Raw genomic sequence first — 60,948 nt, forward strand, 5'->3', positions numbered from 1 at the left:
AGGACAACTCTGAACTCTGAACTGGCTTTTCAAGAACCAGTGTTCACCTAGTGATACTGTTCCCTCCTCCTCTCTCTTTTTTCCTTTCTTCCTTCTTGTTTTTCTTAATTCAAGATTTTTTAATGGGTAATATTTATGCCAGGTTAAAAAAAAAAAACCAAACTGTACCAAAGAGTACAGAATAAAAATGTTCTTACCCTCAACCTCGATTCTCTCCCACATTAGTTGCCCCTCCCAGAGGCAGCTATTGAACCAGTTTCCTGTATTCCTGAGATATTATTATTATTATTATTAATTTTAATGTTTGCTTATTTTTGAGAGACAGAGTGCAAGCAGGGGAGGGGCCGAGAGAGAGGAAAGCACAAAATCCAAAGCAGGCTCCAGGCTCTGAGCCATCAGTACAGAGCCCGATGTGGGGCTCTAACGCATGGACCTCGAGATCATGACCCAAGCTGAAATTGCTTGCTTAATCAACTGAGCCACCCAGGTGCCTCTCTTCCTGAGATATTTAATGTATCAAAGCATATATAGATGTATTACTCCCCCTTGGCTTTTAACAAGTCATGTGATACTATTACATCTTGGTTTTTACACTTAAAAATCTACGTTGGAGGCTATTACATATCACTATATGAAGACCTGGTTCATTCTTTGTAACAGCTGCAGAGAACTTCCATCAATTCATTTAATGTAATCTATTTAATGCTGCCTCTTCTGGCCATACCATCTGGTCTTGCCCGTGAGAGGCGGGTAGGGGTCCACGCAGGTGTCTACACACACACCTACCCACAGACACCTAACTGAATGCAGGGAGAAGCAGCTTTAATCCTGGACATTATGAAGGAAACCAGAGAGTCTAATGGGAATGACAGACCCACGTGCTGGAAGGAGGGTGATATACATATTATTGTATGGTTATCAAATCTAGATGTGACTGAGTCTCTGTGGAGAGTCTCTTTCCTCCTCCTGGAAAGCTGGGCTCGGCACTTCAACATATGTTGCAGATGGCCATGTCACAGCATGTTACTAAGAAATGGGTACTTGACAACACTCTGGGGGAGAGATGGGGAAGAGGCTCTCCCTCCGTCACTGCCAAACTTCATGAAGGCCCCCAAACCCCCTTTCTCATACTCCCCGCCTCATCTCCCTGCTCCCCCAGTCTCACTCACTGCCTCTTTGGCTGCGTGCTCCTCTCGGACTCTCCTTCTTCCCTCTCTGGGCTGGAGCCATTTAGCTCTCTCGCCTTCCCCCTTGGCATCCCCTCATCCATTTCTTAGAGTGTGGTCTCTCTCTGGATCTTCTGTGTCAGCTTCACTGGCAGGGTTTGTTGACAATGCCCTAGAGGACCTGAAAGAACTGGAAACTGGGGGGAGAGAGGTTTAGCATAAGCATCACTAGCAATTAGTATTTAGTAGCTAGCATACTGGTAATTAGCATCAGCATTACTAGCAAGCTCCTGGGTGATCTGTAGCTGTATTCAGGGTTGAGGCCCAGGTGTGGAGGCTGCCTTTGGGACCATCAGTTGGATCCAGGTATTTGGAGCCAACTTGATGGGATCAAGTTGTACTGAGCACGGTGGTCTGTCTGTGGGTACAAATGGCCCATTCAGAAAGGGGCCATGGTGTGGCTGGACCAATACCAACGCCAGTCTCTGGGATGAAGGAAGAAATACCCCACCGGTGTGCTTTGCACATGGCAGGTCCTATTTGGAGGCCAGTATTTTTTCCCTTTTAAAAACTGAGGTAGAAGGAACATGCAGCAAGGTGCACAAAATCTAATTGTGCAGCTGGATGGGTTTTTGCATAATCACACACCTGTGGAACACCACCTTCATCAAGAGATAGAGCAGAAGCTCCTTCGCGCCCCCCTTCCTCCTACCTCCCTGCCCGGAGGAAACCACTACTTTGACCTCCATCACCGTAGATGAATTTTGCCTGTTTTTGGACTTCACCTGAAATAGAATCATACCGGATGCACTCTGTGTTTGGCTTCTTTCGCTCGGCAGTATGTCTGTGAGATTCCTCCACGTTTTTGTGTGGTGGAACCTCAGTCTTTTTCCATTGCTGTGAGCAAAGAATCAGCAAACCATTTTTATAAAGGGCCAGATACAATATTTTCGGCTATGCAGACCATACATTTTCTGCTGTAACTACTCCGCTCTGCCATTGTAGCTCAAATGCAGCCACAGGGGACACACACACGCAAAATAGGCCACAGGCTGGCCTGTGGGACATAGCGTGCTGACCCCTGCTGTAGGAAATTCCCTTCTGTGAATACATCCCAGTGTACTTAGTTATCCGCCTTCCTGTTACCGGCACTTGGGTGATCCGCTTTTGGGTACAAAGATAATGCGCTGCCATATGCACTCATTTTACGGCTTGGAAGGAGTGGAATTGTCAGCTCCTGAGATTGGCCCACGTGCCGCTTTCGTAGATACCACCCAGTATGGTCATACCAGTTTGCGCTCACCAGTGACATTTCTTCGCGCCCTTGATGCCTCTTGGTATTGCCAGTGTTTTTACTTCCAGCCATTTGCGTAGAGGTGTTGTGGATTTTAATTTGCATTTCCCCGATGACCAGTGATGTCCAGCACCTTCTCAAATGCTTCTGGGCCACTGGGATATTCTCTTTGGTGAAGTAAAAATTGTCTACTGTTTCTGAAAATTGAATTGTGTGTCTTTTTCTCGTTGGATTGTAGAGGTTTGTTACACATTTTGGAGACAAATCCTTTGTGAGATAAAAATATGGCAGGTGTCTTCTTTTAGTCTATGGCTTGCCCTTTTACTTTCTTAATAATGTCTATTGATAAACAGAAAGTTTTAATTTCGATGAGGTCCGGTGTATCAACTTTTTCTTTTCTGGTTAGTGCTTTTTGTGTTCTGTTTAAGCAATCTCTGCCTGCCCCAAGGTCGTGAAGATATTCTCTTATGTTTTGTTTTAGCAGCTTTTTTGTTTTCTACCTTCCCAGCGGGGTCTGGAATCCGTTTTGAATTAATTTTTGTGTTTGATGTGAGGGAGGGGTCAAAGTTCATAATATTCCATAAGGAAATCTATTTTTCCAGTACCAATTAGTGAAAACACCATAATTTCCACCCATGATAGGAAGGCTGCATTTAAGGTTGGGCTCTAGTCTTTATAAGTGTTCTGGGGGTGCCTGGGTGGCTCAGTGGGTCGAGCGTCCAACTTCGGCTCAGGTCATGATCTCATGGTTCGTGAGTTTGAGCCCCATGTCGGGCTGTCTGTGGTCAGCACAGAGGCTGCTTTTGGATCCTGTCTCCCTCTCTCTCTGCCCCTCCCCTGCTCATACTCTCGCTCTCTCTCAAAAAATTTTTTTAATTAATTAACTAATTAATTAAAATAAATCAAAGGGTTCTGGACACCTGTAGGGTGTTCAAAGCTGAGGGGGGTCTCTAGACTATGCCCCAGGAGGAAGAGATGAAGGGGCAGGGGGTCCGGATGCTCTGGGCTGGCTATGGCGTCACCAGCTCTAAGATGGATAAGGAACATAGGCAAAGGGGGTTGATTCTCTTTATCTGGGAAATTCCCTGTCTCCATAACGCTTAAAAGGATGCCACACCAGGCCAAGATTTTTCAGCTGTTGCTGGAAAAATGAGATTTCCAAGAAACTACCCTTTGAAAAAAAAAAAAAAAGCACGCAGTTTTGCATTTTTAGATGTTTTCACTACTCTTCATATTGCCCAGGTCAAATTATTGCTTCCAGAAGAAAACAGCCTTCAAACTGTGAATAGCTAAGTAAGCCAGAACTGGCAGTAGCAGAACGAAGGAAAGTCCTGAATATTTTGAGACCCAACATTATTTATTTCTGTAAGTGAAAGAGAAAGAGTGTCCCAGGCTTAGGTTCTGCAGACATCAGACTGTGGACTAATATTTTCCAGACAGATGACTGCTGTCCAGAGCTTTCTTGACTACTCCTCACAGCCTTCTCTCTGGCTACGTGAACCCAGGCAGCCACTCTGTCATCTGCAAGGGACAAGAAAGCCACTTTTCTGTACACTGCTCTGATACCCTGAGGATAGGGCAGAAAGGTGCTCGTTATTTCTGACCATTTCTGGAGTGTGTGGGGTTTGGACTTGGCTGGTGGGCATGGAGCCAGGGAGTGGGCATGGGGATCAGGGTCTTGGCTCTTGAATCGATGCTGGAAGAGTGACTTGTGGTTTATTCCTGAGGACCCGGAGTCTGCAGGGGCAGCCTCGCCTGAGGATAAACACTTTTGGCTCAGTGGGTTCCACTAACCCAGGACCATCCTGGAGGTCCGCTCTCCTTGGAAATTGATAGAAATTATCCTCTGCCATATTAATCGATGCATTCACCCAACAGATTTGTATTGAGGCAGGCACTATGCGGGGCACTGGATATACATCAATGAACAAAACAAAGATTCCTGCTCTCATGGGGCCCCCTTTCCAGTGGGGAAAAACAATGAATAAACAATGAATAAATATAGGATGGGAAGTTAAGGTCTAGGGCAGGATAAGGGGGATCAGGAGGGCCAGGGGAAGGAAGGGCTGTAATTTTAAGTAAGGGTGATAAGGCTGGCCTCAATGAGGAGGTAACATATGAGCAAAGCTGTCAAGGAGGAGCAGAAGTGAGTCATGGGGCTACCTGAAGGAAAGGTTGTCCATGCAAGGCTTTGGTTTGCTCCTAAATTAGGCAGATTCCAAAGTTTCCTCCCTTCCTCTTCTCTTCCTCCATTCTTTTCTTTTCTTTTCTTTTCTTTTCTTTTCTTCTCTTCTCTTTTCTTTTCTTTTCTTTTCTTCTCTTCTTTCCTTCCTTCTTTCCTTCTTCCCTTCCTTCCTTCTTCCCTTCCCACCATACCCCAGACACTCTCACCCCCTATAATTCTCCTCTCACCGAGAAACCAAGGACAGATGCATTCAGCTGCTGAGAGCTCTCCAGGCCTCTCAAAACAGTACTTGGACATCTTCAGAAATGCCCCCAATATCACAGTACAGATGGGAATTTAGTGATGGATTGTCTCTCTAATATTAGAACCTCATAGATGCCCCCAGATGAAATTAAATTTTAAGATGTTCACTCCAACTATTTTCGCTTCATCCCAACTAACCCCTATCTTCTGAGGCCTTTGATGGACATTTTAATTAAATCATGAAGAGCCCTTTGTCCCCTAAAAAGGAGGATTGAATCCTCCCCATCCCTCCGTCTCTCTCCACTTCCCCCTTGCCCTGACTGCTGAGGAATGTGCTTTGTCCCCAGCAGGGTGTTGGGATGGCAGGACCCTGTCCTGGATGTGGTCTCCACCCCCAACCCCCCTCCTAGATTCAGAGGAGGCTTCCCGGTAAAGGGATGCACGCATGCATTCATTCATTTCCAGTTTCATGTCCCACTGGGGCATTTCAACCTTAACACGTCTGACTTTGAGCTTCTGATCTAACCCTGCCCTTAAAGCAGCTCCTCCTTCTGTCTTTACTGCCTTAGTAAGTAGCATCCATGCCTCTCGGTCCCAGCACCCAGAAGCCTGGGCATCACCCAGCACCCAGAAGCCTGGGATACTTCCCTCATTCTCCACATTCATCCATCAGCAAGTCTCATGGGTCTCGTCTCCAAAGCATAAACTGGTCAACCACTCTGCACCTTTCCCCATAGTAACATGGAGATGATAGTATCGCTACCTCAGAGGTTTGTTTAAAGGGGATAGGAGTACCCGTATGTAAAGAACCATGTCTGGCACATAGTAAGAACTAAATACGTGTTGGGCAACAGAGAGCATGGTGTTGGCTGTGTCCCTATCCTTTAGCCAGGGAGTAGCTCATGATATTATTATGCTTTTAATGCTACATGTTTTAATTTGAGTGCAGGAAATACTACATAAAAATACAATAAAGGAAAAATGTTATCTTTACCAAAGAAAAGAATAAATGATATGGAAAATAATAATGATATGGAAAAAGTGTTCATTCACATCTATGATTGTTAAGCAAAACCAAAAAGCATGCTAGAAAACAGTATGTAGGGGTGCCTGGGTGGCTCATTGGTTAAGCGTCCCATGTCGGTTCAGGTTGTGATCTCACAATTCATGGGTTTGAGTCCCGCATCGGGCTCTGTGCTGATAGCTCGGAGCCTGCAGTTTGCTTTGGATTCTGTATCTCTTTCTCTCTCCCTTTCTGCCTCTGCCCCACTCACGCTCAGTTTCTCTCTCTCTCTCTCTCTCTCTCAAAAATAAATAAGTATTAAAAAAATTTTAAAGCCAGTATTATGCCATTGACCTCATTTTTGTAAAAAAAAAAAAAATGTGTGTGTATGTGTTACCAAATATTAATAGTGTAACTATTAAGTTACACTCTAGGTGGATTACATAGGGTTTTAATTGTCCTTTTGTTGCTCTATAAATTCTATATAACTCTTTTTCTTTAAGTTTATTGATTTTTGAGTGAGAGAGAGAGCGCACACGCGTGTGAGGGGCAGAGAGCTAGGGGCCAGAGGATCTGAACTGGGCTCTGCGCTGACAGCAGACAGCCCGATGCAGGGCTCAAACTCATGAACCTCGAGATCATGACCTGAGCTAAAGTGGGACGCTCACCAACTAAACCTCCCAGGTGCCCCAATTCTATATAACTCTTATAGTAAAAGGAAAAGTCAACCAAATAAAAGTAAGCATTGCCATACCATTTGGTAGTTCTCGTACAACTACATGATGAGGGAACCACACTCCTTGGCATAGCATCTGAGAGCCCCGTGATCTGATTCCTTGTGTGGTCTAGTCCCTCCCGATCCCTGCCCTCCAGTCTCCTCTTCAGCCATACGGAACTACTTAGAATTCCCAGCCCCAGCCTGACTTTTCAGACCTCCATGGCTTTGCACATGCTATGCGCTTTGCCTTGAACTTCCTTTGTAAGCCTTGTCAGCTTGGTGAATATGTTCTTCAAACACGTAACAACATGTAAGACTTTGCTTTGCAAGAGGCACTTTTAAGAGGCTAAAAGACTGGGAGAACATACTCGCAAATCACACGTGGGACAAAGGATTCCTGCCCAGAGCATATAAAGAATTCACAAAACTCAGCAGTAAGAAAACAATTAGCAAATTTAAAAAAATGAGCCAAAGACTTGAACAGACACTTCACCAACGATATGCAGATGGTAAATAAGTGCATGGAAAGATACGCAGCATCATTAGTCAGTAGGGGAAATGCAAAACCACAATGAGATACCTCCACGCAGCTATTAGAACGGCTAAATCAACAAAAACCTGACAGTACCAAGTGCTGGCTGGTGTGTGGTTACCGGAGCGGTCATACTTTGTTGGCGGAAATGTGAGTAGTATGGCCGCCCTTGAAAACAGCCTAGAGGTTTCTCATACACGTACCACGTGACCCAGCAGTTTCACTCTCAGGTATTCAACCCAGAGAAATTAAACTTACGTTCACACAAAAGCCTGCACACAAAGGTTTATAGCAGCTCTTCTCATAATTGTCAAAAACGGGAAACCACCCAAATGCTTTCAGTGGGTGAATAGACTGTGATTCATCCACACAGTAGATTACTCTTTAGCAACGAAACAGAGCAAACTATCCATACCCGACGATGTGGATGATTCTCAAAGGCATTATGCTGGGTGGAGAAAATCAGCCTCAAAAGGGCACGATTCCATTTACATGACAGTTTAGGAAAAGCAAAACTATAGGGACAGAGAACATATCAGTGGTTACCCGGGGGTGAGGGTTGGGGTAGGGTGTGACTACCAAGGGCAGCATGATGTCCGAGTTCCCCAGGGGCCAATTTTGGGGGGTGACGGAACCGTTCTGCATCCTGAGTATAGTGGTGGTGATGGGAACCTACATAAGCATTAAAACTCATAGACCTGTACCCCCAGAGGAAAAAAATGTCAACGCTAATTTGAAAAGCAAAACAAAACCTAACCTGACGCGGACACTTGTCACTCGGGTTAGGACAGGGAGAGCATTTTCACACAGCCTGCACACCTAGCGTGCGGAAAATGGAGTGGAAGCTGAGAAGCTCTCTGGAGCTTCCAACAGGTCAGGTGGTAAACGCCGCGTAACTTCGTGCCCACGTGGGACCTTCTCAATTGTGGGGAGAGAAAGCCCCAGTCTCTGGGTTCCCCAGGGGGACAGATGGCTCCGCCAAGCAATCATGAAACTTGAGTTTGCTCGAGCCACTACGAGTCCGTGAAAGCAGATTGCCTTTTCAACAGGAATTTCAGCAAAGTGCTCTGCTTCCTCCAAGCCCCAGAAAATGTGCTATCGGGGTACTTTCCGGCATGACAGCTTATCATAGTCTCCTTCTTCCTCAATCATCCATCAAACAGCTGCTCACGTTTTTTACCACGAAATAGGAGACTCCCTCAATAAAGCAGCAGTATCTGTGTGAGGCTCCCTTAGGGAGCCGGGGAAATGCAAACCCCTCCCAGGTTCCCTCGGGGAATAAGAGCTTATTGTAGAATTCTCTGGGCAATAAGGAAGCTGGGCAGCTGGACCATGGCCAGGTGTCACGCAGCCCGAGGGGAGTTTGGCACCCTGAGTGCTGTCCTGCTCAAGGCCTGGGCTTTCTCCACACTGCCTGGCTGGGAGTCCTGCCCTCCACTCCCCACCTCAGGGTGCTGCTTACTTGTGGCTTCTTCTGCCCCTGGCTCCCCTTCTCCATCTTCTGTCTGGGTGGGGGGGGGGGTCTTTTGGACACCTGCTTGCTATCAACCGCTTCTCCCCCATCTCCAGTTCAAACCCTCGGAGGCAGAGGGCCCACCAGGGCCACTGGCTGCCCCAGGGAGACAGGCCCACCCTTGTCCAATCAACTGGGAAGGGTCACATGACCCCCACTGGGGAGACTGAGGCCCAGGAAACCTCTCAGAAGTGACTGGGCCAGGGCAGTTGTCCTGATGCTTCTAGAAGAAATCTCTCTGGATAGAAGTTAAGGTTTTTTGGTTTTTTTTTTAAGTTTATTTATTTTGAGACAGAGGAAAAGAGAGCAGGGGAGGGGCACAGAAAGAGAGAGAGAGAGAGAGAGAGAGAGAGAGAGAATCCCAAGCAGGCTTCTTGCTGTCAGCGCCAAGCCCGACATGAATCTTGATCCCACAGACCTAGAGATCATGACCTGAGCCAAAATCAAGAAGAGTTGGACGTTTAACCAAATGAGCCACCCAGGCACCCCAGGAGTTAAGTGTTAATGACAAAAACAATTCATACAGAATTACAGACACAACAAGAGCCTGGGACAAAGTTGCAATCACAAAGCTGCCCATGTTTTGTGGGACCCAAGGAATTTAACAAAAATCCCCTACCCCTGGACAAGCAGAGCAAGACTAACTCCATTTTGTGCTACACCCACCATGTCATGTATAACCCCCACATGACCTACTTATTGCTTAAGACACTCCCCCACCCTAGTCAAGCCGCTGAGCACACCCTTACTGGAAACGGGCTCATATAGGAATGCAGAACCCCTAACCGCCAAAGAATGTAAACCGCGCCTTTTGCCCGCCAAACTTGCGCGCCAATTCTGACCACAGTGATAGGCTAGTTCAAACAGTTACTATAGGGTAAATTGTAATTCAATTGGCCATCTGCGTGTGGACTGACATGACTATGCAACTTTCTGTGTGTGTTACAATCTCATTGGCCATTGGCTCCTATAAAACTGCTACGCCTCTTAACCTAGGGGTCCAAGTCCCTGCTCCACTGTGTCGGGTATACTTGGGCCCAAGCTTGAGCTTGCAAATAAACCCTCGTGCGTTTGCATCGGTATCGGCTCCTTGGTGGTCTCTCGGATTTGAAATCAGGGGCATTACAGTTTGTCTTTATTTTCTCCACCTCTCTCAATCCACTGCCTGCTTGGGCTAAAAGAGAGAACATGTATTCCCCCTCTGCCCCAACACACATTCTGTTCCCTTTTTACAAAAAAACATTTTTTTTTAATGTTTGTGTATTCTTTTTTTTTTTTTAATGTTTTATTTATTTTTGAGACAGAGAGAGACAGAGCATGAGCAGGGGAGGGTCAGGGAGACACAGAATCCGAAGCAGGCTCCGGGCTCTGAGATATCAGCATAGAGCCTGACGCAGGGCTCAAACTCACGGACCATGAGATCATGACCTGAGCTGAAGTCGGACGCTTAACCGACTGAGCCACCCAGGCACCCCTGTTTGTGTATTCTTGAGAGAGAGACAGAGTGTGAGCAGAGGAGGGGCAGACAGAAAAGGAGACACAGAATCCGAAGCAGGCTCCAGGCTCTGAGCTGTCAGCACAGAGCCCGATGCAGGGCTTGAATCACGAGACCATAACCTGAGCCGAAGTCAGATGCTTAACTGACTGAGCCACCCAGGTGCCCCTCCTTTCCTTCTTGATGAGGGCCCCTGAGGTCACCTGGCAACTTACACAGCAACCTCATGAGGTATGTGTCACCACTGTCCCCATGTTACATGCATCAGGGAACACGCTCACCTGGAGTCACTCAGATGAGCCAAGAATCTCCCCTTTAAAGGGGCTCATGGCCTCTTGGAGTGGCAGTGGCTGCCTCTCCCGGGCCCCCCATAATTCTAGGGTCTCCCGGGATGGGGGCAGAGCCAATGGCTGCCACCACCCCAGCCATTTCAGCAATTTATTTTGTCCTTGTCCTCTTTCTCTCCTGACATTTTAACTGTCCCAACCAACAGATTACTTAGGTGACACAGAAACTATCCAACGGAGAGCTCACCTCACAGGGTGAATATAGGTCATTGCTCTTACAGTCCTCATGCCTGAGCCTGGGCGCAGATGCGACTATTTTCTCTACTGAGCCTTAAAATCCTCCACGCTGTGAGGCTCTGAGTAGCCTTGGCTGTTTAGGTTGGTCCTGGAATCTGGAAAACCCTTCTGTGAGGTTTGCCCGTGGAGCTGTGGTTGAGTCCCTATGGGCTCTTCTCAGGTGCGCCCCCCCCAAATCCCTACCCCCTCCAAGGCCCTAAATGAGAGGCTCAGGAATCCGGAAAGTGGGAGTACTAAAGGATACAAATGGCTGGGAAGAAATCCCCTCCGGGGGCCAGTGCTAATCTTCCCAGGAATGTCTGCAACTCCCACCCACTCAGTGACCCTCCACTGCCCGGCAGCAGCTTCCTGCCATATAGGAATCTCTCTTGCCTGTCTTTCTCCCTCCGCCCTTCCACTGCCCCACCCCCCACGCCTTCTCCAGCCCTTTTCCAGTAGTTAATTAATGCATCAACATTTGTGCACATATTGGACAGACCTCTGAGAAAACAGACTGGAAAAAGGAAACGCCCACCACACTGCGCCCTGTGCAGGCAATGTATGCGCATTCCCGTATTCTGTCATCCCACAGTCTGGGCTTATTATTTCCACTTCCTGGAAGAGGAAACTGAGGCTTAAAGGGGTTCCAGAGCTTGCCCCATCCAGAAAGGGGTCCTGTACACAGCCTCTCCATGGCTCTCGGGGAGTCCAAGTCATCTGCACACTCTGAAGTGCCCAGGAGTGAGGCAAACTGGGTGTCTGGAACCACAGTTTAGGATGGGCTGCAGATTACTGTGTGTCCACCCAGCGCAGGCCCCCAGCAACGGGGGAGCGGTCTCTCCTACCAAAACCAGAGCTCATAGATCAGGGACTGGCATTCCTTCTACATGTCCATTCATCCATCCATCCAACCACCCATCCAACCACCCATCCAACCATCCAAAGGCCATTGACCACTGCACAACCACTTGGAAGCTATTATAAAAAAGACAGGCAGGGCGCCTGGGCAGCTCATTCAGTTAAGCATCTGACTTCAGCTCAGGTCATGATCTCGCGGTTCATGCGTTCAAGCCCAGCGGCAGGCTCTGTGCTGACAGCTCAGAGCCTGGAGCCTGCTTCGGATTCTGTGTCTCCCTCACTTTCTCTGCTCCTCCCCCACTCATTCTCTCTCTCTCTCTCTCTCTCTCAGAAATAAACATTAAAATTTTTTTTTAATTAAAACAGTTTTAAAAAGACAGGCAATAATAAATGTTGGTGAGGATATGGAGAAATCATAACCCTCACCCACTGCTGGTGGGAGTGTAAAATGGAGCCGCTACTTTGGAAAACAGTCTGGCAGGTCCTCAAAAGGTTAAAGCTTAAGAAACAAGCGAAACATAAAGTTACCCCGTGACCCGACAATTCCGCTCCTAAGAATGTACCCAAGAGAACTGAAAATATGTGTTCACACAAAACCCTGTATGCAAATTTTTATAGCAGCATTATTCATAATATCCAAACAGTAGAAATGGCCCAAATGACCATCCACTGATGAATGGATAAAAAAACCTGGTATGTCCATGCAATGGAGTATTATTGGGTTGTAAAAAGAAACAAAGTGCTGATACATCCTGCAACATGCCTAAACCTTGACAACGTTATGCTAAGTGAAAGAAGCCAGACAGGAAAAGACCTATTTCATGACTCCATTTATATAAAATGCCCAGAATAGGCAAAACCAGAGACAAAGGCAGATTAGTGGTTGCCTAGGGCTGGGGGTTGGAGAAAATGAGGAGTGACTGCTAATGGGTATAAGGTTTCTTTTTGGGGTGATGGAAATGTTCTGGAATTGGATAGAGGTGATGGTTGCACAACCTTGTGAAAATACGAAAAACCACTGACTTGTACACTTGTAAAAGGTGGATTTTATGGCATGTGAATTATATCTTAATTTAAAAATTTTTTATTGAGTATCTACTATATGCCAGGCACGGTGCTAGTACCATGGAGATGTGTGAGACACGGCCTTGGCCTTGGGGAACTTGTGTCTAGGAAAGGAGACAGATGAATGAGCCACAATGCAAAGAGTGGGATCAGTGCTGGGCTGGAGGGGGACCCCAGGGAGCTTGGGGTGGAGAGTCAGGGGACCCTTCTACAGAGGACAATACCCTGAAGTAAAACAGACTCTGGAGGGGATTAGAGTTAGCCAGGGCAAGTGTGTGGGGTTGGGGAGCTGTCTGGAAGGTCAGTCCAGGCAGAGAGAAGAGTGCCTGTAAAGGTATGGCTTGCTGGGGAGTTTCTGGAGAGGCCAGAAGAGCCCTGAGGTGCCCAGATGAGGTAGCAGAGGCACACATATCAGATGCTGAAGGCCCAGTTTCCCTTTTAGAGGAAAGCAGGTGCCTCCCTTGTAAGCTCAGCAGCCAGCCGGGCAGAAGGCCTATCACCCTTCTCTGAGGGCTCTCTGGCAGGTCCTGATCTGTATACACAGCAAGAAAACTTCCTGCTCCCCCCTGCCCCACCCCCAGGCCCACAAGGAAAGTGCAGAGATGGATAAAGAAGAAAATAACTATTGCACATATATCCACCACTCTTCATATTTTAGTATTTTTTTTTCTGTTTTTCCCCCCTGTGCCTTTATTTTATGTGGTGGGGATCATTGTGTGCTACAATCTGACGTTTTTCTAGCTGATATCATAAGCATTGTTCCTTGTCATAAAAAAATTCTTAATAGACTTCACTTCTTTGACTATATTATGGCCCGCCCTAAAGCTGGGCTCCAAAGCTGGACCAGCATGACTTTATTTTATTATTATTATTATTTTAATGTTTATTTAGTTTTGGGAGAGAAGGAGAGACAGAGCACAAGCGGGGGAGGGGCAGAGACAGAGGGAGACACAGAATCCAAAGCAGGCTCCAGGCTCTGAGCTGTCAGCACAGAGCCCCACGCAGAGCTCGAACTCATGAGCTGTGAGATTGTGACCTGAGCCGAAGTCGGACGCTTAACCGACTGAGCCACCCAGGCACTCCTGGACCAGCCTCACTTTCTTAAATGATGACCATTGAGGTTGTTTCGGACTCTCATCCGCAATGATGCCCTGAACATCTTTGTGCACCACGTGGCCAGAATCTGGAGTTGGAAGTGCCCGTTACCGTTCTGCTTTTTGGAGGGCGCTCTGGTCAGGAAGGGGGCTCTCCCCAGAGCACCAGAGACAAGACATCCATGAGGCAGGGCAACTCAGGGAAACCCAGATATCAGAGCTGGAAGGGCTCCAGAGAACCATAACTGAAAACACAGAGGCCCAGAGGGCTCATGTGGCCCAACCAAAGATGGACAGCTTTTTACGGAAGGACCCAAGGGGCTGTGTTAAGCTGGTGGGAAGGCCTTTAGAACTTCTTCTGGGATTAGCATCCAGCATCCTCAGAGGCTGAAGCTGGGGAGAAAGTGACCACACACTTGTCTTCCTCCTCCGTTTGGCCTAGCCCTCACCCACCTGTCCCATGCAGCCTGTGTTTTGCCCACATCTCTCATTCCAGGGCACCCTGTGAGTTCCAGCTACCAGCAGCTACATCTCTGGGCCTATGGGCTTTTCCAGAACCAAGGAAGGCCACAGGGCCACAATCCCCCTGGGAGCAGCCTCAACCAGTGATTCTCTGGCTGCAAACAGCCAGCAGTCTTGTCCCTCCGATGGTGCTCTCTACTGTATCCTATGTTTCCCTGTGGAATTGAACTCCAGTTGCCCGTTGTGGCAACTGGCTTAATGTTACAACCCTTGATGGCTGCCTGCCCTTCCCCATTTCCCTACTGATGTCCCCTGCATGTCCCAAATATACTACTTGTAACTGAATCCTTGTACCTTGAAGTTACCTTGCCTCGGGGGCTGCCCGGATGCCACTCTATGTATTAATCCTCAACCCAGGAAGCAGCATAGAAGGGCAGAGAAAAGAAAATGTTCTGGGGAGCGTCAAAAATAAAGCTGACCCTTAAAGAAAATTCCTGGCTGGAATGCCCCTGTGAGCTGGTCAGGTCCTTACGCACTGGGCCAGCCCGGCCAGTGAAGTCACAGGCCTGTGCCAGCCACCATGAGTCACACTCCAGGGACTCAGGGAGTAAAGCCGCCCATCTTCTGGGCCACCTTAGGTCTGTCCACCCCCAGGTGACCACCTGGGCATTTCCAACAAAAATCCCTCTGCTTCTGTCATCTCCAAGTCATTCAAGGGGTCCACAGTCAGGGAGACCTTGTCTACCCAGTGGCTGGAATTTTGTGTGACTCACACCCTCCAGTGGTCAGTCGGCAAATGACGTGGGGCTCAGGGGCTGGGGGCTTGCTTGAGACCCGATGCCTTTAGGGTATCCCAGCTGGGAGGATCCTTAGAAAGCCTCTTCCCTGGTGCCTTCCTCTGTCAGGTGAGGGGAGGGAAACCTTACTAGGACGCGTGACTTGCCCTGAGTCCCACACGAGCATGTGTGTGCACGCGTAGTTGCTGACAAGTCAGACTTGCATACACGCGAGTGTATGTTCCTTGCAGGTGTGTGTGTGTTCCACCTTCAGGAATTCTTGTCACACCTGCATGCCACATATACTATCATTTGCTTAAATATTTTTTTCCTTAAAACGACTCTTTTTTTTGAACTTAAAAAAATGTATTTCTTTTTTTTTTTTTTTATGTTTATTTTTGAGAGAGACAGAGTGTGAGTCAGGGAGGGGGCACAGAGAGGGAGACACAGAATCCGAAGCAGGCTCCAGGCTCTGAGCTGTCAGCATAGATCCCGTCACAGGGCTCGAACTCACAAGCTGTGAGATCATAACCTGAGCCGAAGTCAGCCACCCAACCGACTGAGCCACCCAGGCGCCCCCAAAAAATGTAATCTAAAATAAATGTTTATCATTTTCTGCAAGTTGAAAAACCAGTAAATGGTCACAGACAGCAATCACATCCATGAAAACTTTAACTGTAAAAATAAAAATAAGGCGATTCCAGGTATGACCCCTAAGGAGTGCCCTAAATACATTGACCACACTTTGGGAGACATGTCATTTGACCCGGGTTACCCAGATCACCTTGCCTGTCGCATCATCTGTAAGGACATCTCCTGAGCGCCTACTGTGTGCTGAGTGCTGAGGTTATAAGACACTCAGGGGAGAGACCAGATATATAAGCAACCACGTCACCATCTGAAAGGGGGTTGGTATCGGTGAACCTTGGGGAGGAGAAAGAAGCAGGAGGATGGACCAGATGAGTGCAAGGGAGGTTGGGGACCTTCTGGACTGGAAGAAGGGGAGACTTGGGAATGAGACACTCTCAGCTTCCCCATCTCCTAGGAAAGGAACTGTTAGTATCTCTTGGGTGCCTGGCACTTTGAAGACAGGATCTCATTTTATCCTGGGGAAAACCATACAAAGGAGCTCTCACTGCAGCTAAAGAGCCTGAGGCTGGGGACTTGGCCAAGTTCACCTGGCTGAGCCAGGAGTGAAACACAGTCCAGTCTGGCTTCACAGCCACATGCATACAGGGTGGGGATGGTAAACCCGAGTGTTGGAGACCCTGCAGAAATGCCACCGCCCAGCAGTCAGCCATGGCAGCGCTTGCCTGAAGGACTGCAGTCCCCATGAGCCCTGCTCACCTGGAGGCCAGGCGCCCTCAGCATCTGAGCAGCACAGCCACGCACTTTGTGCGGTACTGTCCCCTAGGGGGCAGCTCCTTTGCTTCAGCACAGGAAGACACAGGACTGCATTTCTGGCTGTCCAGTTCTGATGGATGGTCCTTGAGACAGTGGGCCACCTCCTTGAGCCTCAGTGCCCCATCTGTAAGACGGGAAATGTGGCCCCTTCATTGCAGGGTTGTGGTGAGGTTGGGTAAAGTGCTGTGCACATAGTAAGTACACAAATCCTCCATGCAATCAATGTTTGACCACCTACCGTATAGCACAGAAATGCAGAGATAAATGTGACAGAGTCCTCCTGTCCTTGTGGAGCTTAGCATACAGAGAAGGGTGGCCCTCTTTCCCTTATTATAACACATATTCTGAGAGTGAGGAAGACAAGGGCTGTGTCTTTGGGATCACCCCTTTGTCCACCATCATGCTGAGTCCTACCTAATGGGCACCCCATGAGTACATGGCATAGGAACAACCCGCCTTTAGAGTCTGAGAGTTCTGGGTTCAAATCCCAACTCAGCCCCTTCCTGGGTAACTCAGGCAAGTCACTTTCCCTCTTTAAACTGCAGCTTCCTCCTCTGTACAGTAACTCCCTCAAAGAGCCATTGAGAGGATCCCATGGGGGCTTCTGTGAAGCAGGGGCATGGGGCAGGGACCCCTCTGCCCCTTCCTGGGGGGCCCCTGCACCTGCCTTGTATTGCACAGCACTGGCAACAGACACTGGTATGGGGAGAGAACGTTCAACCCAAGGTAATCCTCCGCTCTTCCCTCCGCCTCAGTTTCCCACCCCCTTCCTGCTACTTGTCCTCTTTGCCCCCGGGGTATGCTCACTTGCAGTGAAATGGGCAGGTACACAGGGCACACGAGGTGGGGAGTCATCTGGATTCAGTGAGACCTTGGTCTCAGACCTGGGCCGAGCCTCAGCTCTGCCTTTTATCAGCTGAGTGACACTGGGCTGGTTGCTCAACCTTCCTGTGCCTCAGTTTCCCTACTTGTGAAATTGGCTAGATACTAGTGCCTTCCTCGCCAAGGGCTGCTGGAGCTATTGACTAAGACGAGCAGTAAGCTCAGGGCTTGGCTGTAGTTACGTGGTTCGTGGTGGCTGTAATTCTCATGCTGGGGAATTCTTATTACAGGACAGTGGCGGGGGGGGGGGGGAGAGTCCAAGAAAGGCAGTGGGGTGTGGTGCGGGAGGCTTGCTCCCCTGGAACCCTGTCCTGATTGTCCCCTTTGCAGGGCTTGACAGGCTGGAGGAGGTGTGGAAGGGGGACTCCAGCCTGCGAGCTGGAACTCTAGGGTTTTAGCCTTGCCGCTGCCGAACTGTGTGATCCTGGACAAATTCAACTTCGCTGGGCCTCCATTTCCCCGTCTGCAAAACTAGGCTAGTAATAACACCCACCTCACGGGCTGTTGTGCGGATCGGGTGGCTGATCCATGAAAGTGCCTTGCTTGGTCACCGTGCCCTCTGAGCATTATTTTTGTAGAAAGAGCTTCAACGTGGCTACCTGCCGAGGCCCCAGTGGAGCTGAGGCACCTCCACAGCCTGGCGCAGGAGCAGATTAATTCTATTTGATGGAAAATCAGTCCCAGGATGATGAGACTGAGGAATGCCAGTGGGGCTTGCTATAGGCGTGGTGTCCCAGATGCCCTGGTAATAAAAGGAGGAGGTGCTCTCTGTGGAGGCCTCAGAACCTCTACCTCCCCCCACCTTGCCAGGGGCCCACCTGTCCCTGCCTGCTCTTCAAGGTGCTCTCTGATTTCTCCTTGGCAGCATTCACTGGCCACATCCATCATCAGAAGAGGCCCGGGAATGTGGCCCGTTGGGTGAGCAGGGCCAAGGGCAGGCCCAGAGAGCCAGCCCTGGACCCTGCGTGCAGATGAGCTCAGGGGGGTGGAGGGGATCAGGGCCACGGCTTGTTCCAGCTCCAAGGCTTCCTGCTGTGTGACCCTGGGGGATCTCTTAACCTCTCTGTGTGTCACCATCCTCACAGTTACAGTCACTCGCTTTCTTACTGTTGGGACTAAGTATTGGGATAGTGGTGATTATGACTATACTAAAGATCATGAATATGCTAAAAACCATGGACATGTGCACTTGAGAATAATTAAAATGGTGAGTTTTTTTCCCCTGGTGAGTTTTCCCCCAATAAAAAAAAATAAATGAGTGCCATGTGACAGAAAGAAAACTGGGGATTCATGTTCGTGATGGGGTGCTAACCCTCTGGAAAAGAGAGCCTGTGTCCCCCACTTGCTCTTTGTCAAAAGGCGAATTGTTATTCTCTGACCCACAGCGGGGGCCCAAACATTCTTGCTTGGCTGCCTTTTTGCTCCGTAGCTCAAAGCATTTTCATGGTTCTCATCCACTCGCTTTGATCTTGGCCACCATGGGTTGTGTGAGAAGTCAGGCCTGGAGAGGAGGGCTGTCTATTCTGAGGTCACACAGCAGCTCACTAGTGGGGCTGCCCCTCGAACCGAAGACCTTTCAGATTAAAAAAAAATTTTTCTTTCACGCTTATTTATTTCTGAGAGACAGAAAGAGACAGAGCACGAGCAGGATAGAGGCAGAGAGAGAGGGAGACAGAATCCAAAGCGGGCTCTAGGCTCTGAGCTATCAGCACAGAGCCCGACGCAGGGCTTGATCCCATGAACCGCAGGATCATGATCTGAGCCGAAGTCGGATGCTTAACCGACTGAGTCACCCAGTCACCCCTCAAACCCAGGACCTCTCAGACCCATTGCAGCCACGTCTGCAAAGCCTGGTGCTCAGGTTGGGCAGTGACTGCTGACCTGAACCCTGCCAGGGACCAAGAACACCGCGGGTTGACACACGCCGTGTTAGAGCAGGCCCCAAGGTGACGGGGCAGCCTTGACGCTCAGGCTGGCAATGGGAACAGAACACAAAGGAACAGGGAAAGGAAACAAATGGTCCCGCTGTCACCCTGCACCAGGCACTCCAGAGGCCCGTTGCTTGGTATCTCTCACCACTCTTTTAGCTAATGCCTCCCGAGGGCCCAGTCTGTGCCGATCGGTGGGTGTTTGGGATACTGGGTGGTGAGAATGCCTACCCCCAGCAGCTCATGATTTATTGGGGAGACAGGAGACCTGGGTTCTGTCCTGACCCTGCCACGGATTTGCTGAGACTTCAGATGCATCAGCTTCCATACCTATCCAGAGGGATGGAATCAAAGAAGGCCAACTGGGCAGTCTGGACAGTCTACCAGGCAGCTGGACAGTCATAAACGCCATGCACTTCAAGGGGTCATGTAAAGGGAGGCCTCTTGCACAGGAAAGCCTACAGCAAGGTAAGGAGGACACGGAGACACTCCCAGGAGCTGCAAGCAGGAGAGTTCCTCTTCACTAGGGATGGGAGCATCTGGGATCAAGCCAGGGCACCAACCTCAAGTGAAGGGCAACACACACACATTCTGGGTGTGACCGTGCATCCAAGGCCCGACTGTCACATGTTTAATAGCTCAAATAACTGAATATCTGCATTTCCTGAGGCAAAACCAACCGGGTGCTCTGATGCTGAGTCCATGGGATTCTAGAGGATTCCACGAATGGCAAATAGTAGTACCCATCTCATGAGACTGCTAGAGGTGTTAAAGGAATTAGCACACGTATTTGTAGCAAGAATAGCCAAATATGTGGAAGCAGTTACAGGGAATAGGGATTAGAGTGAGGCAAACTCCTAATCATCCCTTAAGACCCTGTCCTGGTGCCCTCTCCCTTTTGAACCATCCCTGAGTAATGTAGATTCAGCTACTTCAGCCACGCCATCCCTCCATCACTGCCTGTATCACTCTGTACCATAATTATCCATCATTCCTTTCTCTAAGCTTTGCACTCGCTGAGCCCAGGGAAACAGTGTCTTTCCTCAAGCAGATTGGTGTCCCTAAACTGAACTTGCTAAAGCCTGAATGAAGGATGGCTTTGGCATGTTGAAACTCATTGCAGCCTACTCCTGTTTTTCATTCATCCATTCCACAAAGATCTTTGAGCTTCTCTTCGTGGTTTTTTTGGGACTCAGTTTATCTTAAACGAGTTCCATCCATCATAATGCTGCATTTAATTTGGGATGGGAAGGAAGGAGACAAATGGAGGGTGACAGTGATGTGTTAGGATGATGAAACATTTCCAGGATGGTGGAAACAATCCATACCATACAGGAATACCGGATTGGAAGTATTATAATAAATGGAAGTATAAGAAATGATAATTTTCCACAGAAGAACGTATAAGAGAATTTCTGTTACAAAAAAGGAATTTTTTTCCCTGTAGAAAATTATTCTACCAATTATTCTCTGAGGGTGAGACATAGTGACTCCAACATCTGAGAGATCTCTCTGTGCCACTGACTCCCCTTCCTTTCCCCCAAACGCAAGCTGAATATTTCAGTGACCTGTTTGGAACACTGGCATCATCCAGCATCACTGGACTTCTGTAACCTGGGCATTTTCCAGTGTGTTCCATGCTGTCAACATTCCCCAGCTTCCTGGACCCCTGCCACCAACTGGAAAACTAAGAGGCCAGACGGGAATTAACCAGAGCGCTCCCTGCTGAGGAAAAAAAGTACCCAGATGCTGAAATCCAGGCAATATGGCTTAGCTAAATAAAATCTGGCTCCACGATGACTCCTGTATCAGACGCCACCCCCACCCCACCCTGCTGATCAGCTGCCACCAAGGACCTGGGACCAGGAAGCAGTCGGTTTACGGAGGATGCACCACATAGGGTGATGTAACAGCAGGAGCAGGTCACCCACAGACCAGGAGCCCCAGTCATAAATTAGCAAACTGTATGCCCAGCTGGGGACACTCCCTTTGGAAACAAAAAAAAAAAAAAAACAGACCTTTATGCAAAAACGGCTCCCTGGATGACACTGGGTGGGTATAAATATAACTTAGCTGCCGGTGTGCTCATAACTTTGCGGTCAGTTGAGCCTGAGACTTTCTGGCCCCGAAGAACTCAGCATCGCTGGTCTGAGATCTCTCAGTCACCCTCGGTGAGGCGCCCGGGCAATTTGAAGTGGTTCCCAAGGCCTCAGGCACAGGTCTCCCTCGGCGTGCTTGTCCGTACCCTGCTGAGGCAGCGTGGCCAGCGGCGAGGTGAGGTGAGCTGTCTTCATTTCTGGGGAAGCTACTGTTTTGAGGGGGTTTTGCTTCTTCCAGTTTGGGAAGGTCCAGAAAACTGTGGGAATTTTCTGCCTACAGAGATAAACTGGTGGAAATCTAAGAAACGCCCACGTGAGGTTCGGCCGTTTGGAAAGGGCATCTTGTTTAGATTTTTTTCCCTGCAAAATTTGCTACAGTTCCAGGAAAACCTTTTTGGCAAATTCAGATTGGAGAGCGGGGAGAAATCTGCTAGGAATCTTTACACAGGTGATCCTACTCAATCCTTATAATGTGCGCCTCTCCCCTCGCAAACGAATTCTGTTGAGTATTATTAAGCCCATTTTACAGATGAAGAAATGAGTCTCAGGTAAATAACTCAATCCAGGTCATGCAACTAGTAGACCCAGAACTTGAACCCAGGTTTGGGGGCCTCTAAGATTCCTACATGGGCCACATCACCACACTGCCTTCCAACGCAGAGGGTTTTGCCATTGAGAAGGCGTGCTGGGGGCTAGCCTGGACCAGACCTGGCTCTTCACTTAGGTGTCCCTTTTTTGCCCTTTGAAAAAAATTTTTTTTAGCATTTATTCATTTTTGAGGGACAGAGAGAGACAGAGCAGGAGTGGGGTAGGGGCAGAGAGCAAGGGAGACACAGAATCTGAAGCAGGCTCCAGGCTCTGAGCTGTCAGCCCAGAGCCCGACGCGGGGCTCAAACCCACAAACTGTGAGATTATGACCCGAACCAAAGCTGGATGCTCAACCAACTGAGCCACCCAGGCACCCAGCCCTTTTTTAAAGGAGGTGATCTCCGGTGTTGAGGGTTGAGTGCATTTTTTCACAAACAGTTCTACAAATGATCTCACAAACAATGATTCTCTCCCCTCCGCTGCCCGTGCTTTTTCCAATGGCAGGTGTAACATGACAGTTGCTAGTTAGACTCCTGGGAGTGACTTTGCAGGACCAGGCAAAGGCACCCATGTTTCAGTGCACATGGGCTCCTCCCCACCTTGCCCCGGGGTCAGGCGGGCCAGCAGGTCCTATGAAGGAGGCTCACAGGGTATATGTGCTTTGCGATTGCTATGCTATGGATTCAGTGTTTCTCCTTCAGATTGTCATGCGGCTTTGTAGAACTAAAATCTATGTCCATGGATCCCCAGATCCAACCTCAAAATAGGAACGGAGATTGCAAGCATGGATGAAGTGGTTGTTTGTGTCAGCTTCTGTCCCGATTCCGGAGCAAACTCACCGTATCCGGAAGGCTCAGTTCCGTAAACTCTTCCTAACCTTCTGTCACCATCTCCTTCCCCTTCCTCAGCCCCGTCGGTGAAGAGCCTCTGAGTTTCAATCCAGATAAGTGACCTGCTTTGCAAAGCATAGAGATGGCCTGTCCCTGGCAGTTTCTGTTCAAGGCCAAATCCCACCAGTACAACTTGACTGAGGAAACAGACATCAACAACAATGTGGGGAAGGCCGTCTGGGCCTCCTCTGGGTAAGCTCTTCCCTGTTACCACCTGCTGCTCGTCTTCCCCAGGGCTTCCATTCCCTGCCCTGTGCGCCAACTCAGAATTCCTCTCCCTGCCTCTGGCGTCTCACTGGAGGTCTCAGATGTCCCCGTAGGAATTCAGCACAGGCACTGTTTAGTGGACACCTCATCGCGCCTGACGCTATGTGTAGAAGGAAGGGACATGGCACAATCCTGGCCCTCAAGGATTCTGGAATCTCTGGGGGAGGAATATGGGAAGGGAGTATGGAATATCTGACTTGAGAGGAAGAGGCAGTGGGGCCCAGTGGTTAGAACAAGCAACATCCCAGCTGACGTTCGATCCCATTCTCTCTGGTGTGCAGGCTTCACGAACTGGTAGATATTTTGAATATCAGCCTGAAGGGTAGCAGGACATTAGACAAACCGTATCCAAGCCTTCTGCTGGGCTGTACTACCTGGCCCCGTGCTGTCTCTTCACCTGCTGTGTGACCTAGGGCAAGCGAACCTCTCTGATGCTCAGACACAGCAGGAAGACACCAGTGGGACCCACCTCGTAGCCGGTTGAGGATGACACAAGAGTGTGCATATAAGACACTTAGCAGTGTGCCCATACGTAGACACACTTGATTAAGGGTAGGGTCTCTTATCATCTATTGGGCAACCCGAGTTACTCAGTAACTCTGTGCCAGGGTCATACAGGGCACTTCACGTGCGTTGCATCTCAACTGATCTCCACAGCCGCTCCGTGGAGTGTGGGTCATTGTCTCATTTTACAGATGAGGAAATAGAAGCTCCAAGAGGGAAGTGACTCCCCCCAGGTCACACGACTGGTAATTGATCCCCACCCACGCCCCCACCCGACCCCCAGCCGCCTGTACGAGAAGCAAGCCAGAGACAGGACTGAGAGAATTAGCCAGCCAACCAGCCAGTCAGTGAACAGGCTTCCAGAGCATGCTAGAAGAGTTTAAAGCCTCGAACTGGAGGAAGTAGAAAGACAAGTTAATCTGCATTAACATGATCTTATGAATCAGAACAAAGCCCCAGTCCACACGGAGCTGCCACATAGCCCCGCAGCCCCCAGAGAAGGTTTCCCGTGGACATCAGTGGGCAGGATGGCAACCTTGAGTGCACCTGCCAGAGGCTGCAGAAGAGTGGCAAGGTTAAGAGCACAGGCTTGGAGAGAAGCAGGTGGCTTTGCCACTTAATAGTCCTGAGGCCTTTGGCAAGTCCCCTAGCCTCTGAGCCTCCGTTTCCTCACCTGTAAGAAGGGGGTAGTGTTGCTTATCCCCTGGGGTCGTGGTAAGCATGAAATGAGTTTTCAACTCAGCCCCGTGCCTGGCAGAGAGGAAATGCTCCGTAAATGGCATCTGTTGTGGTTGTCTCTGTTATCGCGGATGGCAGCTAGGACGAGGTCGAGCGATGTTGAACAGGGTCCCCTCCAAGGGCTTCGCAGAAGCGAGGTGGGCTCGGCAGGCTCGGCGGACTCGCAGAGAGGGTAGAATGTGGGGAGGTCAAGACAAGTAGCGAAGACATTGCAGGAAGTGGGTAGCGTGGGCAAAGATTCAGACAGAAGCCAGCATGACTGTGTTGGGGGCTGCCATAGGAGAGGCAGGGAGCCGCTGCAGGCTCTTGAACAAGACAGTCCCCGTGTGGGGTGTGGTTGAACTGGAGGAGAGCAAATTGGAAACCAGGCAGTCTGCGCTGTGGTGGCCAAGAGACCGAGAGATGAGAGTGCAGGGTTGGACAGCCTCTAGATGTCCTCCTGGCACTTCAAGACTCAAATGCTGCAGACCGACAGCAGTAGCATCCTCCCGGGATCTCAGGAGGTCACCAAATCATGTGTCCCTTCCTTCTCTTCAGTCCCAGCTGCAGCACCCCCCCTCTCACCACCCCAGCTCCAACCCCTCTTACTCCATGACTTCTAGCAAGCCCTGCTTCTGCTCTAGAGTCTACAGTGGCTCCCCATGGCCTGGCATCATGCTGACGCTTGACTGTGGCTGTTCCATATGACCCCAATCCACCCCCCGTCTTTTGAGATCATCCTGAATGCCCCTCCTCTCCTAGCCCATCAGTGTGGCCTACTGCCTTGAGCCCCAGATCCCACACCTTCTAATAGCACTGACAGTTAGTCCTGATTGGTGTTTTGGGACCACTCAGGAAACCTGAGTTGTAGGTTGACTTGAGGCAAACTAGCTCACTTTACTCATCTTTTTAAGCCGGGGTGAGCTGATGGAAGTACTGACATAGGTATCAAAGGCGATGGAGAGAAAATATCACATTTAATTCATTTAACCCTCTTAACACTTCACAAGGAAGGAGCGTTCGTTATCCTCCCACTGTAGCCATGAGGACACGAGAGCCTAGGAGGTTTAAGTAAAGTTTTTTAAGATTTATTTATTTTTAAGAGAGAGAGAGAGAGAGAGAGAGAGAGCGCAAGCAGGGAAGGGGCAGAGAAAGAGGGGGTCAGAAGATCCCAAGCGGGCTCTGTGTTATCAGCGCAGAGCCCGGTGCGGGGCTTGAACTCACAAACCGCGAGATCACGACCTGAACCGAAGTCGGATGCTCAACCGACTGAGCCACCCAAGCACCCCTTAAGTAATTTTTAAGATCTCAGAGCTGGAAAATGATAGAGCCAGCAGTCAAACCCAGCAGTCTGGCTCATAACCCCTACCCTGAGCCACTACTGGGGCCTGGGCATGTCCTAGTCCACAAACAGCGATTTGCTGAGGGCTACCTACCTGGCTCTGTGCTGGGGCGTTTTGGAGATGTCAGTGAAGCCCTTCTGTTTATCAATTAAATAAGCAACAAATTGAGCCATTTAGTAACCGCATACACAGCATCTAAAAATAGCAATGTTTATAAAGTCCTAATTATGGTGTCAGTGTTGAGGCAGGAACTATTATTACCCTTATATTACAAGGTTGGGTGACTTACTCAAGGTCAGCATCTGGGAAGTCATAGAGCTGAGGTTTGAACCAAGCCCCAAATCATAACCTCTACACTCTATGGACTCTCCTTACGGGCCTACTATGGGCCAAGAAAGGGACCAAGAGAAGAGTTCCTGCTGTCAAGGAAGGAATGGGGAAATGATGTCTTACTAGTTCTGGGAGGAAGGAATGGGGAAATGGTGTCTTACTAGTTCTGGGAGGGATACATGCAGAATGGGATGTTAAAGCGCTTTATATATTAGGGCAGAGGTGGGGCAGGCAGAGAGGTAGACAGCAGGTTATAGGACAAGGTAGGTGCACTAGGATCTCTTCTGGGGAGACTGGAGGGGGCCTGGTCTGGCCGTCGCGTGGGCAGGAGTGGGGTGGGAGAAGGCTTTGGGGAGGAGGTAGGCCCAGCTGGACAGCTAGCCTACACTGAGGGGGGATGGGGAGGATGTTCCTGTAAGAGGAAGCGGCTGTACAAAGGGGATTTTATCCTGAAGGCAACGGTAGCCAATTAATGTATTTTGATTTTAAAAAGCAATTTTCAAATCCATTCAGATGTAATGAGACCAAGAACCCATTATAGGTGAGTAATGATTCTATATTTTATGTAAACAAACGATTAGGAAGTGAGCACGGTGCCTGCACGTGCGCATGTGTGCCTGTGTGTGTGGGGTGTGTGTGTGTGGGGGGGGGAGAGAGAGAGAGAGAGAAAGGCAACTGTGGGAACACCTAGGTGAAAATACATGGAATTTGGAACAAAGTTGAGCTCAGTGTTGCTAGGTGGGCTCAGAAAAAATAGGTACCCTCTTTCATTCCACTTTAATTCGGCTTTGGGATTAAATACACTGTCCTACATGCAGGAGGGCCCCCTGTTCCCTGAGGTTGAGGGCTACTGTCCTGTCCCTGTCTGGACCCTAGAAGTTACCCTGCTTCCAATGTAGGGAGCCACTCACAGATGGAGGAAAGTCAGGAGGCACAGCGACTTTCAGGTAGCAAGGACCAGGCCCCTGGAGGGGACCTGAGGGGGCTTCTCCACCACCAGCTGCCCACCCTGTCTCTCACGGTGTCACCCCCAGCCCTGCGCTTCCTTTGGCTTCCCTTCCTGGAATCACACAGAACTCGCCAAAGAGAAATAGCGCTTCTTTGCGACAGCCTTGTGAGTTAAGGGAGCTTAGGCCGTGGCCTCAGGCTGCTGTGTGCTCTAGGGCAAGATCCTCAACCTCTCTGAGCCCCCAGCTTCCTTCTCAATAAAGAGGAAACCATATAGAACTGTCTTCTCGACTGGATTAGGTAAGGGATAGATGAAATAACAGACAGGAAAGTTTGCTTTCTAAACCATAAAGCGCCAGATGGTGGGAATCGTTACGATAACATACACTGTTTCATGAGGGATAAACCAACCCGAGGCCGGCCGTGCATGTCCAGGCTCCTGGCCCGAAGAAAGTCCAGTGGCGTCCAGCAGAAGGCCGACTTCCCTGCGGACGCCGGGTGGGTGTAGGGCGCCCGGGGCCACTGCCGGAGAACCGAGAACGGAGGCGCCGGCGACCCCCGCCCGGGCCTCTGGCCCGGGGCGAAACACGGGCTGGGCCAGCCTCCGGCTCGCTCCGCCCCGGGGCGGGGGCTGCGGAGTCGCGGCCATAAAGGGGCCGGGGCGGGGCGGAGCGGGGCGCCCTCCGAGCTGCGCCCGCAACGGGGCCATGCGTGAGGGGCTGGGCGCCGCGTGTGAGGCCGCCCGGCCCCGGCTCTGCCGGCTCCTCCGCAGGATCCTGCGGCCGCAGCCCGCCTTCGGTCCCCGCCGAGCCAGGTACCCCCGCCGGGCCGGGTCCGCCCTGGGAGGGTGGCGGGCGGCTCCGCGCCGGGACCCGGCCCGCTCACAGCCTCGGTTTTCCGTGAGAGTTTGAGGGTTGGGACGTTGGCTCCGTAGGATGCCGACGAGGATGTAAAGTGTTTTCTCGTTGAGAACACAAAAGAGGTTGCGGTTTAGTAGCCGCAGACGACCCACAGAAGCCCCGCGCGCACCCACGAGAGGCGTCTATGCGGGCTGGAGTCGGAATTGTGGATGTTTCCGCGCTTGGGACCTTTGTAGATGTTTCAGCGCTGGGGCTGCTGCACACTAGGACGGATATGATTAAGAGAGCAAAGAGGTTCTTGTTTTACAAATCAGACCCGTTTCCCAGAGCGTCCTTCCGCCGCCGCCCACCCCCCACCCCCGTGCGTGCAGCGGTGGGCGGTGGGCAGGAGTGGTAACTGCAAGGGAAATCATGACCCCCGTTACCCCAAACAAGCCACAAACTGCTGCTCTGACCTCAGCCATCCGCAGTCACCCCGGCGCTTGTGGATAGGTCCAGGTCTAAGCACCACACTCCAGCACTCCTGACGGCAGGCTCTTCAAGGGTCCGCTGCTCCCATGAAGGACCAGACGGTACTGAGCATAGCTGTGGGTTTAGCCAAATTCAGGAGTGTCTGGATGGACTGTGTAGTAATTTGGCAATAAGTATCCAGATCCTTAGTATGCTCACCTGACTTACGGCCACCCTGGCTCCCAGCAGCTAGCCCAAAGAAATTAGCTAGCTACCTGGGGCAGAAGGTAGCTAGGTACCTGTGCCTAGCTTTGCTTATTCGCCTTTTAAATTAAAATAAAAAGATTCCTAATTTTTGAAGGAATTGATGGTCACACAGTAAAAGTTGGAAAATGCAGAAGCCTATAAAGGAAAATTGAGAGTGTCATCATCTCAGTGAGACTGTCATCACTGTTATTACTGGCATTTCCCCCAGGTGTTTTTTTGTGCTTGTACACACACACACACACACACACACACATCATCATCATCATCATCATCACCATCAGACCATGTATACAGTAGTGTGAGGCATTATTTATAATAGTGCAGAAACTGGACACAACCTAATTATCCAACCATAGGCAATGAGGTCATCTGGACCACCTGTATAGTAGATTTTCAGGTGGTTTTTCATATTTGGTGGCAGTAGTTATGTGCAGTGTACAAAGACATTGTTTTTCCATCTAAACGTTACTTCTCAAATCCTCCAGTCCTATGGCCACAAGTAAGTGACAGGAAGCAAGAACAAGCAGGGTGGAGGTTGGAGTTAGAGGTGACCACGAAAGATTAAGAGCAGTAAGTCATTGCCTCACTGAGAACCCCAGCCTAAAAACTCTTCCGATTTAAGGAGCCCTCTGAAGATTGTTCAGCCATGGCTCACCTGTTCCAAATGCACAGATTACCCTATTCTGGCTTTTTTCTGGTGGGGCCCGCCAGTCCGCATCAGAGGAGTGATGATAGCAGGTCGCATGGAAAGCCTGTTGGGTCACTTGATTTAGATAGAAGTTGCTTCCTGATACGTATTTATGTTCTCGTAAAAGGAAACCATCTCTTCATAGTTATAAATCAGGTAACTACTATATAATGTATGTAGTTGATCATATAATGTTAATTTAAATATATAGTCATTACTTTTCCCAATAACTAAAGTAATACATGCTCATTCTTCACATGCCAACATTACAAATACGTATAAAGTGGAAAATGAGAGACCTTTGAAATACTTTCTAACTTCCTTTCCCCTTGGATGTGTGTGCACACGCATGCCCGCCCCAGAAAATACCCAGAAGAACATGGAACACAGCTTTCGTACTGAAACCCCCCTATAGTGTGATTCGTCCCAGGAGGAGGCACGTGTGGGGTATGACTGTTGGGGGGTGCTCACCTGTAAGGGGCCTGGGGAGGTCACAGGCTTTCTTTTCTCTGTAGCATTCGCCAGAAAAGCGAACCTGAAATCCCAAACCAGAGGCAGTGGTTTCTTTGCCTTTTTTTTCCCCTTAAGTTTATTTATTTATTTTGAGAGAGAGCACGCAAGCGGGGGAGGGGCAGAGAGAGAGAATCCCAGGCAGGCTCCATGCTGTCAGTGCAGAACCGGACTCGGGGCTCCATCTCACAAACCATGAGATCATGACCTGAGCCGAAATCAAGAGTCAGACGTTTAACCGACTGAGCCACCCAGGTGCCCCGGGGCAGTGGCTTCTGAGTGATTTCAGACTGTTAGGGCTTTTTCCTCTTCAAAGGACAGGCAAAGTTCTTTACATCTCCTGTTTTAAAATAAATATAAGCAATATATATTTAAAAAAAAAATTTTTTTTTAACGTTTATTTATTTTTGAGACAGAGAGAGACAGAGCATGAACGGGGGAGGGTCAGAGAGAGGGAGACACAGAATCCAAAACAGGCTCCAGGCTCTGAGCTGTCAGCACAGAGCCCGACACGGGGCTCGAACTCACGGACCGCGAGATCATGACCTGAGCCGAAGTCGGCCGCTTAACCGACTGAGCCACCCAGGCGCCCAGCAATATATTTTTTAAGAGTCCTTGACTTCCAGATACACTTACTGAGATATTTACGAATGATGTGATGTCCCATATTTGCTTTGAAATGATAGCAGAGGCTGGGAGAATAGAGTTCAAACAAGATTGGCCATGGGGTGATACTTGTTGAAGTGGGGCTGAATCTGGGCGAGGGGCCCGTGGGGATTTATTACACCATCCCTTCTACGTGCATATGCTTAACATTCCCCCTAATACAAATTTAGGATAAATAACGAAACCAAGATATATCGAGGGCTTGAAATAAAAAAGCTTAAACAAGTGGGTAGTGGGCAGTGCTGCTGGCCTGGGAGGGCGGGCCTGAAGGAGCCATTCTCTGTGCACTCATAGGATGACTATATTTGTACCTGGCTTTGGGAGGGGCATCTGTGGACCCAGAGCTTCTGTGGGTCATTTGGGCAGCTAGCTTTGACTCAGCTCCTCTCTTGTCTTTTTGGCTTTGTGGGTGGGTGGGTGGGGGGAGGCAAGAAAAGAAGAGGAGGAGGGAGGGTGGTGTTGGTGGGGAGATCGGGTCTGTCTGTCTGGCTGCCTTTCCCACCACATACACACATCCTTCTCGACCGGCAGCTGTGACATTCACTCCTACCGTCTGGGCCTCGGTTCCCCCTCCATCAAATGAGGGGTTGGCAGAGGGGACTCCAAGATCGCTCTTTGTCCTGAGATGCTCTACCTCATGATGGTTATTTTCTTTTGCAGTCTAGTGACACAGGATGACCCCAAGTGTCACAGCCTCAGCAAACACCGGAATGAGCCCCCCCAGTCCCTCACGGGGACAGTAAAGGTCAGTGAGTCATACGGGTGTGGGAAGCCCCCTTCCTCCCTCGCGTAGGCAGATGCAGGAGGAGCAGCCTGGTGGAGGCTAGGGCCTGGGCAGTGCGTGGGGACCCCCAGGGGCACGGGTGGGGGTGAGGAAGGGCCTTGGGAGAGCGGGCGTAGTGGCCCCTGTGATGCTATGGCCCCCAGATGATTTGCCTGTGCGGGCTGACAGGCACGGATGAGAGGAGGCCATTCATGGAGCCAGGGGTAGGACACCCCAACATAAAGCAAGCTCAGCAGCTGAGCCTCAGTCCCAGCGCCCAGCCTCTAGCCCACAGATTCCATCTTTCCTAAGAGCTTTGGACCTCAGCGTTCCAGAGAGGTGGGCAGAGAAATGGGTGAGAGGTAGGAGAGAAGATGGTTTCCATAGTCTTAAATGCCTGCACGGGAGGCAGTGGTCCATTCTTCCTTGTGCTGAGATTTCTGTTCTCTGCAGTATTGGCTGTGACCGTAGTCTCCCTTACAGCTAACCTTAATCCCTCCTGTTGCAGTTCCTCTGAGGGAGCGTTTGGCAGGGTCCTGGGTGAGGAGAGAAGCCTGGCCAGTGGCCCAGGCACCTGGAGCTCTTAGCAGGCACTGGCCCAGGTGGCCAAGCTGCTGGGAAAGGAGGAGGGACACAGACCGACATCCTGACCTGTGTCCCCAATCATGGTTCCCCGCTCCAAGCCAGAGTAGGGCTCAGGGGAGACCTGTGGGGTCCTGGAGTGAAGGCGTTTGTAAATTCTTGGTGTTTTTCCCCCCTTAGACAGTTCCAGAATCCCTGGGGAAGCTGGATATGCCCCCGTCGGCCTGCCCACGGCACGTGAGGATCAAAAACTGGGGCAGTGGGATGACTTTCCAAGACACACTTCACCACAAGGCCAAAGGGGTGAGAGGTCTGGGGCTCAGGGAGAATGACCCTTGTCCCAAGCTTGTGAAGCCGTTAGGGCCCTTATTAGCTCAAATGGACATCCTCCTGGGCAAACCAGACAGTCATCTGCTTGGGCACAGGGTGCTGGGAACAGAAACCAGTGTTCTTCACAAATAACAGAAGAAGTAAATGATGCCCACTCCCTATTAATCCCCCTAATGGGTAATGGGTAATCTGAAGGTGAGATCAATGATTACAGAAAGAAACTCAATCTTTCTTAGACAATGCAGTATTGGGGACCTTTCTTTCTTTTTTCTTTCTCTCTCTCTCTCTCTCTCTCTTTTTTTTTTAATCAGAGAGAATTTTCTAATAGAACTGTCCAAAACTGAACTGAACTACATCAGGAGATAGTGAGATCCCTGTCACTGGAAGGATTCAAGTGCTATTTGATAGGGAGATTGGAGAGGGGTTCAAGCATCTAGTGAGTAGTTGGGAGTAAGTGCCTTTAAGGCTTCTTCTGCTAAGTGTCTTATTCTAACTATAGAATGCATTCTGGGAGTGCCTGGGTGGCTCAGTTGGTTAAGCGTCGGACTTTGGCTCAGGTCATGATCTCATGGTTCGTGAGTTTGAGCCCCGCATCAGGCTCTTCTGACATCATAGAGCCTGCTTCTGATCCTCTGTCCCTTTCTCTCTCTGCCCCTCCCCAGATCACATGCTTGCTCTCTCTCAAAAATAAGCATTATTTTTTTTTAATTAAAAAAACCATTTTTTTAATCTTTATTTATTTTGAGAGAGAGAACGCGAGTGAGAAGAGTGCAAGCGGGAGAGGAACAGATAGAGAGGGAGACACAGAATCCAAAGCAAGCTCCAGGCACCGAGCCATCAGCACAGAGTCCGACGCAGGGCTTGAACTCATGAACCGTGACATCATGACTTGAGCCAAAGCCGGACACTTAACTGACTGAGCCACCAGGTGCCCCCAAAATAAACATTATTAAAAAAAACAAAAAAAAAAAAAAGAACGTACTCTGATTGTAAAGTGGAAAAGAATTGAAAATTCCAAGACCATGAAAACAGAATGATTTTCTATACCTGCCAGAAATTACCACAGTTAACATTTAGGTGTACTTCTTTCCAGTATTTTTTCTGTGCCATCCTCTGACTTTAGGATTTATATCCTCTCCTTGCAATTCATTTTGGCTGAATACTAATAGTGTGTACCCAGGAACCGTATCAGCCTCTTTAAATGAGAAGGTAGTTGACATGTCCCAGGGATCGAGCTGTTGACTTTGCCAAGTCTGAGTCTGGCTGGGGAGCAGAGCCAGAGACTGAGCCCAAGGTGGTGGGAATAACCCCAGCTCACACGCACTTGGGTGAGCCAGTAGAGGAAAGGAGATGTGAGTGGGGAGAAAGCTTGGTGGACCCCAAGGAGGAGGTGCCACAGGGGTGGAGAGGGGCAACAAGGAGCTGGAGCAGCTGGAGTGGAAGGAAACGGCCAGGAGAGATGGCCCTGAAGGAGGACTTGTGTCAACACCTTCCCAAGGGGCCAAGCAGCCCCCTTACGACCTGCTTCTCTCTTTCCAGGATCTTGCTTGCAGGTCTAAGTCTTGTCTGGGAGCCATCATGAACCCCAAAAGTTTGACCAGAGGACCCAGGGACAAGCCTACCCCCCCAGACGAGCTTCTACCTCAAGCTATCGAATTTGTCAACCAGTATTACAGCTCCTTCAAAGAGTAAGTCTCACTTGGGCAGGGTTGCTGCCTCCCCCTTCCCCTGAGCTCTTCCGTCTCTAATCATTTCCCTCTGACCCCAGGCCCTTTTCCTTCCCAGATTCACAGTGAGCCCGGGGCTAAAGGATAGTTCTCCAAGGGGAAAGACCCCAGAGTAGGTTCTCATAATCATAAGAAAAAGACACAGAGTTGGGGCGTCTGCGTGGCTCCATCAGTTGAGCGTCTGACTTCGTCTCAGGTCATGATCTTGTGGTTCATGGGTTTGAGCCCCGCATCGGGCTCTGCGCTGACAGCTCAGAACCTGGAGCCTGCTTCGGATTCTGTGTTTCCCTCTCTCCTTGCCCCTCCCCTGCTGGCACTCTGTCTCTCTGTCTCTCAAAAATAAATAAACGTAAAAAAAAAGAAAGAAAAAGACACATAGCAGTAGTGGTTGAAAGCATAGGTGTAGGAAAGTGACGGAGTGTACCGTTTGCATTTGAATCCTGGCTGCACCAGTAGCCAACCAGTCCTGTACCCTTGGGAAATCTGTTTACCCTCTCTGTGAGTCAACTTCCTCATCGGTAAAAGTGTGGGGAGATTAGAACCTGGCTCAGAAGATTGTTGCGAGCCTTTAAGTTTGTGCCAAGTTCCCTTTCATTATGAAGTGTCTCGGATAGAAAGGACTTTCGAGACCACCTGGTCCAGCCTACCTCCAGCGGGTGTGAACAGGGAAGCCCAGTCCCAGCTGGAGTCCATGCCATTTGACCTGGAGAGAGCTAGTCATGCTCTTCGCACTGAACTCTGTATTCCTGGGTCTCATGAAATATACGATTATCAACTTAGGCCCACTTACAACTTTAAAATGAAATACACAAAGGGGTCGTAAGACAAGAATGACTGAGGGAAGGCACTTGCTGTTTTATGGGCTGGGAGGGGAGTGTGGCTTTTATGGTATACGTCACGCGGCACTTTGCTGCATGAAGTGAGTCCTAGAAGTGCGCCTGGGACCCCCATGGTGGAAAGAGTGGTTCCCGGTGATGCCGTGTCCCCTCTACTATGACCCTACAGTGTCTGAGCTGGAGGGGGCCTTGAGTTTATGCAAAGGGCCCTTACTTTCCGGGGTCTCTGATCCTCAACCCTGGCTGTGCATCGAGTCACCTGAGGACTTTGCAAAGTCCTGATGCCAGGGTACGCTGGGCCAAGGGCATCGGGATCTCAGGAAGTGCGGAGGAGGAAGACATCTGTGTTCTTTAGAAGCTCCTCCGGCTATTCTAATAACTGGATTGAGAAATCTGTTGGGGGTTGCCTGCTGTGTGTGCCGTGCAACCACACCTCTGTAGAAGTGCTTTGTGACCAGGAGGTTCAAGATCCTTGGGCTGTCAGCTCTGTCAATGACTAATGAGCCTTTCAGAGTCTGGGAATTCTCCTGATGGGCCTCATCGGGCCATGGTCTCAACACTAACATTTACTGAGCACTAAGTATGTTCTGGGCCTTGCATAAGTGCCTTCTAAGTAATGCTCACCACAACTCTATGAATTAAGTATCATTATTACCCTCCCCATTCTACAGACAAGGAAACTGAAGCCCCTGGGTGAAATAATTTGCTTGAAGTCAGATGTTCGGGGGTCCCGCAGCTGGGGTTTGAACCCAGGCAGCTTGGCATCAGAGCCTCTGCTTTTAACCTATGTTGTAGCCTCCAGCTCTTGGACCTTGAAGGTCCCAACTTCTGTGCAGCCAGAGGCACAGACAGCTGGCGAGTTAGGTCTTGCTTGTGAATGAAGGAGTATAGTTAGAAATGGTAACTTGCTGAACGTTCTGTTCAAATCCGTTGGCTTATGCCAAAAGCTAGACTCTTTTTTCGGGACGAATAGGCATCATAGCATCTGGAGTGCCTCAGAAATGGGACTGTATGAAAACGGTGATAGAATATGAAACTTGAAGGGGATCAGACAAAAATGTGAAAAAATCATCCTTTCTTACATAGTCCCATAGTAACACCACGCAGGGTGCTCCAGGCATGGGTGTCCTGGAGATGGCTACTGTTTCCGTGCTTGGATGTATCTACGAGTCTCACCAGATGCTTTGCTGGGGAGGGAGGGCTTCCAGTGTGGCGGCCTTAACCTCACCCAGCAGGTCCTTAATGCCAGGAGTATCCTTGAAGATAAGGAGCCCCAAATGTTTTGCCTTTGAGCTTTTTTTCTTTAATCAAGCAAGAGTTGTCAAGACACTCTTCATCCACAGAAAGGCCATTTTGTTCTGAGTTGTCCACTGTCCTTAATCAGCAGTTCATTCTTTAAATAGCTTTGTTTGGTGCCATTTCAAATAGTCTTTGGTGTTGATTGGAAATCTCAAGGTTGCTGTGTGTATGTGTGTGTGTATGTGTTTCAAAGCCTTTCTGACTGAATCCCTCCCTGGGGGATATTTTTGCAGCCTGGGAGGGGAGGGAAGGAACAGTTTGGAAATCTCTCCTGGAATTGCTGGCTGAACAGTGTGGGGGTTGAGAAACGACACACTGTAAGGAGCCTGTGCTGTTGGACCGGGCTGCGGAGGGCTCCTCCCTGAGTAGGCCCTGGGGCCCTGCAGGCTGAGTCCTGAGAGCCCAGCGCGGTCCAGGGAAGCGTGGGCAGGCCCTCAGCGCTTTGCACTTGCAATTCCCCCCTAGGGTGGAGGGTGGAAGGTTAAGGGCCTGGGCTTGGCATCAGGGCAACCTGCTTCTGAGTCCTGACTTTGCTGTTTATCACACTTACATTTCTGGGCTGCTACTTAACCCACTAGAGCCTTCCTACCCCACGCTACAAAACGGACACAAAAATGCCTCCCCCAGAGACTCGGTGAGACCCCAGCTGTGAGTGGCTTCGCCCAGTGCCCTGCTCATAATGAGTACTCGGCACACGGGAGCTGCCGTCGCACGGGCTGCTCCTCTCCTGGTCACAGGATGGTGGCCAAGAGGCAGGGTGTGGCTGTGGCTTGGTGAGTACTTCCCCGGGTGTTGCAGGCATCTGAGAAGGATTTTGCACTTCTGGGTGATACTTGCCAAGTTGAGGTGAATGTAATTGGAGAAAAAGCGCCTGGAAACAACTAGGGTGCCCACAGAATCAGGACCAGCCATGTAACTGGCAGGACCCAGGGGAGAAATGAAAACGTGGGCTCCCTGTTCACACTGACTGAGAATTTCGAGACCGTGACAGCAGAGCATTAAGCCAAGCGGGGGGCCCTTCCAAGCTGGGGGCCGGTGTCACACACTTGTGAAACTGGCCCTGAGGGAACAGCCTCTGTGAGGGCCATCTTGCCCTCCTGGTGTCCTAGTTCAGTTCCTGCTTCTGTGGCTGGAATTAGTCTCCATCTAAGGCCATCTCATTGTTGATCTTCCTGATGTCTTCCTGTCCCCCAGAGCAAAAATAGAGGAACATCTGGCCAGGGTGGAAGCAGTAACAAAGGAGATAGAAACAACAGGAACCTATCAGCTGACGGGAGATGAGCTCATCTTCGCCACCAAGCAGGCTTGGCGCAATGCCCCCCGCTGCATCGGGAGGATCCAGTGGTCCAACCTACAGGTGGGCGTCCTTAGACCTGAGTGGGAGAGGACCTGGGTGGCGGGCAGGCCCCCAACAGGTGGCTCTGAACAGCCAGGTGGAGCTGTGCCCGAGACTCCCCACTCTGGTTTTCTCTTCACATTTGTGACCGTGAGATGGGGACTCGTAGGGCTCCCCCCTCGAAGTCTAGAATGTGGTTTCAACACAGGATTTCTAGCTGGCCTTTTCTCACACAGACATAAAACCAACGACCTTGTTCTTATTACTGTTGAGGCCCTGGTGCCACAACAGAGGTTGTCAACCTCGACTGTTTGAATCCTTGGCTCCTAGAAAACATTTTCTTTATCCTAGCCTCATAGGCATCTTTACGTGGGGGGGATCATTTATTGCTGGATAATATAGGAAGTGCTTGGGCAGAGAAATTGATGAGAAATACCAGTGAAACCAACGCTGGCTGAAATAAAATGTGCTGAGAGCCCTGTGAAAAATGGGCTGATGTTGGGGCACCTGGTGGGTCAGTTGGTTAAGCGTCCGACTCTTGATTTCAGCTCAGGATCTCAGGGTTCATGGGATCAAGCCCCATGTCGGGCTCTGTGCTGACAATGCAGAACCTGCTTGGGATTCTCTCTTTCTCCCTTTCTCTCTGGCCCTCCCCCACTCATTGCTCTCTATCTCTATCTCAAAATTAAATAAAACTTAATGAAATGTGCTGATGTTATCAAGGCACTAGGCTAGGGCTGTGATAGGGTTTTGATGGCATCTTCCAAGAAGGGTTGCCTGGGCCCCTCAGGTTGGGGCAGCCCTGAGATGGGAGGTGTCAATGCAGAGAGGAGAACGTTCTCCTCCGCTTGGGGTTTGGGTGGTGGGGGTTTTGGACCATTCCCCCCTTCCCTCATTAACTTAGCTTCTGATCAACCCCGAGGCCTCTGTCCTCACAGTCTTTGATGGTGTGGGCTGGGTGGGCTGTGTGCAGGTCTTTGATGCCCGGAGCTGTTCCACTGCCCAGGAAATGTTCGAGCACATCTGCAGACACGTGCGTTATGCTACCAACAATGGCAACATCAGGTGGGTGCACCTTTCCCAGGGGTATGGCTAGGGCCCACCCTACCCCCCCACCCCGAGTCTGAGCCAAAGGACACAGATGGGTTTAGGGCAGGTATCTCTGGCTCCAGGAGAAACCAGGGAGATAGAGAAAGGAGAAAGACTCAGGCTTCTTTGTCGAGCCCCAGTAGTGAGAGTAGCCTCCATGAGTTTAGCCCCCCTCACCAGCCCATGACCTTGGTTTCCTTCCGACTTGAAACCATTTGGAAGGGATGGGGGGATCTTTAAGCAGCCACTTCTTCACTGCTTGGTCAGGCTTTCCACTTTTTAGAAGGGATGAGAGGTTGGCTCTGCAGCTCAAGGCTCTAGTGTGTCGTTTTTCTTAGAGCCAGGAGAATCACTCTTCATCAGTAGCCCCTCCTGCCCTTACCTTCTCCTGTTCAACCTTCTCCAACCAAAGAGGTCAAGGCCACAAGGACTGGATGGCTCATTTGGCCATTCATTCATTTTTCTGTTCAGCAAACACTCAGCGCCCACGTAATGGGGACCCAACCCACGACTAAACATGGCAGTGGGGTGGGGGCAATGCAGAGGTGACTAAGACCTAGGACACTGCTCCAGCCCACTGTCCCTGGTACTAGACAAACATCCAACTAACTAGACTGCAAGAGAAATGTGGTGCAGCCAGGGAGGAGGCTGGGAGAGCTAACCCTGCCTGAGGGATGGGGAATGCTCCCCGGAGGCGTGGTCCCTGTATTGGTCTTGAAGGAAGGGGCAGAGGTGGGAGGAGAACAAGAGAGAGGGTATGTCAGGAAGGGGGGCGGGTTGCACAGAGGCAGCGAGAGGAGTTTGGTTCGACCAGGTCAGGTGCAGAGCCCTGGGGAGTGGGAAGACAGGAGGCAGGGGTGGGCACTGTGGAGGCTGGCCGGGAGCCCCTACCAAAGCCGAGGGGTAAATGGCGCTGTCTTTGTCTTGGGAAGGTCGGCCATCACCGTGTTCCCCCAGCGGAGTGATGGGAAGCATGACTTCCGGATCTGGAACGCTCAGCTCATCCGGTATGCTGGCTACCAGATGCCTGATGGCACCATCCTGGGGGACCCTGCCAGCGTGGAGTTCACCCAGGTATGGGATCCAGCCTTGGTGGCCGACAGAGTGGAGCCAGAGGGGCTGAGGGGTCTGGGTGTGTAGACTCACCGGGCCTGTCTTGCCCCCAGCTGTGCATCGACCTGGGCTGGAAGCCCAAGTACGGCCGCTTTGATGTGGTGCCTCTGGTCCTGCAGGCTGATGGCGGAGACCCTGAGCTCTTTGAAATCCCACCTGACCTCGTGCTCGAGGTGCCCATGGAACATCCCAAGTAAGCAGGGTGTATGTTATGGGTGCTGAGGGTGTATGTTAACATGTATGCTCCATTCTTTTCCTTAGGGAGATCCCAATCCTCAGGCCCCCCTCCCACTCCCCTAAAGCCCAGCCAGCAGCAGCTGGTGTCCAGAAAGGCTGGCTTTCAAGTCATGCCTCGTCAACGCTTGTGAAGCAATCATGGACTTGGGTCTTGGGCCTCAGATTTATGAGGATATGTTGATAATGAGGGAGAAGCAGAGGCTTAGACGGATGGGGCCCTAAGAACTTGGGAAGCAGTGACCTTGGGAGAAGGACCCCCAAAAGGCTCTAATATCCTCACACTGAGCAGCCCAGGCCTCTTGCTTCCTGCCAACTCTGTTAGCTGGCCCTCATCTAATGTGGTGAAAGTATAGGGCTATGGTGACTTCTGGAGCAGTCCCGGCTCTGGGCAGCTCTCATAATCACAAAAATACCTCCATATATTTGGGACTCACTATGTGGCCGGCATTGAGCTATATACTCTTCTTTTTGTCTCTTGAATATACTGAAGTCAATCTCACCTCAGGGCCTTTGCATTTGCTGTTCCCTCTGCCTGACATGCCTTTTCCTCAGAAAGTTAAAGGATTCATTTCTTCTTGACAATGAGATATTTCCAGAATGTCACCCCCTCTGAGAAGCCTATCCTGAACACTCTATCAAGAGCAGATGCCCTCACCCTCCATCTACCACATCACCTTCCTTTTGTTTTTCTGTTTATTTGTCTGTTTACTTGTGTATCATCTAGAGTCTAGACTGTAGTCTGTTAGCTCTTTGAGAATGGGGATCTTGCCTTTCTTGTTCAGCCATAGATCCCTAACACCTGGAAGGGTGCCTGGTACATGGTAGGTGTTCAATTATAAATATTTCTGAAATAAATGAATTTCCAAATGAGTGATAATGTTATCTTCACAGTAATCCCATGAATGGGATGCTGTTGTCTTTATTTTACTGGTGGGGTTACTGAGGCTCGGAGAGGCTAAATAACACCCCAAGATCACACAGCTGGTAAGCAGTAAGGCAGAACCTGAACCTGGGCTTTCTGACACTGGAGTCCTTAACTGCTATGTTATGTTGGGCTCTCAGTGTTTAGCATGGTGCCTGTCACACACGTGTTGCTTCAATATATGTTTGCATGAACGGATGAGTAAATGAATGCTTAATTAATGACTCATACCTACTGTGCCCAGTTCACCTCTCCAGGTTGCATAAACTCTGAGAACAACACTCGGAAAGGAGTTCTCTTAGTTGAGTCTTTCTCTGAAGGCTTTTTTGTGTGCTGGTGGGGGTGGTGGTGAGGATGGGCAGAAGCACAGGCCTCAGTTCTCACTGGCTCTGCCTCCCTGCCAGGTATGAGTGGTTCCGTGAACTGGAGCTAAAGTGGTATGCCCTGCCTGCCGTGGCCAACATGCTGCTCGAGGTGGGTGGCCTGGAGTTCCCAGGGTGCCCCTTCAATGGCTGGTACATGGGCACGGAGATCGGGGTCCGGGACTTCTGTGACGTTCAGCGCTACAACATCCTGGAGGTAATGAGGCCCGTCCGGCGGGGCCAACCGTGGACGTGGGCTTGTGCAGGAGGAGTCCCGGGCACCAGCTCACCCTATCGCTCTGCCTCCGCAGGAAGTGGGCAGAAGGATGGGCCTGGAAACGCACAAGCTGGCCTCACTCTGGAAGGACCGGGCTGTCATTGAGATCAACGTTGCCGTGCTGCACAGTTTCCAGGTATGTCGTGTTTTGTGGGTCTGGAGACTTTCTGATTAGGTCGTCTCCGGTCATCTTATACTTGGCTCTCCCCTTGACAGCATTGTCCATTTCCTCACGCCTCAAACAAGTAGCGAGCACCCAGTCTGTGCCAGGCGCTGTGGTAGGTGCTGGGGGTGCACAGACCTATAAGCCCTCCTACTCGCTCTCACGCTTCTTGTGTAAACTGAATGCTCCCAGCAACAGGCAGCTCCTTACCTTTCAAGACCTGGCAGTCGTTGTCAATTTCAGGGCTTGAGCACTGAATCCTGTTCCCTGTCAGTTGCTCAAGGACTTTCCTCCTGAAAACTCTGACCCCCTTCTTCTGTATCATTGGTGTCTTCCTGTCTGCTGGATCATTTTCAGCAATGACCAACAGGCTATAATGGTTCCCGTCTCAGAGAAATAACTGACCAGCTAGCCAAATAAGTCCCCCAGCTACCACCTTGTTTTCTTGCTTTCCTCTGTAGCCAAACCACTGTAAGGTCTCACTATACCTCCTCATCCTCTAGCCACTGCAGTGAGGCTTGCATCCTCTGCCACTCTTCTGGTCCCTCTGGAATTCTTGCTGTTTTCCAAACTTCACCAAGACGGTTCCTACCTCAGGGCCTTTGCACTCGCTTTCCCCTCTGCTTAGAATACTCCTCCCACAAATCATCCCATGACTGGGTCCTTCCCTTCATCCAGGTGTCTATTCACTTCCTTGGAGTAGCCCTTCCTGACCGTGCCGTGTAGATGGCACCCTTCCCACACCTCCATCTTGTCCCTCTCTCTTCTTCCTTTACCTCTGTCTTTATTTTTCTTCAGAATTCTTATTAGCTCCTGACGTGACAGAGTACATCTACTTCTTGCCTTTCTGTTGGGGCTGGGCATTGCCTCTCTTGTTCATTGCTCTACCTGTAGAGTCTAGAAGAGTGGCCATGGTAGATACTGAAAAAACTATGAACTTGAGTGAGTAAATGAGAGCCCACGTCCCCATGGGCAGGCGCTGCTCTTGCTTCCCTATACTGAATGAATGTACCCACCCCTTGGGCCCACGCACAGATCAGTTCTCATGTGGGACTGAGCCCTCTGGTCTGTCTGCTGCTCTTACTCATATGATCGCTCTCCTTCCTTTTGGGAAGGAGGCAGGGGATGTGTGAATATTTTACTTTAGAGGCTGAGACCATCTCCACAAAGCTGGCAGATACCCTGGGGCCAGATTGCTAGGAAGATATTCATTCATTCAGCCAAGTACTTTGAGCCTTTTGCATCAGTCAGGCACTGGGCTTGGCCCAGGATGTGAGTGGTGAACAGAATAGACAAAAACCTTTCCTTGTGGAGTGGGAAGGGGAGTTGACATTAAACAAACATCCAGTAAATATTTACAATCACACTGTTTCCCAGGGCTAGTCACCCCATGGGCAGGTCAAGCTTGTGCTTGATTGTTCTGAGGGTTGTGGGTGGGCGGGGGTTCAGAGGCGGAACAGGAAGAGCACCACCCCCCCAGGGCTGGCCCAGCTCAGAAGGACCCCGCTGGCCGTGGACCACACATCCTGACTCCTGGGGGCTCTGCGCACCAGGCCTGATACTGCAGGATGCAGATACGTCCCAGAGAATCTGCCGATCCTCAACTGTCTCCCGACCATTGCTGACCACGTCCCCCCCCACTGCTTGAGAGTCTCCAGGACTTCCTTGTCACCCTCCTTCAGGATAAACTTCCTCATCTGTACACCGAGGATAAATAATAGGTCCTCCCTCACTGGGTTATTGTGAGAATTAAATGAAAATGCATGCAAAACATTTAGCTGTGCTGCTTGGCCCATAGTGAACACTCAGTAAGTATTTGTTTTATTGTTGCTGTTATTTATTATTATCATCGTTGTCAGCTTCTCAGCTCAAAAGTGGCCTGGCACCCAGGAGCTGCTTGTACATGTGTAAGATTTTAGAAGGCGTGTTGCGTCCTCCATCCGGAGGCTCCTTCCTCTTGTGCTTCTGGCCTTGACTCAGGCAGTGTCCTCCTCCAGGAATGCCCATCCATCGCCTAACTTGTGCCTATCTCTCAAGACTTGCCTACTCTTAGATGCAGTCTCTGGAGTCCCCTATTTCTCCTCCAGGCCTCTGTCTGGGTCCCCCCCCCCCTGCCCTCCAGCAGCACCTGTCTTCACCTCCCTTGTACCTTGTATCAGACCACATGAAAATGGCCTCCCCTCCTTAGAGCATAATCTAATGCAGAAAAGGGGCCACGTTTTCACCTCTGTAATGCCAGTGCTTTATGCAGTGCCTGGCATTAATAGATAAAGATAGATAGAAATAATAATAGCAGCTAACATTTATTGCACACGTTCTGTGCTTTACTTATGTTAACTTTTTTTTAGAGTTTTTAAATTATTTATTTGTTTATTTATATTTATTTACTCAGAGTGTGAGCAGGGGAGAGGAGCAGAGGGGGAGAGAGAGAGAGGGAGGGAGGGAGAGAATCTTAAGCAGGCTCCACACTCAGCTTGCAGCCCAATGCAGGGCTCGATTGCACGACCCTGGGGTCATGACCTGAGCTGAAATCAAGAGTCAGGCTCAACCAACTGAGCCACCCAAGTGCCCCTACTTGTGTTAACTTATTGCCTCCTTTCAGCAACGTTATAATGTAGAAACTGTTATCAACCCCATTTTACATTTGAGGAAACTGAGGCTTAGTGAGGTTCAGGAACTAATAGCTCAAGGTCACATGGCTAATAAGAGGCCAAAGTTTGAATCATGACATTAAACAAATGTCTCCTGACTGAGTTGCCCCAGACATTGAGGGGTGTGGCTGCCTTTGTTGGATCATTCCAGGAAGGCTCAGACCCCTTGGCTTCTAACTTTGGGATGTTGGACATTGTGCTGACTTGTCTTCCATATGCTGCCGTTTCCCCAACACTTAGTTCTCTTCAGAGATGTCTAGTTCCTTCTTGGCTGAGAGAGCCCCATCCTCAGGGAAGTGACTCCTGGAACTCTCAGTACTAACAGGTGGCAAAGAGACACTATGGTTGGAGGTGTTTGTCCACATCCAGAGGGAGCCATTTGTGGGGAGTTTGGGGAGACTTGTAGGCGTGGCCTGAGAAGCTGACTCTGTCCCTAGAGGGCCAAGGTGGGGGGGCCCACCATGTGACCTCTGGGCCAACTATGACTATGGTGATTTCTGGGGCTCCTTTGGAGGCTCTGAAAGTGCCTTCCATTTGGGTATTTACTTTCAGCAGCGAGGAGGTGGCCAGGAGGAACTGTTGTCACATTTTACTGACCTTGGGAGCCGTGCTGACAGACCATGCTCCTGAGTCCCCCTTCCCTTGCCTCAACCCCGCCTCTTTGCCTCCTCCTACTTCAGAAGCAAAACGTGACCATCATGGACCACCACTCGGCTGCGGAGTCCTTCATGAAGTACATGCAGAACGAGTACCGGTCCCGAGGGGGCTGTCCTGCCGACTGGATTTGGCTGGTGCCCCCGATTTCTGGCAGCATCACTCCCGTGTTCCACCAGGAGATGTTAAACTATGTCCTGTCCCCTTTCTTCTACTACCAGGTGAGGGAGGGCCTTCCTCCCCTCTCTGTCTTGGGAGCTCAGGGGTGGAGAATGTGGGTGTGTGTGTAGGTGTGCATGCGTGTGCGTGCACGTGCTCGTGTGTGTGCGTGCAGGTGCGTGTGTGTACACGTATGCATGCACGTTCACGCTCACTCATGCAGGACACATGGGGCAGGGCCGGGGACACAGGGGCCTATTTGTAATGCTTGTCAGGATGCTGAACAGCAATCGTCCATTTCCTCAGAGAGTGGGACTTAAGGAAAGACCTTTTATTTCACCTTCAGGGGTTCAGTGCTCTGATGGGGCTTAAGCTTGAGGGTGACCGCCATTGCCCCCACCTCAACCAGTCACATCCCATAAGGGTGAAGAGTTTGGCTCGAGGGTCAAACACACCTGTGGGCGACTCTGCCACTTCCTAGCGGCATGGTCGTGGGTGGGTCATTTCACCCATGGGAGCCCTGATGTTCTCGTTGTGTGGATCCCGTGAGCTGGTCTCTGCCCAGCCCAGAATGCACTCCGTAACCATCCCCTATTGAAACCCGTTCACTTTTTGTCATAAAGGGCTTCGGCTAGATTCGGGGAGGAGCCTCCTTACTTTAAGATGCCAGGTAGAGGGACTGACTGCCGGGGACAGCGTGTGCCTGTCGTCATAGTGCCTTATTTCACTCAAAGCTGTCCGGTTTGAACTGTACATCACATGGTCTGCCTAGTGGCACTAAAAACGAAAGAGAAGTGGGGCCTCTTCCTCCTGGGGGGACACTAATGGAGAATAAAATCAACTGGCCACCCGGTATGTGCAAGTTCCAAGCTGGACCCTGGAGCTGCAACTCTGAGGGAGACAGAGCCCCAGCCCTCCCTGCCGGGGCACCCAGGGACCCCCACCTCACAAAGTGCACAAAGGGTCCTCTGGCTCCCTCGCATCCCCAAGCCCGGCCGAGCCAGGGCCCACCTGCCCTCACAGGTGCCTTCTTTTCTGCAGGTGGAGGCCTGGAAAACCCACATCTGGCAGGATGAGAAGCGGAGACCCCGGAGAAGAAAGATTCCGTTCAAAGTCTTGGTTCAGTAAGTGGGAGCTGCCAGTGCTGGCGTCTCACCTGCAGCCCTTTCTTCTAGCCAGCCTGCCCTTCTAGGCCTTGAAGGGCGGGGAACAAAGAGAAACAATGGTCTTTGTGGAGTTGGGCTCGCAGAGGTCCAGACGCCAGTGGGGACCGCCTGCCACCATCGTCCCAACCTTCCCTGTCCTCTGTTTTCCCACGGGGCTGAGTCATGGGTTGAGTGGGTGAGGGGAGGAGAAGGGCCGTGAGTCCAGGTCGATACCTGGTAAGAAACATGAGTTCTTTTCCCACAAACTGCCACCCCTTAGACACTGTCCCTCTTCCATTCTCTATGACCCGTGCGTTCCTCTGGAAGGGTGAGTCAGCACAGTGTCTGTCTGTCTGTCTACACAGAGCTGTGCTCTTCGCCTCCATGCTGATGCGCAAGACCATGGCGTCCCGAGTGAGAGCCACAATCCTCTTTGCGACGGAGACAGGAAAGTCAGAAACACTGGCCCGGGACCTAGGGGACTTGTTCAGCTGTGCCTTCAACCCCAAGGTGAGCAACTCAGCTGGAGGCATGCCTCCTTCTCTGCCTGTGTGCAGACAAGTTGGTAAAAGTTAAAACGGTTACTCTGCTCCTGAATGTCCCAGAGCCTTGGGGGTGCTGATGCACATTGTAAATCTGTGATAAGACAGATCGGTGTCCAAGGGCTCCCAAACTTACACAGCAAATAGAATTTTCGTGGTGTTCCAGGGCACACAGTTTGAGAAACACTTTCCTAATGCAAGTGTCAAAATCCACGAGCTGCTGTAGATGAACTTTAGTCACTCAACACCTTCACTACGGGCTGTAGTGCTCAAGGTGAGGGGGCAAAGGACGAATAAGATGCAGACGAATGAAACAGCCCCACAGGGGGACTCCCTCATTCCCTCAGTGTCGGAGTTCATCCTTCATTGGAAGCCTCCTGCGTCAGGTGGGCTGGGCCCCGGCTAGAACAGCGAGGCTGTGACACATTTCACCTGAGATTGGCTGAAGTGTTGGCCGTGGGGCTTGAGCGGGGGGAGGAGGATGGGGAGCGATGTGTGCGTGCAGGTTTATTTGACGGGCATTCGTGAAGCATTCCCTCCTCTGTGCCGCGCCTGTGCTGGGCGCGGGCGGGGTAGGGGGACAGGTGACGCAGGGGGCTCCCGGGAGGGGGGAAGGGAGGCACAGGGCTTCCGGGGACGGCGCGGAAGGCCGCAGCCCGGGAACCGAGGGCTCATGTCCACCCTTGGTGCCGCGCAGATTCTCTGCATGGACCAGTACGGGCTGAGCAACCTGGAGGAAGAGCAGCTACTACTGGTGGTGACCAGCACGTTTGGGAACGGAGACTCCCCCGGCAACGGAGAGGTGGGTGGCCCAGGTCCCTGTGGTCTGGGGGGCGGGGTAGGGTCCGAGAGGGACAGGGAAAGGATCTGGGAGATTCAGCATGTCCTAAGGAGGGCGCTTGGAAGTGAGCGCTTGGATCCCTGTGGGCTGCCCGAGTGCCAGCCATTTGCCTGCCTCCTTTATAACTGTCACCATATGTATGTGACGCCTTTCCTGTGACATGATCTATACTTTTAAGTAAATTGACCCACCTTTTTAAACTCAAAAATTCATGCTAATTTTTTAAAATGTTTATTTACTTATTTTTGAGAGAGAGAGAGAGAGAGAGAGAGAGAGAGAGAGAGAACACAGGGGAGGCGCAGAGAGAGAGACAGACGTACGTACAGAATCTGAAGCGGGCTCCAGACTCTGAGCTGTCAGCCTAGAGCCCGATGCGGGGCTCAAACTGGTGAACCGTGAGATCGTGACCTGAGCTGAAATCAGACGCCTAACCTACTGGGCCACCCTGGCACCCCTCAAAAATTCATGTTTAAAGGAAACTTTCTATCACTCCCACGAATGGAAGGCCAACAAAAAGTAAACCCAATGAAAGCCAAACAAAGTTCTTGAACTTTAACTGGGTACTGTTGCGTGACCGTGGCTTGCTTTGTTTTTTAAAATGAGTAATAGGCAAAGATTAGAGGACTTCGGGCTCCCATAGCCCCAAGCAAAGACACTCCCTGGTTTTCATAAAGATAAGAATAGTAACTGAAACAGGAATAATTTTTTTAAATTTACAGAAAAGAGTACTTTCTTACCATGTGATTTGATGCCATTGCTGCTGGGTCACATTCTGCCTAAAATAATCTTCAGTCCCTTGGAAATCAGGGTAATCTTAGAGAGTATGGGACCAGTTGTCATTATTACCAGGTTCCAAAAAGGAAGAGAGGCTCGTGCCCCATGAGGAGACCCTCTGGAGATGCCGTGCTGTAAGGGAGGTCCTCCTCTACCAGAGCTGGATGGGGCTGGGCTGTTCTAGGTCCCCCACCAAGGGTCAAGCCCACATGAGTTGCTAAGACTGAACTTGTCCCTGAGCCCCAGCCAGCTGGCCCCACACTTCCATTTGTGGATCTTGAACCACATGTGGCCAGATATGGCCAGTACTTATACTAATCTCATCCTGAGAAGTCTGTGGTTCTTTCTCTTTCTAGAAACTGAAAAAATCCCTCTTCATGCTGAAAGAGCTTACCAACAAGTTCAGGTAAGGCTTTTCCCCACACCCACTTGTCCAAGCCCTACCTTATGAACCTAGAGTCTGGGTGCCAGGGAGGAAACTGGTTGTGTATAAGGGGGTCTTCTCCAAGATATCCAGGCACAGAGAGATCCTTGTCCTCAGCATATGTCGAGGGTCAAGTCAGGGAAACCAAGTCCCTCTCATAGGTCTGCCTCTCATAGGTCCCTCAAGCGTGGGATTGGTCACAGGAGTTGGTGACAAGGCTTGGGAGCTAGGGAGGACCAGAAGGGGGCGTGCGCTGGCTGGTCCTGTGCCCAGCTGCAGGGGGAGTGTCTGAGGCTGGCCTTACGGGGCCACTAATGCTACGTGATGCTTGCGTGGCTGGGCTCACCCCAGTCTCCACGTGTGTGTCCTCCTCGGGCAGGTATGCCGTGTTCGGCCTCGGCTCCAGTATGTACCCTCAGTTCTGTGCCTTTGCTCATGACATCGACCAGAAGCTGTCCCATCTGGGGGCCTCTCAGCTTGCCCCAACAGGGGAAGGGGACGAGCTCAGTGGACAGGAGGAAGCCTTCCGCAGCTGGGCCGTGCAAACCTTCAAGGTCAGTTCTTAGCTGGAGCTTCCCCCCGGCCCGGACAGGGATGCCACAGCCCACTCATGTCCAGGACACCTCACGCCGGCCATCCTGGATGGCGTGACTCCTGCCTGGTCCTGTAGGCATGGTCCTAGGTGTGGCCTGAAGGCTCAGGTCACTGCTGCTTTCCCTCTACCCCTCAGAACTCCACTTTAAGCATGTGCCCCCAGATGGGGGAAGATGGCTGAGACACACCCCTGCCCTTAGGGAGCTTCGGTTTAAGATCTTTCCCCCTCTAATTATTCAGGTCACCTCTTGACGACTTTGTCTTGTTTCAGTCTCCCAGCCACAGAGAGCCTGGGGACAGGGACCATGTGGTTGAGTCCTCTGGACCTGTGTCAGAATCTCAGTAGGGCTTTGCTGCCTGTGGCCGCACCCCCCCCCACCCCCACCCCCGATTTTAGAGAACTCCACATTCGAACAGTGTTTCACCCAGCGGTGGCACTTAGAGCACCTGGTTCCCAGGCCCACGCCACCTCCACGTGACCCCACACCAGGAACAGGGGGGTAATCAAATCTCATGGTGTGGGCATGAGGATAATATGAAAACAATAGCAACGACGTGCCAAGCCTGGCTGCCTCTTCGAGTGCACACAGCAGCCCAGTCAGATCCGTGTACTTAGTAATTACTGGAAGCACTTAACTGATCTGTAAGGACCTACAAAATGGTGGCCCCGATGGTGGTGACGATGTCGAAGAGGAGGACCATGATGATGGTCTGCCCCATCTTCTTCCAGGCAGCCTGTGAGACGTTCGATGTGCGAGGCAAGCACCGCATTCAGATCCCCAAGCTCTACACCTCCAATGTGACCTGGGACCCGCACCACTACAGGCTCGTGCGGGACTCACAGCCTCTGGACCTCAACAAAGGTACCTGCTGGGCTTGTGGCCCTTCCTGCTGGGATGGCGGTCCCTGACGCCGGAGTCTGTGCTCGAGGAGACCACTAGGACCCTCTGAACGGAGGCAGCTGGCCTAGGGATTCCAGGCCTCTCCCTCTTGTTGCAGCCGAGAGCCTGCTGGGGTGCAGGACTGGAGAGCTTGCTTCATCTCTGAGGAAGCCTATTCCAGGAGGAAGCCCTGGGAGGGTGACAGAAAGGGGAGTCAGCGCCAACTGAGGGCCTCCTGTGTGCCAGGCACTGTGCTGGGCTTCTCACCCACGCCACTCTAAGTGACCCTGACACTCATCTTGTAAGAAGGGCATAAAGACCAGGGCTCCTGGCTGGCTCAGTTGGTAGGGCATCTGATGCTTGATCTCTGGGTTGTGAGTTCGAGCCCCATGTTAGGTGTGGAGGTGACTTAAAAAACAAAATACGACGGGCACAAAGACACTGAAGTTTGGGGAGGTGAAGCAAGTTGCTAGCATGTGGCCAGGCTGGGATTTGAGCCCCAGCCGTCCAGTTCTGACAGAAGCCAATTATTGTATTATAAACCACATCTTGTAGAAGTAGTCCCAAGGCTGCCGTCCGTGAACTCTTGATGGTGCCTTCTTGACACTGTGCCTCCGTGATTCCTCTTTTCTTGTACCATGAGTACAGTAGCCCTGTAGGTTCCTGCATGTTTAGGACACCCCTGGCTTCAGCTATGCTCTCCTGCAGATACCAGGCTATGGGGATGGCCTAGAAATCCCCACCTTTGGGCACCTCATGCACTTCCCAGCGCTTAGCAGCACAGCTACCCTCTGTCAAACCAAGGGTCTTTATTTGTGATTCAGAAACAACAGGGAAAAAGAAAGGACAGAAAACCCCCCTGCCATCACAGTGGGACACCCCAAGGGTAGTGTCCAGGGATAACTGACTCAAATACATGGAGGCTGCCCCCACCAACACTTAAGAGACACTTTGCCATTTTTTCCTCTCTGTCCCCCACAGCTCTCGGCAGTATGCACGCCAAGAACGTGTTCACCATGAGGCTCAAATCACAGCGGAATCTCCAGAGTGCGAAATCCAGGTAAGGGAGACTGCAGGCCTGCTTGAGTGATGACCCACAAATTTAATTTAATGAAGGGAAGACCAGAGCAAGTCAGTCTTTGAAAGGAGAGAAGTGTCCACTGGTAATAGCAACGATGACTTTGTCGGGACCAGCTTGACCGGTAACGCCTGTGACCTCCATTGCCTCTCGGTCTGGTCTCCATTAACCATGGGCCAGTTTCCCAGCTTGACAACTAGGCACCTGCTCTACCAACCTGTCCTTTGTCACTAAAGCCTTTCACCAAAGGTGCAGGGCAAGAGAAACTCAAACCATTTGGCTCTTTCTTAAGAACTTTCAGGAAAACTTTTGGCAGGGAAGGACATTTCCCTGCCAGGAGAAACGAGTATTCTGGATTCCCTGTAGGTTGTCTGTGCTGTCCTCCCTCCCCCTCCCCATTCATTAGGAAAACCAGGCTTTGTTCCAATAAGAACCAGATTTGTGCTGGGGATAAGAAGGATTTTTTTCCTAATGCTGACTATCTCCCAAGGGGATGCATTCTTTAGGCGGAGGGTGTGGTCAAGCCTGTGCGGCTCAGGACTGTCATGTGGGGAGGGTGCAGCCCACCCTCTCCCCACAGAGAAGCCCCAGGCCCTCCTGAGCACCCCAGCCTCAGGGGCTGTGGGTGACCCATGCTCATGGAACTGGGCATGAAAATGAAAGAAGGGCACATTTCCTAGGGAAGCTGGCCCGGCCATCAGGACCTCTGGAGGAAATCCTGGTGGCGTCACCAGAGGCTTCTCTTTCCCTTTTCCAGCCGCACCACCCTCCTGGTGGAGCTCTCCTGTGAGGACAGCCACCGGCTGAGCTACCTGCCTGGAGAGCACCTCGGGGTTTTCCCAGGCAACCAGCTGGCTCTGGTAAAAGGCATCTTGGAGCGAGTGGTGGACGGCCCTGCACCCCACCAACCGGTGCACCTGGAGACCCTCAGCGAGAGCGGTGAGCACTTGCACGGTGGCCCCAGCATCCCCCCAGCAACCTCCCCGACTCTGCTGGTGGGCTGGTCCCACGCCCGCGCTGTGGGCAGTTAGCCCTGTCCTCCCTGCTGAGTGGGTGGGCTGCCCAAGCCCTTACTCGTGCAGCTTTGCCAATGGAAGGGACGCTTCTTTGGGACTATCTGTCCAACCCCAGAGACTGGGGAGTCTTTTTCCCTTCGTTCTTTTGCTCACCCAGCCACTTTTTTTGTTCATTGATGGGTTCATTTATTTTTCCATTGAGATTTCAACCGGTCACATCCATATACCAGGCAGGCCCTGGGCTACAAAAATGAATGAGGCTCAATGTCTGCTTTCAGAAAGCTCACTACCGAGTACAGGAGGCAGATAGGCAAGAATATTCATCACCGTCATCATCCTCATCCTCATCCTCATCCTCATCCTCATCATAACAGTAGCAGCTGGCATTTGTTGGGTAATTACTAGATGCCAGCATTTTACATGCCCTGTCTCTTCAGTCCCCACAGTAGACATGTGTCTGCAGTTTGCCTGATGACGTAATGGAGAAATGTGGGAACAGTGTAAAAATGCTGCGCTTTGAAGGTTCAAGTCCCTGATCCATCACTTCCTAGCTATGTGACCTTGAGCATAGCAGTTAACCTCTCGAGGCTTTATTTCTTGTCTCTAAAATGAAGACAAAGGAGCTGCCCTTGTAAGGTTGTAGTAAGACCAGATGATTAGGTGCAAATGCCCCCTTCACCACAGTTCCTGGCACCGAATAAATGCAGAAGCAGAGGGATGTCCATTCCCTACAGGCTGTGAACATCTGTCCAGAGCTCAGAGAAGGAGTTTAATGTGCCCTGAGAGTGTCCCTGGACCCCAAAGTTCATAACCTCCTTGCATGTTCATGGCATTCTGATTTCACACTGCTTACCCATCGAAGGCCTCACTTATCCCCACCGTACCCGGATGATGGGCAGCAGCAGACTGTGGGTGGCAGGGAGAGTGAGTCTCCTCCTGGTCATCCTCACCTGGGAGAGGACGCTGTCCTAGGGAGGGTCGGGAGCACCCCCTTCCCCTGCTAGGGTGAGGCCCAGTCTGTGTGGTCAGCACAGCACGGGGTGGGGGACAGGTACTAGGAGAGATAAACTAATGAAATCAACACTTGCAAGCCTCCTAGCCCATAGGAATGGCCCTCTGGCCTGAGTGACAATCAGACCTCCAAAGAACGTGTGCCCCTAAAGAGAGTGGCTACAATAGGAAAAGGAGGGGCAGAGAAGCAAAGTGTGGCATTGTCCCCCACTGTCCAGGAGAATGTCTTGTGATGCAGGAAGACAGATGTGTAGTTCTTCAGGCCTTGGGTCTAGATGAAATAACATAGTATGAATATTTTTACCTAATATTTATTGAACATGTATGTGCCCAACACCATACTATTACACGTACAGTATACCATTCAATGGTCATACAAATCCAGCGAGACAGGTTTTGTTATTGCATTCGTTTTATAGAGACAGAACCCAAGGTTGTGTTCAGTCACCTCGCTAGTAAGTGGGGAGCCAGAGTTTGAACCCATGTGTACTGGCTCCAGGGTCCACACTATGACGGCCCTGCATACTGCCTCTTGGGACTCCTTGGGACTTGCCACTTTACTTTGATTTGCTGCTCACCCAGTACCTCTTGGTATAGCCCCAGGGGACTGAAGTCATGGGCTTTTCTGTAAATGCATAACTGGCCTCAGGGGTGTACATCAGTCTTTGGTGAATTTAGTTACTGTGAGTCTGTAGTTCACCTATGGTTGTTTTGCTAAAGTGCAGATCTGAACCAGAGAGGGACTGAACTCTGGTGCATAGTTAAGTTTTCAGGATTGTGCTAACTTGGGTACCCTTTAGAGAGCTGTTGATCAGCCTCCCATGGCAGCCCTAACTCTGAGCACCACTTTCTTGCATGTGAATTGGGCACGTGAGCACTTTCGCTGTTCCTGAAGGCAGAAATTCAGTGTCTTCTCTCCCTGCAGCTGGAGGGTGGAGGGTGTTTTCCCCAGAGGCCTCATCACCCTTCAGGAAACCTAAACGGGGCCTTTTTGCCATCCTGACTCCTACTTTCCCTATCCAGGAAGCTACTGGGTCAGAGACAAGCGGCTGCCCCCGTGCTCGCTCAGCCAGGCCCTCACCTACTTTCTGGATATCACCACCCCCCCAACCCAGCTGCTGCTCCGCAAATTGGCACAGCTGGCCACAGAAGAGGCAGAGAGGCAGAGGCTGGAGATCCTGTGCCAGGTGAAGGTTGGGGCTGGTGGGTGAAGGAAGGGCAGGGCGGATGAGGGGAGCCAGAACCCAGAGCTAGTGTTTAACCTCCAAGGGGAAATCCTACCTAGCTTCCCAGAGTGAGACTTGTCAAAAGCTGGTGTGAAGTATGTATCCCCTCCATCCCATCACTAGGACACAGTTGCTTTGAGTGATCTTAATTTTTCTTAGTGTCTGCAGGACACCACCTAAGATAAGATAAGATAAGATAAGATAAGATAAGATAAGATAAGATAAGATAAGATAAGAGGCTAGAAATGGGGAGCCATTATTGTCTTAGCTTTGTATATTCCCAAAACCTGGAATAAGTCTGAAACTTAGGAAGTGCTGGAGGACGGATGGTGAGGATGAATGGATAAATAGACACAGTAACGGGTAGTTGAGTTAATAAATTAATGAGAGGATGCATTAACTCACTGACAACTTTCTAGGCCCATGCCTTTGCAAAGGCACCGGATGGCATTATTACCATCATGTTTATCGCTAATTATCTTGATTCCCAGCACCTCCACTGCACTGTACTAACTTGGCACATGTTCTTGCATTTAAGTCTCTCGATATCCCCATGAAATAGATGATGCCATCCTCGTTTCACAAAGGTTAAGTGATTGGGACAAGATCCCACAGCTGGTAAGGGCGTCCAGTCAAGATTTGAACCCAGGTGTGTATGATTCCAGAGCTCTGTCCACAATTAGATTACAATAAAAATTTGACTCCTGCCCACCAGGAGCCGACGGTGGAGTTCTAAGCACACAAATCAGGTTAATGCTACTCACTGACCTGAGTTCTTCCAGGAAGGAACGATTTTCTCTCCAGCTTGGTAGTCTCAGCACCCTGGACAGCGCCTGGCACTTGGAAATGTTTGTTGAGGGTGTGAATGAGTGAATGAATGAATGCTGGATTGTGACAGCCTTCTGCCTCCGGGTGGGGCAAGTGCCAGAAGTCACTCACACTGCCCTTGGCTTTCAGCCCTCAGAGTACAACAAATGGAAGTTCACCAATAGCCCCACATTCCTGGAGGTACTGGAGGAGTTCCCATCCCTGCGGGTGTCTGCTGGCTTCCTGCTCTCCCAGCTGCCTATTCTGAAACCCCGGTACTACTCCATCAGCTCCTCCAGGGCCTGTGCACCCACGGAGGTCCACCTCACTGTGGCTGTGCTCACCTACCGCACCCGAGGTAAGGCTGGGCAGGGGCTTTGGAGCAGTCCAGCTCTGCTGTTTACTGGGCAGTCGTCCAACATCTCTGAACTGTGGTCTCCTCGGCAGTTAAAAACCCACTCCCCAGGGGAGCCTGGGTGGCTCAGTCAGTTGAGCGTCTGGCTCTTGATTTCGGCTCAGGTCATGATCTCACAGTTTGTGGGTTCAAGCCCGACATTAAGGTGCCGGCGTGGAGCCTGTTTAGGATTCTCTCTCCCTCCTTCTCTCTCTCTCTCTCTCTCTCTCTCTGCCTCTCCCCCACTCATGCTTTCGCTGTCTCTCAAAATAAGTAAACTTTCAAAAACCCCTACCTCCCAGAGTGTTAATAGCAATAGGAGGTGTGTGGGAGAGATTACTACGAACCAGGCACTGAACTCACCCTTTTGTATATGTATTATCGGTAACCGTATGAGACGGGGACTGTTTGCATTTTACAGGTGAGGAAACTGAGGCACAGAGAGGTTAAGCCACAAAGTCATACTGTTAGCAAATAGAGAACTGAGGTTCAAACCCAAGCAGTCTGACTGCTGAGTCTTCCCTTCTTCACTCTACTGCCCTACTACTGTTGGGACAACTTAATGAGATCAAATGTAGAAAGCACCCAATACTGCCCAGTGATTCTTCATTTCCTGATAGTCTAGCCTGGGTACAGGGGTGATTATGCCTTGATTGTTCACTCAGTCATTCACTTATTCAGCGATGGTTATTTCATATCCATCTATGCTTGGCATGGTGGTGGATGTGGAAACACAACACGTAGCTTCTTCCCTCATGGAGCGTCCCATCTAGAGGGGGCAGTGAAGAGAGACTCATAGTGATGGACAGTTGTCATTATGCAGGGTGCTCTGAGGGCAGAGGGTAGAGGATGGGCTAACATAGACTGGAAGGTCCAAAACCTTGTCTACTTGGACTTGGGCCTCTGTGCTGGGTAAACTGTACCCTGTAACTGAGCATTGCCTGGGTTGGTAAAGCCAGGTAAAAAGCATAGTCACACGGTTTCTAAACACTGGGCAGAGACTCTGTCTGCTCTGTTCGAGAACATCTACACAGGCCAAGTCTCAGTCCTCAGGCAGGGAGAGGGAAGGTGGGGACACCTTGTGAGAGCAAGATTCCATCCAGAGGAAAAAAGGGACTTTTCAAGTTGGTTGGAATAGCTTTAAATGCTGGGCCTTTGGGAAGGGAATGTAAACCAGAGAAAGTAGGGGTTTCCACAGGCCCAGGAGGGGCCGCTTGGGAAGACAGTGAGATATCACAGCAGAGCAGAATGCTCAGGGGGCTGTCTGTCACCCAGGGTTCCTACCAGCAAGGGGTTTACCTCATGAAGACACTGTGGGGCAGTGACTGTGGCCACCCTTCAGGGTCACTTTGTGCTATATCATCGGAGCTGAGTGATGGGCTGGGAGGGTCCCTGGAGAAACTCTTGGAAGGAGCATTGGAGTAGGAGTCAGGAAACCTGAGCTGTGGCCTCATTTTACTGCTACCTGAGTGACCTTGTACAAGTCACTTTCCTTCTCTGAGACTTTCTGCAGTGGCAAAGGGGAGAGTCTTGCAAACTCTCTAAGTGCGTTTCAGTTTTCCCCAGCTCTGGCTGCATAGAGGGCAGACTGCAGGACCGGGAGAACTGCCCCCTCACTAAAGCCCACAGAGTGCCTCAGCAGACACTTCCAGGAGGCTCGTTGGTGTGGGAAGAGCCTCTGGGACAATTCACCCCTAGGGTGTGGGGAATGATGTTGGTCATGTCTGTGTTGTCCTTGCAGATGGCCAAGGTCCCTTGCACCACGGCGTCTGCAGCACATGGCTCAGCAGCCTGAAGCCCCAAGACCCAGTACCCTGCTTTGTGAGAAGGTAAACAGGCCCTCCACTCTGTCCCTGGTGGGACCACTGACCCCTGGGAGTTCTGGTTTGAAGGGGAGTGATCTGGGACTCAGGTACCATGCTGGGCCCCATGGCCCATGAAGAAGGCATTGGGGTCCCCCTGGGCCTCTCCATTCTATCCCTGGCAATAAAGCGTAGCCAGATCTCCAGCAGAGACAGAGATGACAGCAGTCGGGGTGGGGATCTAGAGAACAATGAGTTTCAGGCCTTTTTCAAAAGGAGCTCAGGGTGAGGAGATGGTGTGCCAAGGCAGGGGAAATGAGGCAGCCTACAGGACTTGGGAAATCACATTTGAGCTCATTGTCTCCTCCACCCTCACAACACCACCGCCCCCAGCTGCACCCCCAGTTCCCCAGCCCCGGTCCAGTGTGTGCATCCATCTCAGGGTGTCTGAGGACTGGGCCTCTTGATCTGTCCCCTTTAGTGCCGGCGGCTTCCAGCTCCCTGAGGACCCTTCCCAACCTTGCATCCTCATTGGGCCTGGCACAGGCATCGCCCCCTTCCGCAGCTTCTGGCAGCAGCGGCTCCATGATGCCGAGCACAAAGGTACAGTTAGAGGGTTTCCGGCAGGCGGGGAGGGGACACCAGGTGGCCTGGCATCTCTCCAGGAGTAGGGCGGCAGTGACTGGAGAGTTGTGCCACCGCCCACAGACATTTCCTTGCCCTTCTCCCATTTGCCTCAGCCTGTGTGGACAAGTGATCTGAATGCCCTGGGCCTCATTTTCCTCATCTGTAAAGTGGGGATAATACTAGCTAGGATAGCTGTGGGCGTGAAATGAGAATTCAGGTCGGTTGCCGGGCTCCGCGGGCCCTCTGGTGGCCACCCTGGTAACTGGAGCCTGCTGGGTCTCACAGGGCTCCGGGGCAGCCGCATGACCCTGGTCTTCGGGTGCCGCCGCCCGGATGAGGACCACCTCTATCGGGAGGAGATGTTGGAGATGGCCCAGAAGGGGGTGCTGCATGAGGTTCACACAGCCTACTCTCGCCTGCCTGGCCAGCCCAAGGTAAATGCGGCAGCTGCCCGTGCAGTGGGTGGGACATTAAAAGCACAGTCTGGTGGGTGCCGTGGCTCCCCGCGAGGAGCCCCTTGCTCTTGGAGCCTTCGTCTCAGCTCTAAAAGGGAGGTGGTTACACAACCATCAAAGCGATGCTGTGAAGCTATCATGTTCACTCTGTCAGGAGAAGAGAGGGCCCCCGGGACATTCAGGACAAAGCAGGTCACCTGGTAGGTTAGACCCAGTGCCCAGCTGACTAAAAGTGCTCCCTTCAGATACACAGCTGCCTGGGAAGAAGTGTTCCGGGCTGGCTTTATGCCCAAACACCATGCCCCGGTGACGGTCTCTGCTGCCCTGGGGAGTCGGGACAGACCCTTGCCTCAGCCCCTGTGAATTTGTTCTAGCCACGGTGCTCTGTGTCCAGTGCTAGGGTCACTGGGCATCTTGTGTGGAACGAGAGCAGAGACTCCTAGGTTTCTGTATAACTGGGGAGCCCAGGGTTCTGTGCCCTGCTCTGAATTACAATGGGGATTCCGTGAACTCTGCACTGAGAAGCTCCCTTTACTGGGGTGTAGGCAGGTGGGCCTCAGAGCCCAGGCAGGGGAAGTGGCTTGATAGATGCCTCTCTGAAGCATGGTGAATTCAAAGTAAATGCAGGAGCCTTACTGAATTGTCAGCTTCTTGAGGGCAGGGCTGAGGGGTCAACATTCCTCTCTCTGGCCCCAGCCCAGGCCAGAGCTGGGCGGGATGCAAGGGCACCTCCTTATCCTGAGCCTGATCCCTAGGCAAGGTCCCGGCTGGGCGGGTCCTCACCCTGCAGCCCAGCATGTCCCCTCACTGCCTCCCCCTGGCCAGCAGACCTGACTGCACGCTTCACCCCCAGAAGCAGGGGCCTGGACTCACCACGTCCTCTGGTTTCAGGTCTATGTTCAAGACATCCTGAGGCAGCAGCTGGCCAGCGAGGTGCTCCGTGTGCTCCATGAGGAGCAAGGCCACCTTTATGTCTGTGGGGATGTGCGTATGGCCCGGGATGTGGCCCAAACCCTGAAGCACCTCCTGGCCGCCAAGCTGAGCCTGAGCGAGGAGCAGGTGGAGGACTATTTCTTCCAACTTAAGGTACGGTGGCTGGTGTGTGGGTCAGGGGTGCAGATCAAGGACACGGGCAAGGGAATCAGGACTAGGAGAGTCAGGCTCAGAACAGTCCTGCACCTCAAAAGAATCCTGGAGGTGACTGGAGGTCAGAGCGAGATGGGCTGTTAAAAGGCCTGGCCGCGCATCCTGGTCTGGTTGCTCAGTTAGACAAAGGCAACACGTTGCTTTATGACAAGACTTCTCAGGGCCGCTAATGTGCTGTGTGTCGTGACTCCTCAAGGAGAGAAAGGATGCAGCATTTCCCAAACGTGTCTATCTCAGAGCCCACATTTCCCGGAGCGTCTTGTGGGACAAGAACGAGGGAGGCTGGGACAGCGGGTTGGGTGGTTCACACCAGCGCAGGTGCTGATGGGAGGTAGAGCCTAAGTGGGATTCAAGTGTGCCCTAAGCATGGCAGTTGTGAAGGCAGATGGCTCATGAGTGTATGTGTGGTAAGGAAGCCAGGGGAGCCCCAGGGCTCCTAGCCTGGACCTGATGAATGGGAGGCGGCTGGACCAGCAGAGCTGACACGCTGGCCTGGTTTCCCTTAGAGCCAGAAGCGCTATCATGAAGACATCTTTGGTGCTGTATTTCCCTACGAGGTGAAAAAGGATGGGGCAGCAAGGCAGCCCAGCGATCCCAGAGTTCCAGCGGCCCTCGGGACAAGTTAAAGTCGTTGCCACAGAACTTAATGATGGAGCCAACTCCCGATTATCTGAGGTCACAGGGCCCGGAGAGATGGAAGGAAATCATAGCCCGGAGCCTCACGTCTTAGTTCCCCAGCTCCTTCCCCGCCAAACCCTATACTTGACCTGCTGCCGGCTAGCAGCCTGGACCGAGTGGAACCTCTGGTCTCCCTTGAGCCCACCCTTCCCGGATAATGGAGAGTTGGGGCTTCCTGGGTCCCTTGAAGACTAAAGCTGCCGTTCCGGGCTCACCTGGTGGGTGACAAGGATGAACCTTCTTCTGATTGCACCACTTTACCTGACCGCCAGGAGGCGCTGTCGCGCCACCCTGTATTTAGCTCCCCACTGTACAGTTATTTATGCCTCTGTATTTAAAAAAAACAACCCCCAGCCTTAAGGGCCGCTCAGGCCGTCCCTGTATGACTCCTGGATGGAGATATTTATACGGAATACATTTTATTTTAACCACATTGTACGTGAGTGTGGGTGTTCTGTAGGGAAAGCCACTCCGTCACACAGAGTTGGGGACTGGTGGGTGGCACAGCCTGGACAAAAATCCCCCTCAGAGGGACATGCTGGTTTGACCACGCCACCTCTCGGAAATGGCCACCAGGTATGAGGCAGAACGTGGAGTTTTGTGCCCATCTGAAGACCTGTGATGGGGGCAAGGAAGCAAGATCACCCGTGGGGTGTGGGCAGTGACTCACGGGGCATGTCTCACACCGGGTGTGTCGGG

At 51.1% G+C, this 60,948-nt stretch overlaps 1 protein-coding gene and 1 long non-coding RNA gene across 2 annotated transcripts; one reads left to right on the top strand and one right to left on the bottom strand.

Annotated features, from left to right (window-relative positions):
* The first annotated feature begins 27,561 nt into the window (after nucleotides 1-27,561).
* Nucleotides 27,562-60,682, top strand: NOS2 (nitric oxide synthase 2). Its single transcript, XM_042965681.1, has 26 exons — nucleotides 27,562-27,681; nucleotides 30,969-31,053; nucleotides 31,834-31,956; nucleotides 33,523-33,671; nucleotides 37,040-37,202; nucleotides 38,155-38,246; nucleotides 39,203-39,344; nucleotides 39,437-39,576; nucleotides 40,947-41,121; nucleotides 41,216-41,317; nucleotides 44,676-44,870; nucleotides 45,850-45,932; nucleotides 46,319-46,463; nucleotides 47,193-47,297; nucleotides 48,467-48,516; nucleotides 48,914-49,088; nucleotides 49,859-49,991; nucleotides 50,991-51,069; nucleotides 51,845-52,026; nucleotides 54,138-54,301; nucleotides 55,298-55,505; nucleotides 57,283-57,370; nucleotides 57,825-57,946; nucleotides 58,256-58,404; nucleotides 59,317-59,511; nucleotides 60,078-60,682. The coding sequence occupies exons 1-26, from the start codon at nucleotides 27,575-27,577 to the stop codon at nucleotides 60,195-60,197; spliced, it is 3,471 nt and encodes a 1,156-aa protein (XP_042821615.1). The 5' UTR covers nucleotides 27,562-27,574; the 3' UTR covers nucleotides 60,198-60,682.
* LOC122233468 lies at nucleotides 50,054-55,228 on the bottom strand. Its single transcript, XR_006211000.1, has 3 exons — nucleotides 55,109-55,228; nucleotides 54,396-54,516; nucleotides 50,054-50,199 (listed from the first exon to the last, which is right to left on the bottom strand). It is a non-coding gene; the product is annotated as an uncharacterized LOC122233468 (long non-coding RNA).
* Nucleotides 60,683-60,948: the final 266 nt, after the last annotated feature.

The sequence above is a fragment of the Panthera tigris genome, chromosome E1 (genome assembly GCF_018350195.1).
Source record: "Panthera tigris isolate Pti1 chromosome E1, P.tigris_Pti1_mat1.1, whole genome shotgun sequence".
Classification (NCBI taxonomy): domain Eukaryota; kingdom Metazoa; phylum Chordata; class Mammalia; order Carnivora; family Felidae; genus Panthera; species Panthera tigris.

Excerpts from the sequence above, each read along its gene's own strand:
- NOS2 (XM_042965681.1), top strand. The coding sequence starts at position 27,575 with ATGCGTGAGGGGCTGGGCGCCGCGTGTGAGGCCGCCCGGCCCCGGCTC. Across the intron at positions 27,682-30,968 it reads TTCGGTCCCCGCCGAGCCAG|TCTAGTGACACAGGATGACC; the intron begins GTACCCCCGCCG and ends TTTCTTTTGCAG. Across the intron at positions 55,506-57,282 it reads GCTCACCTACCGCACCCGAG|ATGGCCAAGGTCCCTTGCAC; the intron begins GTAAGGCTGGGC and ends TTGTCCTTGCAG.